Genomic DNA, 70918 nt, shown 5'->3' with positions numbered 1-70918 from the left:
GCTATGAAATAGAACTCCAGAGGAATGTCACTAACAGCTCAGCAGTTAGTGTCACTAACAGCTCAGCAGTTACTCCCATGTCAACTGGAATCTGAGGGCCTCCTGAGGGAACAGTGTCCTCTGTGCTGAGTCTGGAAGGAAAGACTCCGCTCTTTGGAGCTGAGATGGGAGTAGAGTCAGACAGGGAGCTCGCACTTCTCCTGCGGGCAAGATATGAGCCACAATTTGTTTGTAGAAAAAGAGATTGTGAGCCCTAAACTAGAAGTTAGAAGACCAACTGTTGTCCTTGAGCCAGTTCCTGCTCCCCGAATGCACTATTCTAGAAAACAGGAGAGTGGGAATTCATGGTCACCAAAGAACAGGTTCTTTCTGTCCTCTTTCTGGTCTGTGTTATGTGCTCTGGGACAAGTCACATGTCCTTTCTGATCCTCAGTTTTCCTGCCTGTCGGGAGAAAGAGGGAAAGAGAAACAGAACGGAATAAATGCTGATTAGAGTCACATAGCCACTGGGCCAGACATCACGCTGGGCACTGGGGAGGCGGAGATCAAAGACTCTCTGCGTGCTCGGGAAGCCCATTATCTGGAGAGGCAACAAGTAAACAGCTGATCTTAATGCTTGAGGGGCAATCAGAGGTGCGATGGAAGGAGGCTTCATCAAGGTGTGACAGCCGAACCTCAAAGAATGAGTAGGAGTATCTCCTGGGAGAGAAGCAGGACATGTGGGGGAGGAAGTGGTGACTGGGAGGTGTCTTTTGTTTGGTGAGTACCTAGCAGGCAAGGACTTGGGTATGCATGCTGGGTATTTGCAGCAAAAGTCATAGAGTCCAGTGCCTGCGGGGGCCGGGGAGGTGATGTACATGAGTGAGGCAAGCAGGTGTCTGAGACCAAAGGATGTGTGGGAGCTTCCGTGGAGTAGAGAACTCATGCCCCGTGGAAGGAGAGACATTACTCAGGCCCATCAAATGCCGTCTTGTAAGAATGAGCCCAATGTCTTCTGAGAAGACAAACACTCTGGATTTTTATGTGAAGTAATAATTTGTAAATATTTTCTAATTTGTAAATATCAACTCCAATGTGCCAGACAGATGAAACAGATTGGACATGACTTCTTGGTTCCCCAGTTTGCAGCCTCTGGGCAAGGTAGTCCCTGAAGTCCCTCCCAGCATTTCCTTTTGAAAACCAGGCATGTAGCATAGTGATTGACAGCATGGGCTGGGGAGCCAGTAAGATCTCAGTGCAAATCTTAGCCCTGGATCTTACCAGCTAATTCACAGAGTTCATGAATGTCACCATCTGGGGCTGTGTAGTGCACAGCCTGAGCAGCTGTTTATGGTTGCCTCGTCTGTAACTATAAGCAAGAGCCTTCTCCTCTCCAAGTCCCATCACTTGTAGATCAGAATACATGTGAGGGTAACACGAACTTATATGGGTATATGTACTTAGCTCAATGTTGGGCAGACAGTAAATACTCAAAACAGGACATTTTTTTTTATCCTAGTGTCATTCTGAAGACTCCATCTGAAAGTACGGGCTCCCTGGGGAAACACAGTTCTTTGTACTGGAGAATGCTGGCTGACGGTTGGAAGGGAGGACCCCTCTCTTTGGAGCTGGGCAGGAGTAGAATCAGGGAAGCTCATGCTTTCCTCAGTAAGACCTGAGCCAGGATTAGAACTTGGGGAAACAGACTGTAAAAAACCCAGGCACCAGATTCAGGTTTTGAGAGAATTTTTTTTTTTCAAGAATTTATTGAGAGAATCAGTTTGGAATATGTTTGGAAGACTTACTTTAAAAAAAAAAATTTCTTGTTCAATAAGGAAAAAGGAAGCCCTCCTCTGCACCCCACCCCACCCCCTCATGTACCCCCACCCCATCAAATGCTCGACAAACGTGAAACCAGTGACTTGGACAATAAATGCAAGTGGATTCATGGAAGGTTGGTTTACACAGGACTTAGAACAGAGCCCTGAGAACAGCCAGAGCGATTCTCGGCATCCCCCGTCACCCCTAACTCTCTCCCTGACCACTTACCCCTTCTATCTTTTCCCTCCTGTTAGCTGTTTATGGGTTTGCCTCCTTGGGCTATGAGCATATTGACCTCAGGGAACCAGTCCTCAATGTCTTTGCGTCTCAAAACATCCAGGGCATAGTACACATTACAGGCATGAAGGGAGCAAATGAAGGACTGAATAAATGTCTCAGCTCTTAAGTTGGCTGGAGTGACAATGTTATCAGCTGAATTGTGTCCTGCCAAAAGATGCTGTTAACCTGGGAATGGGCACTTATTTGGAAATAGGATCCACAGATCATCTAGGATGGCACCTAACCCAGTGTGACTGTTGTCCCTATAAAAGGGGGGAGATTGGGGGAACACCCTGGTGGTCCAGTGGTTAGGACCTCATACTTCCACTGCAGAAGCCACAGGTTCAACCCCTGGTTGGGGAACTGGGATCCCACTGGCCGAGAGGTGCAGCCAAAAAACGCAGTGTGTGTGTGGGATGACAGGAGGCGGGGAATGATTTGGACACAGAGAAATCTATACAGAGGGAAGAAGACAAGGGAGAACAGCATTTACAAGCGGAGGAACAGGACAGTGGCATGAACAGATTCTCCTTCACAAGGCTCGAAGGAACCAAGCCCACCAGTGCATTGCGATACCTGACTTCTGGCTCCTGAACTGTGGGAAATAAACATTTGTAATATCAGCCATCCAGTCTTTGATATTTTGTTATGGCAGCCGAGACCCAGCTGATAAGCAATGTTGCTGGGACTCACATAGGGCATCTGGTCACTCACCTGGCCCAGAGATACAGGGCAAATTCACGGCTGAGGGCTTGGGTCCAGGGTTCTCACTGGGACTGGGGAGCTGAAATGCTGATTTTAACACACACAGGGCTGCAGGCCATCAGCTGATGCAGCCCATCAGCTGATGCAGCCAACCTGATTGTTCTTTTCATCTGCTGCCAGCTCGATCTCTCGCCGTGGGCTCCCCCTGAGTGAAGTTCTTGAGTATCTCTTACCTTACTAGGGGTCCTGCCTTCTGATTAGGGTCCGGAGTGCATTTCACAGTGCAGAGCCATGGGAAGGCAGCTCTCCTGGGGACCCTGATGTGGGAGTTGGGGGACAGCACATAGCTGTGTCCTGGACCTCAGACTCTGGCTGGGCTGCCTGGATCTGGCTTCCAGCTCTGCCTCTTGGTAGCTGGGTGACCCTGGAAAAGGATCTTACCTCTCTGAGCCTACTTTCCCTGAGAAATGCTGATAATAATAGCATCTACCTCAGAGGACTGTAGTAGGGATTAGATACGTTAATACAAATGTAACTTACAAGAGTCTGGCTCTCGGGCCTTGTGGTGAGTTTGCCATTACTTCCCTGGGGACTGATGTGTGACTCTTGGCTGGGGTGGCCAATCTCACCCTGGCGATCCACACCTCTCCAGCCACAAGACCCAGTTTCAGAGAGCTCCATTGCCCCCTGGCTCCTCACTGTGCACAGCCAAGGAGCAGAGCTGCAGGAAGGCAGGGAGAGTGCAGTTGGGCTTGTACCCCCTACTTCCCACTGCAGGGCCCCGAGGGCATGACTGCTGCCCTCTGCTCAAGGATGCAGCTCCTTCTAGGCCGTTCTTCCCTCTCCCCTGACCCCTGCTTGTGTCCTGGTGTTGGAACCTGCTAGCTCTCTTGTCCCTTCAGCCCTAGAGAGAAAGGTGCCCAGTAGCAGCCAGTTGAGGGTGCCGTACCATCTTTTGGGGGCTTCCCTGCACCCGATTTTCTTCTTTGTAAAAAGTTCCTTTGCCTCATTCTTCAAATTACCCAATCAGAGTGTGCCATCTGCTTCCTGCCAGGACACTTCCTCACTTCCTCGTGCATGCGCCCTGTGGGAGCTCTGTCAGGAAACTCACTTGGGGCCCAGCAATAACAGAATACACTTATTCACACATGGTGTTGATAAGAAATAAGCTGTGGCATCAGAGGGACTTGATGCTGAATTTCAGACTGGGTGGACACAAGGGTGGGGGCAGGGCTGCAAATTGCTGGGGGGCAGGGATGGGTTGGGTCAATAGAGTGGGGAGAGGGTGATGGTGGTAGTTAAATTCTTCCACTCCTGGTAAACTTGCTGAACTGCGGAAATGGTGCCCAACTGGCAGGAGCAGCCAGTGGGGAGGGCTCCAGGCAGGGAACCAGCGTCTGGGCTCCGTCCCCACACTCAGGCCGACAGGGCTGCACGTCTCCCCACCAACCCCCACCCCCAGGCAGGGACTCTGGCCAGGCCGGGCCCAGGACCAGTGAGCAAAGTCCCCACTCCTGCTGCGCACAGCACTCCCACACCCCAGCCCCTCCAGCCTCCCATCCCCGCTCCCATGCCACTAGGGACCTGCATGGCTTCCTGGTGGGCTTAGGTCTCTGCAGGGCCAGAGGGCCTGGGAGGCCTGCAAGAGACCTGCAGCCTCATGGACCTATTGTAAGCAGGTAAAGCTCAGAGGTAGGTCAGTTGCTCTGTCTGGAGACAAAAGGGCCCCATGCAAAGACCCAGACAGATATCTGGGCCAGGGAGGAGGAGGCTCAAAACTTTCTGCTTTTCCATTATGATTTATAATAAGAAATATATGTTTGGTCTTTGTCCCCAGTTTCTGGTACAGAGCCCTAAAATCCTTGGAATTTCCTAGGCATTAAAAGTAACCAAAGTGTCTTGCACTTCATAACAAACCTCTTTCAACCACACCTGAATTTATGCTAATGAGGTGACTTATGGAAAGCCCCTAAGGATGGGGGCTGGTTGCCAGGGAAACCAACATGATTAAAGGTTGAAACTTCTGGTTCTGCCCACCTCCCGGAAGGGAAGACGGCTGAGAAGTTGAATCGCCAACGACCAAGATTTAATCAATCTTGCCTATGTAATGAGGGCTTCATAAAAACCCAAAAGGACAGGATTTGTAGAGCTCCTGGGATGGCACATGCGTGGAGATCTGGGCAGTGAGGTGCACTCCTGGGGGGCACATAAGCGCCGCACCTTTTCCTGATACCTTGCCCTGTGCGTCGCTTCTATCTGGCTGTTTCTGAGTTACATCCTTTTGTAATTAACTGGGGATCTAGAAAGTAAAAGGTTTCTCTGAGTTCTGTGAGCCACTCTAGGAAATTCACTGAATGTAGGAGGGCGTTATCGGTGCCTCTAATCTCTACCCATTCAGCCAGATACAGGGATGACAACTTGGACTTGTGAGTAGTATCTGAAATGGGGCAGGGGGACAGTCTCATAGGACGGGTGTGGGATCTGATGCCACTTCCAGATAGACAGTGTCAGAATCAGTTGAATTGGTTTCAGAGAAACACTTGCTGGTGTTGGGAAAAAAAAAAAAAAAACCCACTCATGGTAGCCATGAAGATGAGTAGGAGTGGAGGAGATAAGACAGGGTGTGGATTTCCCTCCCAAATCCTCTTGACATTTGATATTCCTGCTCTGCCCTTCTCTCTCTGGTCTCTCTCACTCCCCAGAATCTTTCTCCTAAACCCTCCTCATCCCTCTCAAGATTTCCTGTCCCCCAGCCCTAGTCTCCATCTGATCTCGGGCAAAGCAATTTCACTCTTACAACATCTCCACATCAGCATCATCTTTAAGAATCTGGAAAGTCATTTGACTGACTACTTGACACATGGGCTTATTGAAAAGAAAGATCTCCCAGCAACCAAAGAGATAAGGTGGGGAGAGGAATTAGAAATATTTTTTTGTGTATAGTAATAGTAAAACACCCAGCATGATAGTACATTGCTTAGAGTTATGAAATATTTACGTCATTAAAATTACTAAGTAATCATAATAGCAGATATTTATTGCATATTTGCACATTACTTAGCAGCATCCTAAAAGCTGTACCTATAATGTCTTATTTAATCTTCACAGTGAGCCTGTGGAGCAGACTAGGAAACTGAGACTAAGGGTGGTGGGTGATTTCTCAAGGGCACACACTTTTTAAGTGGATTCACACTCAGATCTCCTGAACACCAGAGCCAGTGGTCTGAACCACTGATGCCAGCAGGAAGGAATCTAACCCAAGATTCTTGGTGTTCAGTCACTATCACAGACCAGATGGCTTCAAAAGAGCAAAGCAAATGGCAAAAATACCCAGGAATGAAGTTACAGGCAAGCAGGCAAGGTCAACACAGCTTAGCAAAACTCAACAAAGGAGATCTGGGATACAGCAACACAGATCATCAAGTTTCCTAGGTTGTAAGGTTGATGCTCCTCAAATTACCCTGTTCACTTGTTGTAATGCCAATAAAAATCCCATTAGTGCCTAGGAGAAGACCTTTGCAAATTAATTAAAATTAATTTGAAGAAAAATATACTCAAGAGGAGCCAATAAAATGTGCAAGAAATGAAAGAAGGAGGGGAGCTCATGCTACTCATTCCTCTTCCAGTGGGTATTTACTGAACACCTGTTCTACAGGCCTGAAGATAAAAAGATCATCTTTGTCCTCAAGAAGCTTACAGTCCAGTGGATGCTGTAACCAGGGGCATGTAAATGGTGTGACTATGGAGCAGAAGTGGACAGAAACAGTGGGGGCCCAGACATAGGCTTGCAAAGCAGGAGGTGGGGACTTAGGGAATAATAATCCTGACGGTGTTTGTTAAGTGCTCTGAATGTGTGGCATCACCGCATCCCCCAGAAGTCCTGTGACTCAGGAATCCTGATCATCTGCACTTTACACAGCAGGAAACATAAGCCCAGAGAACTCGACCTGCTCAAAGTCACACAGCCAGTGAGTAGCGGAGCAGGGCCCAGAATCCAAGTCTGCCCAACTCCAAGGCCCCTACTCTGGAGCTCTACAGACAGTAATGCCACGGACATCAAGACACAGGTCAGTGTGAAAGTGGCTTAGTCAACTGTTTTTGGGATAATTATTTGAGAGATGATTATTTTGATTTTAAAAACAAATTTGACAAGGATTATATATTTAAAGACAAGGCAAAAACTATAAAAGCAATAGAGAAAACAAAAGGAAATGGGTCAGATATTTCAACGCAGGACAAAAGCCATGAAAGAAATAGAGAATATAAAGGTGGGTGCGAGGAGAGGAAGGGTTTATAATTTTGAGTTGACTTTTAAAAGGTGTTTCCCAGCACGATATGAGGGTCAGTAATGGTAAGAGAAGAAAATACAAAGGAGAGAAAGGCTGTATAATTGAGTTGAGAAAGGGGTTTCACAGCATGACATGAAAGTCAGTAATGATAAAAGAAAGGATCAGTAGATATAATCACATTGTGATTTAAAACTCCTTTGCAGTACAAGGCACCGAGACAAAGAACAAAATGAGAAAATACATTCACAACAGTTGCTATTCAAGGAGCTCATGGAAGTCCATGAGGAAAAGAAAAGCACCTCATAGAAAAACAGGCAAAAGACACAAAAGCAGGCAACAATGGAAGGAGAAAGACTCAGAGAGCATCAGGCAGGTGGCTTGCTGGACACACTGCCCATTCTGTATAATGAAGTAGGATTTGCAATTAATAAGAATGGGATTCAATCTATACATACATACACATGAAAAAATGCAGGAAATGAACTGCGATATTTTAAACTATACTAAAAACTTTTTTTTTTAATTGGGGTGTGTGTGTGTGTGTGTTTCAGATTCAAATTGCCTGGATTGGAATCCTGGCTCTGACATTATTAGCTGTATGGCTTTGGACAAATTATTTAACCTCAGTTTCCTCATCTATAAAATTGAGGAATAACTATTATCTTCAACTGGCTGTCTTACAAGTATTAAAACACGTGATATTTTGGAACCATGCTGTGTATATGAGCTCAGTTGCTTAGTCATGTCTGACTCTTTGCCACCGTATGGACTATATCTTGCCAGGCTGTTCTGTCCCTGGAATTTTCCTGGCAAGAATACTGGGGTGGCTTGCCATTTCCTGCTCCAGGGTTGGCGGGGGGCATGGTCTTCCCAACTCAGGACTGAACATGGTCTCTTGCATCTCCTACATTGGCAGACAGATTCTTTACCATTGCGCCACCTGGAAGCCGTAGGAACATACTAAATGCTCAGTTACCGGGAGCTACCATCATCATCATCATCATTCACAGAGCAAAAAAATCCAAAAAACTAAAAGGATACGAAAAATCCGTTTGCCTGTGAGGGAAGGGATTGGGATGGGGATGACACTATTACATTTAAGTATGTTTTCTTTGAAAATAAAAGCAAAGAGGGCGCTTTCTCCTCTAAGTGGAGGAGCTTCAGTAAAGGAGGAGGAGAGAGTGGAGCCAAAGAATGGAGAGACGCAGATCCCTCCTGGTCCCCCGAGGGTGAGCAGTGAAGGAAGTGGCCGTAGGGAGTAGGGGTGGGTGATGTTCAGCTTCCCATAAGGCAAGGCAGTGATTTGTTTATATAATTGCTCTGTGCTCTTACAAAACAAACAACCTCTTCCTTTTTTTTTTTTTTCTTTTCGTTTTAAACTTAAGCTAGTTCAAATAGTTTTTTGCTCCTGGTAACCAAAAATTTCTGACCAAAACATGTAGCTGATAACATAAGAAAATACACTCAACCTTACTGAGAAACAAAGAATTGCAAACTAGAACGCTGAGATACCCATTTTCGCCTATCGTATTGAGAAACATTTAACAGATTGTTAAAAGCTCAGTGTTGGTGAGGGAGGTGGGAAGAGTCAACACACTCACACACACAGCTGCTGCTGAAAGTATATATTTGGTCAACCTCTGGGAGAGCACTTACCCATGAATCTGTTTGCTCTCAGATTTAGACATTCCGCCGGGGAGAATTTTCTAAAGAACATCTCGGACCAGTTAAGGAAGATTCACGTTCACAGATGATGACATTGTTTGCATTGGTGAGAAAACTAGAAACAGCCTGGGAGAACTGAAGAGAATTGTTGTCAACAGAAGAGTCATTAGACAAGTGGGTCAGCATGTCAGACGGCTACCCAGCGAACCCTGGCTCCTGCTCTTCACATCATTGTCTAATCCCTTCCCCTTGAGTGTGGAAGGATCCATAACTTACTTCTAACCACCAGAACACCTCAGCTTTGACTGCATATCACTCTGTGACAGATTACAAAAGATCCCGACTTCTGTCCGGCTAGCAGAGTCTCTGCCTCTCTGGCTTTGATGAAACAGGTTGCCATGGTGGGGAGGGTCATAGGGCAAGGGACTGAGGATGGCTTCAAGCCAACAGTCACTGAGGAACTCGGGCCGTCAATCCAAAAGGAACCGAATCCTCTTAACAACTCTCTCAGTAAATTTAAAAGCAGATCCTTCCCCACTCAAGCCTTTAGAAGAGAACCTAACCCAGCTGACATCTTGGTTACAGTCTAGGAAAAGACTCTGAACAGAGGACTCATCTAAGTTGCACCTAGAGTCCTGACTCACAAAAACAGTGAGATAATAAATGTGTGTTGCTTTGAGCCACTAGGCTTGCAGTCTTTTTTTTCGCATCAATAGAGCACAGAAACTATGTCACTTTTCAGAAGAGTTATATTAGATATATTTGCATAAATATGGGGAACTATCCATGCTACTCTTATGTTAAAGAAGTAAGTGGCAGAGTAATATATAAGATCCCATTTTTACAAATAAATGTCCAAAAACATTTGTATGAATAAATGAAAATCTAGAATGAGATATAGATCAAATTATCCATAAGCTTATCTCTGGGGGAATAAGATTTCCGGAAACTCATTAAAGCCATATGATTTGAATTTTTTTTTTACAACAAACTTTATTGCTTTGAGAATCAAAATAATAATAATAATGGAAGTATTTCCATTTAGAAGAAACAATAATAATACCTGGGTTAAAACATCAAAGAACTTTGAAAAGTATGTTTTGTTGTGTGTGGCAGATACTGCTTAGTGACCAACCCGATACTTCCACCCCAGTCCTCCTCTCCTTTCCCTGCATCCACGCAGAGGTTAGAAGGGCACCCTGCCACCTGGCAAGTCTCCCTGTGGCTAGGGATGGCTACAACAGGTCTGGGCAAGTGAGCCATAAGTAGAAGTCCAAAAAGGGGGGAAATATTCCCAGCTCCCTCCCATTTCCCTTTCTTCCTGCCTCACAAAGCACACTCTGGTGGAAAGAGGCCATTGGAACCCCATGTGACATCTGCTATGATAGCGAAGGGGCATCAGTCAGATGAAGAAGGCTTCAAGGAAGGGCATGTGATCTAGCCTGGGAACTTTCAGAGAAAGTTGATACCTAGACTTGGCAGGGTAGCAGGTGGAGAGAGAAAGGGAGCATGCCCCAACAGAGGAAAATTCAGTCACCATGTCCTCAAAGAGCAGCAAATTAAGGATAGGATCATATTTTCTGCACATGTGAATATTTCCTCTTTAAAGTGAGATGTGTTCAGCTATAAATTGTGAAAACCTGGACTCATTTGGTTACCTCATTTGGGCGTTTCGTTACTTCACAAGGGAAAAAGTTGGCAAGTCGGTGTTTCCAAGGTTGATGCGGGAGCCCTACTGTGTTTGGGTTCTGAGTCCATTTCTTCCATAGTTTTTCCGTCACGGGCACAACATGGTTGCCTCAGCTGCAAGATCCAAAGAAGGAAGTGGCAGAACCAGCAGGCCTGGCAGCAGGAGAAGGCATGCCTTCTGCCCCTCGTTCCTGCTACAGACAGGAAATTCCCCATCCCTGCCCCCAAAGACCGACCCTTTGTCCCATTAGCCAGACTGAGTCACATGAGAGTCTCTATCCAAAATGGAGGCTGGCAAAGCAAGGCTCTAACTTTCCAGCCTTGACAGTGGGTAAAGCAAGGACAAAGCGTGGTGGAAATCACTGTGGCAGACAACAGCTCTGCCCATGCTGCCCCTGCCTAGACCTGGAACAAGCTCCCCATGATTTCTTGAGCTGGGCCCAGGCTCACCTCCGAACTCCTTGCCTCCCAACATTCTGATTAATGACGCAGCCAGGCTCCCAGAGGATCATCCTAGCATGGGTCCTGGACTAACTTTTTCTTTATTCCAGGAGTCCCCAGTTCTGGCCTGCCTGTGTCCATCTGCTCTAAATATTCTGTCCCACCCTTGCTTTAGGACATGGCTAATAGCTCCTCTTCTGTGCATTAGTCAGGGCTCTCCAAAGAACAGAACCAATAGAATGTGGATAGAGAGAGAAAGAGAATTATTTTAAGGAACTGGCTCATGCCATTAAGGAGGCTGACAAGTCCAAACTCCACAGGGTGGGCTGGCTGGCTAGAGACCCAGGATGAATGCATCATCTACTTTGGATTCCCACGAAACAGTCTATTTTCTACTGGAGTGGGCCGGGAGAGCCAATTAGTTAAAAGCAGGAGCTTTGGAGGTAGGTAGTCACATGAATCCCGCAGCTAGCTGCAAGAACTTGGAGAAAACTCTGACTTTCAGAGCCTCAGTTTCCTCATCTGCAATCTGGGAGAAATAATAGCATTTGCCTTCCAGGGCTTTGATAACAATTATTTGAGTTGATGTGTTATATAAAGAACACAGCATAGATACAGAAGATGGTACCTGCTCTGCAAATTATGTTCCTTCCTATCTTGTGAGTAAGAATGGGCACTTAATGCAGTCTTAAAGTCACCAGTGAAAATAGCCAAGTTCAGGCTCCTTGGAGTTGCCCAGTGGGGTGGGAATGTGTTGCATCTGTCTGAGGACTCCAGCCCCGAGACCCTTCCAACACCTCTCTCAAGACCCAGAGCACATGACGACTGGGAAATACTGCACCTCACACCCCAATCACAGTCTCAGGTGTCCTACCACAAACCCAGAGCCACCTCAGAGCTCAGGATAGAGACAAGAAACGACTCATGACAAAAACCAGTGGGGTTTCCCTGGAATTTTCCGCAGACCACTTCGATAAATGTTATCACTATCCCATTCGTCATCTTAATTGTTACGATCTTTCTTTTTTCCAATTTTAAGCTGTCAGACTCGTCAGAGATTACTCATCCAAAGAAGGCTCTTTTTTTTTTTAATCTATTTTGGTCAAATAGTGGTTTGGGTTTCCTCAGAACAAGAAGGTTCTTCCGGCTTCCTTTGAAAGACAGTTCTTACATGTTCAGAGCCAGGAGGACTTTGAGGCCATCAGATCCCGAAGCCCTCTAGTGAGGTGGGGAGCCTGTTTGTAATAATGGTGACTTCAATGAGCAAAGTGCTTAGTTACCAAAGGGCTTCAGATCTTTATTACAGAACTGGAGACTTTTAGAGCTGGAAGGGGTTGCAAATGTCATCCCAATCTGCTGGGTGGCCAACCATGAGTTGCCTTACTTTACAATGCATGAAGGGTATTGGCTGCCTATGAAAACCCTCCAATGACTTTGTTTCATTTAGGATGAAATCCTCACGCCTCACTATGACCTTGTACCAATACTATCTCAAACCATGCCCCCTCTCCCTCCTACACTCAGTCATGATGAACTTTGTGATCCTTGCCAAGTTCAAGTCTGTGCCTACCAACTTGCATTTGCCCCTACTGCTCCTACATGGGACACTGTTGCCCCTTATTTTCCTATTCCTGGCTCAGCTCAAAAGTCACGTGCTCAGAAAAACTTTCTCCGACTGTCTTCAAGAAAGTGCCTCCCCACGTCATACTCAATTACATTACCCTACTTTGCTTTCTCATAGCAATTCTCTTTAGTTAAAATTATCTGGCTTATTCTTATTCAATGTCTTTCTATACCTTCTAGCATGTCAGATCTTTGTCTATCTTGTTCATTACTGTATCCCACAGTCAACTCAGTGCCAGACACATAGTAGGTCCAGTATCATGTGCTGAAAGAATGAATGCATTTAATATTCATTTCTTACATGTGAGCCTTTTGAGGCAGACCTTACTGTTTTGCTTATTTAATGGTGAGTTGACGTTGTTGAAATAAAGACCTCTTACACTGATATTCAAGAAAAGTATAGGTAACCTTTCAGTAAAAGGTCATAAGATTAATGTCTGTCCATGTTACTAAATAATGAGCTTCAGTTTTGTAAATCATAAAAATTGTAACTCTCAAACCATAGTATCAGAAGAATGAGAATGTTTCTGAATGCTTGTAATCTGTATTTTGATTAAGGATCCTACAGTAGATTTTGAAAGGCTTTATTTAGATTATGTGTGAACTTAATATGTGTCAATTAATAAAACAATGGTTCTTAATGTATATTTTCTTTAAAAAAGAAAAGCCAATATTCTAAATGGGCTTATGCCATGCTAAGTTGCTTCCATCATGTCTGACTCTGTGCCCACCAGGCCCCTCTGTCCTGTAGCCCACCAGGCTCCTCTGTCCATGGGATTCTCCAGGCAAGAATACTGGAGTGGATTGCCATTCTCTTCTCCAGGGGATCTTCCTGACCCAGGGATCAAGCCAGCATCTCTTACCCCTAGCCTGCATTGGCAGGTGGGTTCCTTACCACCAGTGCCCCCTGGGAAGCCCAAATGGGCTTCGAGATGGGAACTGATTCCCACGGCCCTTTATCTGGTAATTCACTGTTTTGTAACAAGCCACCCCAGAGCTCACCAACTTGAATCAACAAGAATACATCATTTCTCTCAGTTCAGTGCATGCCTGGGTGGTTCGTCTGCTGGGCTCACCGGTGCTTACATATATGGCTGTAAGAGTTGGGACAGCCGGCTCTCGCCTACCGTGTGGTCCTTCAGATGTCTCCACAGCCTGGTGGCCTCAGGGATGATCCCAAGAGAGTAAAAGCTGGGGGATCAAGGCCTCTTAAGGCTTAGCCTCAGAAACGACCCCGCATCACTTCTTCTGGGTTCTGTCCATCCAAGCAAGCCATAAGACAGGCCCAGACTAGGTGAAGGGACATAGACTCCACTCTAAATGGGAGGAGCTGTCACACTGCAAAGGGGCAGAGGGCCATATGGTGGCTGTCACAGATAGTAAGTGCTGGAACCAGCTTGACTGAACCTCTGACTCAGCAAGGAAAACCAAGGACCAAGTTGTTATCTGTGACCCCAGAAATCTAAATGGCCTAAGTCACATTTGTCTCTCAATGACATTATGTGTCCACCACATGGCTGGCTGGGCTTCTGAGACCTCACTCTGGGACTCAAAGTAAGGGAGCAACCTCTCCATGGCATATCTCCCGAACAGTCTCATGACAGACAGAAAAGGGAATCGACAAGGACTCACTGGCCCAGAGCTTCTGCGTAGAAGTGACACAAATCACATCCACAGTTACATCAGTGGCCAGTCAGGTCACAGATAGTTCCTCCTCTCCTGGGAAGGACACTGAATGTGAATGGACAATAATCTCACCCACGTGGAGCCCATTTTCCTCTTCAAGTCCTTTAAAAAAAAATAATAATCCTTCAACAGAGCCAAAATCTGTCTCATTTTAATTCTACTGTTGGTCCAAGTGCTGTTGTCTCATCTGCTTCCTCTGCCCACAGAGCAGAGAGACAAAGGTCGTTGGAACCATCTCTTCTCTGGGAGCCACCCAGTGTGAAAACCTGCCTCCATGGCTCACATGATCGAGTCTAAGATCCCACGGGCATCCTCTTAAGCATCCCCACATTTTGATTCCTGCCGGCCTGAATGCTCCAGGCTGTTTGACGGCTTGTGCAGCTCATCGAGCTGTTTCCTCCGCCTCTGTGGCCCTTCTGCTGTTCTCCACCTTGTGAAGTGTTGTTTTCCTTTTAAGATCTGCCTTAAAAACCATGCCTCTCTATAGACAATTTTCGTTTTCTTTGGCAGGGTCAACCAACTTTTCCATTTTCTAAACCTCTTCATTATAGCATCTGTTCATTCACTTCTTCAACCTATACTTTTAAAGCATTTGTTATTGTTCCAGGCTCTGGGGAGACACAGGGAATTATACAAACAAGTTTCCAACTCCTTCACTGGTTACATTCTGGCACGCTAGAGCAGGCAATAAGCACATAAACAAATGAATAACAAAATAATTTGACATAGTGATAAATGTTTTCATTACAATAAGAAAGGGGTGATAGAAAAAACTAGTAGCAGGGAAGTGACTGTTGTAAGTAGGATGATCAGGCTTTGTGGTCTCACTGACTTTGGGGCAGCTGCAAAATGATGTAGGGGAAGTAGAGAAAACAGCCAGTTCAAATGGTCTGTGGTGTGATCCAGCTGGGTTGTTGTGAGCACAAGGAGAAAGGTCCTATGGATGAGGAATAGAGAGAGAGGCAGAGAATGGTGAGACATGCCCTCAGAGAGGTGGGTCATGGCCAGATCATGTGGATGGCAATAAGGAGCTTGGATTTTATTCTAACTGCAACACAAAGCCCTGGAAGAGTTTTCTTCAGGGAAGTAGAAAGGCGTGACCTAATTTATACTTTTTTGAGATAACCTATATTGCTTTGTGAGGCTTCCCAGGAGGCGCCAGTGGTAAAGAACCTGCCTGCCAGTGCAGGAACCATAAGAGATGTGGGTTCAACCCCTGGGTCGGGAAGATCCCCTGGAGGAGGACATGGCAACCCACTCCAGTATTCCTGTCTGGAGAACCCCATGGACAGAGGAGCCTGGCGGGCTACGGTCCAGAGTTGCAAAAGAGTCACACATGACTGAAGAGACTCAACACACACACACACACACACACACACACACACACACACACACACACACACATTACTTTGTGAATTGTTGGTGAGCAGGAGTAAAGTCTGTGAGACCAGCTTGGCGGCTTTTTCTGTCATTCCAAGACACTGTTGACTTGGATACACCATCTACAACAGCCTCCCCCAAAAGCTGTGACCTCTGAGCTCCAGGGAACTATAACCTTAGTCTCTGCATCTCAGCACACATATAGCCTTGGGGCGGGGGTGGGGGGTGGGGGTCCACAGCGACAGAATGACTTGGGGTGGTGTGTCAGTCAGCAGCAGCACATACCTGAAACTTAGACTCAGCAGAACCAGCTCCCTTTCCCCCTGCTTTGTCAAGCTTCTGCAGAAACTCCCCTCCACGTATCAGATGGGGCAGCCCCTCTGACTGCCTGCCTCACTTACACTGGGTTAGCAACCCAGGCCTGGCACAACCCTCACCACCCTGCCCACCCAGGCTCCACTCTACCAAGGTCTGCTGGGTTAGCATAGCAGCCTTGATACTTGGATCTGTAATAGAGGCTTTCTCCCATCGGGCCTCTGTGTTTTCATCTGAAAGGCGGGTGTTATTTTCCCTACTCCAAGAGCCCTTTTCCCCAAGACTCTCCTTCCTACCTTTTCTCTCTCTCCATCTCTCCCTTCAACTAGAACAAGTCCACTCTGGGGATTTCTGAAACTCCACTGATTTTTTTTTTTTTAATTAATAACCCCTTAACAGATTTCTCTGTGCCCTTAAGCCTCAGGCCCTCGTTGTTTCCAGTCCAGATCCCAGAATTGTCCAGACTTGGCCCCTGAAACTAGTTCTTCCTCTCTCTTCTAGCTTGATTCCAGGGTGGCTGAGAGCTGGACACCCAAGGGTAGCGGGTGCCACCTGATCCCATGGGTCTAGCCCTCCCAGGGCAGGCTGTCCAGCTGTGGGCAGAAACCAGCGCTGGACCACAGTCAGGAGTCCCCTTCCTCTTAGCCAGGGAAGGCACAGCTGGAATCTGGGTCCCAGGCCAGGCAGTGGGGGGAGCGGGCGGGAGGGAGGGGGGAAAGCGAGGGAAAGAGGGGGGAGCGTGACCAAAAAAAAGACAAAAGGGAAAGTGTCAGAGGCAGAGAGAGAAGGAAAGAAGGTGCAGGAGAAAGCAAAAGACAGCGTGGGAGAGTGTGGGAGAGGCAGGAAAGCCAAGGAGGAGAGGACGTGAGTGTGTGCGTGCGCCGTGGAGGAAAGAGACGAGAGAGAGGGAGAGAAGGAGGCTTGGAGAGGGAAGGAAGGGAAGGAGAGAGCGGGAGCCAGGAGCAGCGAGCTGGGGGCGGAGACGAGGAAGTGGGTGCGAGGCGCAGGGCGCGGGCGGGCGGGGAGCGCCGCCCGCTCCATCCCTGCCCGGAGCGCAGCCGGCGCGGGCGCAGGACGGAGGCGAGCCCGAGCGGAGCCACCTCGGCGGCAACACCTCCAGGTAACGCGGCCGCCGTCTCCCCGCCGGGCCTGGGCGCGGGGCGGGGTCCCCGGGCAGGCCCTGGAGGAGAGGAGGCGCGCCCCTGACGGCTGCCCCCGGCTCCCCGTCGCCGGCTTGACCCTGACCCCAGGTTCGAGCCCCGGCCCGTCCGCGTGCGGGCTGTGACTGACCTTGGACCAGTCCCTTTGCCGGCGAGACTCAGTTTCCTTTTGTGACTCGCGGGGGTGGCGCCCTGGGAACGTGGCAAGCGCGGGATGCAGCCCCGGTGGGTCTGCGGTGGTGCTCTGGGCGCGGGATCGCGCGGAAGTCCCCGCGGCCCCCGTGGGGATGGATTTGGAAAACCCACTTTCGCAGAAACAGCCCGTGTTTTGTCCCTATGTCTGGGCGCTGGCGTTTTCTCAGAGCGTTATCTGTGGGCGCAAGGCACGACTTTCTGCTTAAGGAAAGCCGGTAGAGGGCAGGGGGTGGGCAGGGAGGAGGGTCCCAGCTCCTTAGGGAGCCTTCGCCCTCCTGGACTGTCACCCCGATGCCCGGGAGCGAGGACCTGGAACCGGGAGCTTCTGGACAGCGAGCCTCCAGGATGCAGCCGGGCAGGTGGCCTCGGCTTGGAGGCTTGGAAACGCAGTTCTGCCGCCTAAGGCGTGCAGCTGACCTTGAGCATGGGAACCTCAATTTCTTCCCCCATGAATAGGGCCAGACTCAAGGATAAGAAGGTGGGGCAGGCAGGTACCTGCGGGTCGTGGTATTCCCAGCGGCAGCTGTCATATCCTAACTCGGGAGCCCAGAGTCCTGGCTCTGGTTGCCTCCTGAAAACTCATTTGTATGTGCCAGATCCGTCCTGGTCTCCTTTGCCAGAGCTGGTTAGTGGTCCAGCTGGGCATGAAGCAGTGCCCAGGGAATGAGGAGGGGGGGTGTCAGGAGACCCCTCCCCAACCCAGATACAACATCCTGGTGGTTATTTTAAACGTGCAGCCTTTAAGGTGACAGCTTATATCCAGTAAAGACTCCTGAGGGAAGCTCTCAGAGCCTCAGTTTCCTTATTTGTAATAGAAAGTCATGAATTCCTCCCTGTTCGTGAGATTCCTGTTGTTGGAGGTTATGTAAAGCAATTAGTAAATGATATTTATTGACACCTCTGACCCTGAGTTATGAGGAGAATTGAATAGAATGAAAAAAGAACATTTCTTTTGCACCTGCCAGGCCTGGTAACTCAGTGAGTGATGTATATGGTATTGGCTATAGTCATTGCAATAATCGGGAAGCCAGTGCCATTAAATTCCAGTTTACAGAAAACCAAGGTTCACAGCATCTGTGATTTCCACAGCGTCACACTGGTGGGAAGTGCCTGCCCTGGGGTTGGCCCCAGTCCTGCCTGATTGTAGAGTGCTTCTCAGAGCATCAAACTGCGCCCCAAATCTGGTGGTGGATGGCGTTCCTGGCACCTGGTTAGTTGCGTGCTTGTTGCCTGGTTTCTTGTGACACACGTGTTAGGAAGAGGTGATTATGTTAATCGCTGGAGAAAGTGAGTCTGAACTCTGGCTGTGGTGTGTGTTGGGGGGTGCCTTTGCCAGGCGATTTCTCCAGAAGTCTGGAAGGAAGGAAGGTCACGACCCAACTCCACACGGGAAGCAGACACCAGGCTGACTCACTCTATCCCGCCAACTTCTTTTCCTTCTCCTGCCACCTCATCCCAGTTCACCTCACCTCCGTTCCCCTCAACCTCGGCTGCCTCTCCAGGTCACAAGAGCAATCTTCCTTCTGCATCCTCTCATGATGACTAATGGAACCGACCGTCCGGGCTGAGTTGTCTGAGGGGAAAACAAATCCAGCTGTGGTCCACCTCCGCCAGGGCCCCAGAGAAGCAGAAACAGGATTGGGTCACAATCTCAAGGATTTAGCTCAGCTTCTGGAGAATGTCTATGATGATGGGAAAATGGACACCCTGCTCTGGGAAAATGGGTGTTGCGGCCGGCTGGAGAGGTTCCTTTGCCAAAAATGCTCTAAGAGAAGAGGAGGACATCCAAACAAGATGATGGGAATATAAGCCAAGGCTCAGCTGGAAAGAGATTCATCAACAGAGAGGACCTGAATGTTTGAAAGTAGGAAATCAACTGAGGAAACTATGGAACAGTCAGGTGGCTAATAAAAATGGACAGTTTTTTTTATGATAAATTTTATGTTATCTGTATTTTACCACAGTATAAAAACACTTGAAATTATAGTTGATTTACAACATAGTATTAATTTCTGCTGTTATAGCAAAGTAATTCAGTTATACGTATATATATATATATATATATTTTTTTTTAGAGAGAGAGAGACATTCTTTTTTCAAATATTCTTTTCCATCACGGTTTATCATAGGCTCCTGAATACGGTTCCCTGTGCTGTGCAGTAGGACCTTGTTTACCCGTTCTATATGTAACAGCTTACACCTGCTAATCCCATCCTCCCACTGCTCCCCACCTCAGCCGCTTCCTCTGGGCAATCACCAGCCTGTCCTCTATGAGAAATGGACAGCTCTTCATGGATGGGACAGAGAAGGCAATGGCACCCCACTCCAGTACTCTTGCCTGGAAAATCCCATGGACGGAGGAGTCTGGTAGGCTGCAGTCCATGGGGTCTCGAAGAGTCGGACACGACTCTGCGACTTCCCTTTCATGGATGGGGACATGCATATGTGTAATATGTGGTGTCACAAATTGGTGGCAAGTACTTAGAAAAAAGACTGGAAGGATGTAAGTCAAACGGCATTAACAGTGTTTGCCCGTGGGAGATTTATTCCCCCTTTATAATTTATGAACTTTCCAGATTTTATGCAGGGAACATATACTATAATAATTAGTGGACAGAGAACTGTCTGACTTTTAAGGACCATCTACCCCACCCACTCCCACCTCTTCCTGGCCAGCACCCAGGACACGGCTGGGGTATGGAGGCCTGTCGGCAATAGAGACACCTCTGTATTGAGGCCTGGCAGGCATCTTAGAAGGAAGAAGGAATACTAAATTTTTAATACCGCCAACATCTGGCATTAGTTACGTTTTTACTGTGTGCTCGTGGTAAGGCTGCGAGGCAGGTGCTAGCGAGAGCCCCATTTTTCAGAGAAGACACCAAGAATGAGATACCTTCAGCCACTTCCCCAGTCACACAGGGTCCAAACCCAGGCCACCCAGACTCAGAGTCTGCACTCCTAGCTGCAGTCAGGAAGGGTCAACAGATGCCATCAGTTGGCATCTTAGTACTTATCACAGAAACCCTGGGGGAGGCAGTGCTCCTCTGCACTTTCCAGGGGAAGAAATGACTCAAGAAATTCCCTGGCGGTTCGGTGGTGACGACTCAGTCTCTCACGTGGGGGCCCAGGGTCAGTCCCTCTTCGGAGAATGAAGATCCTGCAAGCTGTGGGGCATGCCCCCCAAAATTAAATCAAGTTCCTTTTTAAAAGAAAAGAAATGGCTCCGCAGTGACCTCTGAAGTGCTAGGCCTTGTGCTACGGACCCAAAGGCACATAAGGTGTCATCCCCACACAGACGTGGGGAGAGCGGTGTGTGAACTGTGTCCGTGGGGCTTTCCTAGTGGGTGTGGAGAATTGTTTTAGGCACCGTGGGGCCTCAGAGGAGGAAGAACGGAGGCTCTCAGACAACATGGTATCTGAAATGGTTCTGGAAGGATTAGCAAGACCCCACCAGGTGAGCAAGACAGGCTAGAACAGTGGTTCTCAACTGGGCACAGTTTGGCCGCCCAGGGACATTTATCAACATATGGAGATAGTTTTATTATCACAGCTGGGGGTGAGGAGGTGTACTGGTATCTAGTGGGTAGAGGGTGAGGATGCTGCCAAACATCCCACAACGCACAGGATGGCCCCCACAACAAAGAATTCACCTGTCCAAAATGTCAGCGGTACTGAGTTGAGAAACCCTGGAACGGAAGAGAAGGGCCTTCCTGAACAGGGTTGGCTCATTCAGGGCGTCCACAGATATTTAGCAAGTGCCACCTTGAAGCCCGTGATGGCACTCCTGGCCTCCCTGCTGCCACTCTGCCCCCACCACCAGCCAGAGTGGTCTTTAAAAAAAAAAACAAAACATGAAAGCTTTATAGAGATATAATTCACCTGCCATAACATTCAAATATACAAGCCAGTTGCTTTGGGTATATTCATAGAGCTGTGCAGCCATGACTGCTATCTGATTCCAGAGCATTTTCATCACCCCAAAGAGACACTTTGTACACATTGGCTGTGACTCCCTATTCCCCACCCCCACCCCCACAAATCACTGATCTACTTCTTGTCTCTGTGGCTGTGCTTATTCTGGAGATTTTGTGTCAGTGGAATCATGCAACATATGACCTTTTGGGTCTGGTGTATTTCGATTAGCATAGTGTCCTCAAGGCCCATCTATATTGTAGCATGTGTCAGTACTTCACCGCTTTTCATGGCTCAAATAATTTTCCATTCCATGGATAGACCAAATTTTGTTTATCCAATCATCAGTTAATGGTTGATGAGTAATTGGGTCTTTTCTACCTTTTTGGCTATCATGAGCAACACTGCTCTGAACAGTTGTGTACAGGTTCTGTCAGGACATAAATTTTCATTTCTCTGAGGTATATACCTAGAAGTAGAATTATCAGGTCATATGGTAACACTAGGTTTAACCCTTTGAAGAAGCGCCAGAATGTTTTCCAAGGCAGTGGCACCATCTTACCTTCCCACCAGCCCTATTTGAGGTTTCCAGTTTCTTCCCATCCTCACCAGTGCTTATGATCTGACTTTTGGATCCTAGCCATGCTAGTGGGTGTGAAGTGATATCATTGTGGGTTTGATTTGCATTCCCCTGATGGCTAATGAATTTGAACAGCTTTTTGGGGTGCTTCTTGGCCATTTGTGCATCTTGTTTGCAGCACTGTCTTTTCAGATCAGCTTTAAAAGTTGGTTGCATACTTCCCTTGCTTAGACCAAATGACAAACCCCACAGCACAGTACCAGGCCTGCACAACAGGGCCTTGTGCCCGTCTTTGAGTGCATCTGCCCTCACTCTGCTATGGCCAAGCCGACCTCAAAGCAGCAAGCCCGTTGCTGTGCAAGTCCTTTGCAGGGGGTTTCCCCTACCCCCCACTGCCACCCCATCCTCCTTTGCATGGGGAGCAGGTCTGGGGTCAGCCTCAGAAAGAGCTTCCCTGTTCTCTTGGTCTCAAGGGCCTTCCCTGACACCCCCCGCCCCAGGCTTTTTCTATCCCCTCTCAAGGTTTCTTTTGAGTATCCTTTTTAGTATCTTATAAAATCCAGAAGAACTGGCCTCCTGTGTGACCCTGGGCAAGTGGCTGCCCCTCTCTGGGTCCCCGCTGCGCCATCTGAAAACAGACACAGGTATATGAGCTGGCTGACCTCATAGGGCCTTTCTAACTCTGCCCTTCATTGATGCCAGCTTCCCTGTGGTAGCTCTGCCAGGAGGCGTCGGCCTGGCGCCATGGCAGTGAGAGAAAGGTGGCTAGAGCCAAGTTAGTCACGGATCGTAGCAGGCAGCGTGGCTGATTATCACCAGCCCCGTGGGGACAGTCTCCAGGAGCATGTGGCAGCCAGGAACAGTAGGAAGAATTGTCAACAGGTCTGCCCAGGTCTCTACCTTGGCCACTTTCAGCTCTAGAGTCACCCACTTTCCCCAGGAGAGTAATCTTCTAACCTCCAAACCCTCTCTGAGCATAAGAGCCATCTGGCCCCCTCACTCAGTCACTTAACAAACACTTCCTGGTGGTCTGCTTGTGCCTAGTCCTGGGTGCTGCCCCGAAGACATAGAGACAGATGAGTGCCACCCCTGCCCAAAGACTCAGGTGTCGTGGGGGAGGCAGGCTTGTAGCCAGCAGCAGGACAAAAGCAGCCCTGAAGTTGCGAGTAGACCCTAGAGACTGGAATACCCACTGCCCTGACGGGGAAGCAGGAGGATTCTCAGAGCTGGGTATGGGGGTGAACGGGAGTGCAGCAGGTAGGCAGAGTGTCTGTGTATTAAAGGCATAGAAAGAGGTGTGGAGACATGGCTGCAAAGCCTCCAGGTGTGCTCAGGGCATTCAGAGCAATTAGGTTTTGCCTGAGGCTCCGGGGACAGTGGAAGGAGGTAACAGAGGATTCGATTTGCTGAGATCCTGATCATGGAAAGCCTGCAGTGCTGAGCAGAAGAGTGTGGACTTAGCCCTGGAGGCTGCAGGAGCCAGGAAGAGATCGGAGGCTGAGGATAGAGGCCATCAGGTTGCACTTTTGAAAAGTGCCCTTTCCCTAAACAGCACAGAGGCCAGGGTGCTGGGGAGCGAAGGGGAGACCAGGCACCCCGTCTGGATACCCTCGCTCTTTCCAGATGAGCAGAAATGAAGGCTGGAGCACTGCCGCTGGAGGGAAGGGGCAGAGCCTAAAGCCGTTTGGCAGACAGAAGCCCCCGAAGGAGATCGGGGAGTCTAAATAATGAACGACACGGGAAATGCCAAGGCCAGCCTCCCAGGCTGCTGTGATGGGGAGGCATGGGAGCTGTGCGAGCTGGCCCGTGAGGGTGGCGTTTTCCTGGTGGCTGAGACACGACCACAGAGGCAGAGGTAGAGGGTGTCCAGACCGAGGGGTTGGGTTGTGCAAAGGCACAGAAGTGTGAGACTGTGGAGAGTGAAAGGAAGGCTGAAGCTTTCTGGATGGTTGAAGCACAGGGTGTGAAAAGAGGGGAGGGGAAACAGGCTGGGGAGGGCAGAAGGGGCAGACACTCTGGCCTCTGAAGGCTGTAGGAGTCCCAGCTATGGCGCCTCTGCCCGTCCCTTCCAGACGCAGAGCACTCACTACCCCGGAGAAAGCCCATTGCTAGATTCAATCACCCCTCTTCTGGACCACACTCCCAGGGCAGAGGTGGGTAAATGTCAGATCCCCCCGCCCCCGCAACCCTGAACAACTGACCGATGGATTTGGTCTAGGGCAGAATTTGCAAAGCTGTATGAAAGGCTGGAGGGTGGTTAGAAAAGCAACCAGATCCTGGGGGCCGACCTTGCTCTCCGAGAGCGCCAGGAATGTGCCAAGGTCCTAGACGCCTGCTGGTGGATGACTTTCGCAGAAAACTGTAAGATTTTTTTTTTTAAGCCATTATTTTAAAATGAGATTTCATTGAAAAGTTTGGGTCTTCTATTTATTTTTTTCAAAGACTGTATATATTTTCAGATCTTCCTGCCTTCCTTTCTTTCTTTTTAAATATTTATTTGGCTACTCCAGATCTTAGTTGCAGGCACAGAATCTTCAATCTTTGCTTCTAGGACTGCAGGGTCTAGTTCCCTGGGCAAGGACTGAACCCAGCCCCCCTGCATTTAGTGGTAAAGAACCCGTTTGCCAATGCAGGAGATGTAAGAGACACAGGTTCAACCCCAGGGTGGGGAAGATCCCCTGGAGGAGGGCATGGCAGCCCACTCCAGTATTCTCACCTGAAGATCCCCATGGACAGAGGAGCCTGGTGGGCTACAGTCCATGGGGCTGCAAAGAGTTGGACGCTGGAGCGACTTAGCATGCACACACCCTTGCCTTAGGAGCATGGAGTCTTAGCATTGACCCACCAGGGAAGTCCCCTAGATGTTTTATTTTAAAGCCAGAAGTACTCACTTAAGGGCTTCCCTGGTAGCTCAGTTGGTAAAGAATCCGCCTGCAATGGGGGAGACCTGGGTTTGATCCCTGGGTTGGGAAGACACCCTGGAGAAGGGAAAGGCTACCCACTCCAGTATTCTGGCCTGGAGAATTACATGGACTCTATAGTCTATGGGGTCACAGAGAGTCGGACACGACTGAGTGACTCTCACGTACTCACTTAAACATCATATTTCCCGTTTCTCCTGAAGACTGTGGTGACCCCATGGCACTGGGCCCTTACTGACCACAGGGTCCTTCCCTCTGGCCCACGTCCCGATCTTCTCTCTGAGTCAACACGCTTGCACACCCCACAGTCCCAGAGGATGTAGACTGTTCATACACAGCCTGCCTGGGTCAGGAGGCCCTCGGACCTAGGAGGTCTGAACAGCCTCCTAGTTTTCTCTGCCCTAGTACCTTCCCTTGCCCTGCATTCCCTGACAGGTCCTGGGAGCATCATTGTCAGGCGAGGCTCCATGGTAAAAGTAGGGCTGGTGGAAAGAGGGTGGGTCTGATTTGGCTTTTTGGAAAGCCCTGCAATCCACAGGGCCTGTCAGTCACAGACATGCTGGTGGACTCGTTCCAGCAAGACCCCAGCTGACTTGATTCACCCCTGAGTCATTCCCAGTACAGACTCCTTTGTTTAAGTGGTACCCTGCCCCTATTTGGGGAAATACCGCCTTTTGCTAAAGGTTTATTAGATAGCTAAGACTTTTTCTTCTCACTTTTTCATTAAACACTGATATGGCTCAGAAGTACAATATACAAAGGTGTGTGCATGCTTAGTCACTCAGTCATGTCTAACTCTTTGCGACCCCATGGACTGTAACCCACTAGGTTCCTCTGTCCGTGGGGATTCTCCAGGGAAGAATACTGGAGTGGGTTGCCATGCTCTAGTCCAGGGGATCTTCCCAACCCAGGGATTGAACCCAGGTCTCCTGCATTGCAGGCAGATTCTTTACCAGCTAAGACACCAGGGAAGCCCATACAAAGGTACATGACATAATATACAAAGGCTCCGTCTACCTTGCCCAAAAGAGGGGGTCAATTTTATTTTGTTGCAATGTATCTTTTCAGATTTTCTTCATGCAAAAATGCATACACTTCATATATAAACACATGCATGCGTACTAAGTCACCTCAGTCGTGTCTGACTCTTTGCGACGCTATGGACTGTAGCCTGCCAGGCTCTTCTGTCCATGGAATTCTCCAGGCAAGAATACTGGAATGGGTTGTCATGCCCTCCTCCAGGGGATCTTCCCGACCCAGGGGTCGAACCCATGTTTCTTCCATCTCTTGCATTGGCTGGTGGGTTCTTTACCGCTATCACCGCCTGGGAAGCACCATATATAAACACATGTTTACATATATATGGTGTATTCTCACCTTTGATATAAGGAGAATATATTAGATACACTTCTGCATCTTCCTGTTGCTTATTAGTCTCAGTAGGATTAATTCTCAAGTGTAGAAGATTTTGAATAAGGAGATACAGAAGAAAACAGTAACAAAAAATTGTATCACCATCTGAAGAAAGCCACTATTACCATCCAGCCTTCCCTTCTAGACATAAACTTTATTTGTTGTGTTTCTCCCCAGCTGGTTAACAGGGTAGAAGTTCACAGTTACAGTCATCCTCTGTATACAATCTGAATCCTACTGTTTTACTACTTAAATATAAGCATTTCCCCTTATTTCATAGTTTCCAAAATGTGATAGCAACAGCTCTAGTAATTCCATTAGGACATAATTGACGCCTCTGTTCTTCCAGTTTTGAACATATAAAAGTCATCTGCAGCATCACCTGTCATAAATAATACAGTTAAGCCTACAGTTTGTGTGTATTTGGAATTGTGTTGAGTGAGCATCTTCAGAAAGCCTGCATCCGGAGTAGAAGCCAGGCAGCAGTCATTTGGTCCCCCAGGGCTGGGGGCTGGGAGCATGTAGCTGAGGGAGGGGCTGTGGGCGGGGCCTTGGGGGGTTGAAGGGACCCGGAGGCCAGCGGGCAGCTGGAGGGAGGCAGGCTCTTGTCCGAATTGTGCGAGTGTTTGAGCATCTGTAGAGCACTCACTTGCGCTCAGCACTTAGTGGTCTCTGGAGCGTCACACACGTTTGCCCAGCTACTCCTCACAACAGTCAGACAACGGAAAGATTCCTTGTATTTCCATTGTGCCAGGTGAGGAATCTGAGGTGGGAGAATCCAAGCCCCTGCTCCCTATGGCCGCATAAAGAAGCAGTGGTGCCAGAACGTGGCCCAGGTCACTGGTCCTGGAGGCGCCTTGCTCTTAACCCCCCACCAGCCACCCTTGTGTGTTTGGGACTAGTATCCCCCTTTTGCAGAAAGGGAAACTGAGGCTCAAGGCAGAGCTGCCTGGCTAACAGTGCCTCCCTGGCAAGTAGCAGAGCTGGGATCCAAACCTGTGGCAGCTGCTGGGAAAGACCTTATTTGTATCAGGGCTGAGCTGGGGAGAGGTGAGAGGCAGGCTGGGAGGAGAAGCCTCTGACCCACACATGGTCCCAGCCAGCCGTGGAGACTGTGCAGGGCTGCCCAGGAGCTGCCCCTGTGCTCAGACCTTCCAGACGAAGACGTGTTTACCTGGGTGCCTTCTCTTGCAGGAGGGCGGGCAAGAAGACCAGAGAATGGCCAGGGGGCAGGGAGAGATATTTACCAAAGGGCCACCACGTCTCTAGCATCCCGCTGCCTTCACATTTCATCTTGCCAGCATCGCATGCTGTGGTTTTATGCTCATTACAGATGGGAAAACTGAGCCTCCGACAGGTTCCTGGTTCCTCTCCACTATACCGTGTTAGCTTCCTGGGTTGAGTGAAATACTCAAGCGTGGCAGGTGGCCCTGAGTGCCCTGGGGTGGACTTGGATGGTCAGTTGTCTCAGATAACAACCATCCCATCACACGGTGAATAGATTGGCTTTTTAGTTCTCCTTCAGACTTTCTCCTTTATTTAAAGAAAGTTATCAGTTAGGTGCTAATGTGTCTTTAACACCTTTGTAGCACAGCCTTTCTAACCAGGAGAGGGTTAGGCTGGCTTTTCAGGCAGCAGCAGCTACATGGAATTTAATAACATCAGCTCTGTTTCCACTGCCTTTGTTTTCAGGGTAGCTTATTTGAGGGAAAGTGATCCTGGTGGTTATTGTAATAATAAGACAAAATTCCTTTTGCAATTCATTCCATCACTTTAAAGAAAAATGTTAAGTACAAAATAGAACTGGTGTATTTTGTGGGTTTGGCAAAATCATGGAGTTGGTCCATGAATGCATGAAGTTTGGAAATATAGGAGGCTTCAGACAGGGTATGCTGTTTGCAATTGGAAACTGAGAGGGCCCTTCCCTCCTCTGGCCAGCTGTGTGACCTCAGCCCAGGCATTCGGCATGTCCAAGCCGTCTTTGCAAAGTGTAGTAATAGTGACTGCCCTGGCAGCCCCGCAGGGAGTTCTCCTGCAAGACTGGAGGGTGTGGAAAGTGGGGGAGGGCAGAGAGGATTACCTAAGATAACCAGTGTGTGAATGTTCCTGGCAAGCCTTCGCTGTTTGCTGTGGATATCTTTAAGGTGACCCAGTGAGCTGCAGGACTTTCGCCTTGTAAGAGCAAGCTATGTGCCCGCTGGGAGGGCAACACCTTGCTGAAGTGAGGCTGGGGGGAAGAACAGAGAGGAAGGAACATGCATATTGGGCGGTGGTTCTGGTGCCCAGCTGTACTGTCACCGCTGATGGTGATGCCCGTCGTGGTGATGTGATGGTGGTGGTGGTGATTCTGGTGAGGGCAGTACTGGCAGTGACAAGGACTGTGAGGTGTTCAGTGGAGGGCCTGAGGACTTTTGTATCACCGAGAAGCAACAAGTCAGGGGCTCTGTGAGGCTGTCCAGAAAAAGGGACTTAGATTTGTCCTCTGGGGCTTCATAGCCTTTCAGTAGCGTACAAAAATGTCTGCAAACACACACACAGATACACACACGTACACACACACACATACATACACACATACACACGCATATACACACACACATACATACACACACAGGTACACACACGCATACACACACACACAAATACCAGATCTAAAATGCAAAAAAAAAAAAAAAACCCACCAAATTACAAATATTTGTTTAATTGACAATTTACGACAGCTAGTCAGTGGCAGCTCCTTATACTAAACAGCTAAATATAAATCCTATTTTCTATGGAATGTGTTCTAGGAGTATTCTAATGCATTCGGTATGCAATGTGGGGGTGTGCTTCCAAATGAAAGAGTAGGTAGGATTCTATAAGGTTTTTTAAATGGCCACAATTGGCAAATAATTTATAAGCTAGTAAGCCGCCATCCCTGGAGGTATGCAGGGCCATCGGGGATGATTGCCTCTCTGGGATGCTATAGGAAGGGTTCCTGAGCACCAGATGACCACTGAGTGTTGTTTCTACCCAGAACCCTCTTATTTTAATTAGTCTGGGAGTTTGTGATTCTTTCCCTCCCACCCCCTCCAGACACGCACACACATCAAATTGTTACAAGAAACTTTTAAGATATTCTAAGCCCATCTTCTCTCTTTTCTGCTGAGGAAACTGGTGGTATAAAACCTGTGGGAGGTAACAGAGCAAGTCAGAGTCACACCAGGGACTCAGACTCAGGTTTCAAATTCCCTGCCCAGTGCCCTCTCTACCCAGCCTCTGCACCCCACGGAGTTTTGTCCTGGGTGGCAGAGATTTGGGTCCCCCTGCAAACACTGGCAATACAGGGTATCATCTCCCCCAGAAGAATCAAGGTAGAATTTTCATTTGGCCCCATCCAATGCCTGTCTTGGAAAGTACCCCCACCCAGACCTTCCCCACATTTGTTACCTCGAGTCTGGTCATGGACTTTGATCAGGTTATTAAGCACCATAAACTTCAAGTTCCTCATCTATAAAGTGGAGGTAAATAATGGTGTCCATGTAGGAAGGCTGTTGCAGAGAGATTAAATGGGATTAAGTATGTAAATATCAGTTCTTAGAGCATTGCCTACACTTTCAAAGCACCCCACAAATGGGGTATTATCTTGCAATGATGGTTGTTTTCAGTATGCATCAGTCAACCCAATAAATATTAATCGAGCCCCCATTAAGTGCCTGTTAGGGAACAAAAAATTGATCCTGGCCTTCATGATGCCTGTGTTCTATTTAGGAGAGAGATACAGTGAACAAATAGGGAAAAAAAGAAAAAAGTGCCAAAAAAAATTGGCTGTCTCTGTGGAGTGAAATATGGTGAGGGTTCAAGGAGCTGCTCCAGGGGTCACGAAGGATGCCCTCCACAGAACTGATTTTTGAGCCAAGATGCCAGTGTCCACATCAGCAGCAGATCAAAGCAGAGGCCTGAGGAGGAGACTGTGAATGCCCAAGGCTCTGGGGCAGGGTCAGAGTGCCGGGTACCCAGTGAGTCCTGAGGCCGAGGAAGGAGGTCAGAGAGATGGGGCATGGATCCCGGCGGGGAGAATGTCTTGTGAGCCAAGGAGCGTGTGTGAGGCACAGTGTGGATGAGACAGGAGCAAGAGGGCAGTGCTGGAGACCAAAGGGAGCAGCAGAGATGCCTGCTGACAACTGTCATGGAAGTCCAGACAAGAGATGGTGCTGGCCTGGACTAGGGCAGGATGGCAGCAGCCAAAGAAAGTAGCCTCATCCAAGAGGTATGTATTTCAGAGGGAAAATCCATCAACTTTGCTGATGGGTTGAATGTTGGGAATGAAGGAAAGACAGTGGTCCAAGATGATGCTTGAATATGTAGCCTGAGCCCCAAGGTGGATGAAGGGGAAACAGAGGCTAGAAAAGAGACTCAGAGATCCTCCTTTCCTAAGTGTCCTCAGTGTCCAGAACAGGAAAACTCGATGGAGCCCGAAAGCATGTCGGTGGTTGCCGGGAACCAGAGACAGGGAGTGATTGCTTAACGGGTGTCGGCTCCCTTCAGGGTGATGACCATGTTTGAAAACCAAGTGGAACTGGTAGTTACACAACATTATGAATGGGCTGAGTGCCATTAACTGCGCACTTTGATCTTATGTGCCCTTCACCTACATGGAAAAAAAAAAGGGGAAATAGAGATGCTCCTAAACAACAATGACCAAGGGAATTTGTTGTCATCCGATGTGGCTTCAGCTGCCCACATCAACCGTTGGCAGAGGCCAGGCAGATGGCCTGGGGTCTCTCACTGAAAAGAAAACACCTCAGCAAGAACTGGTCACACAAATAGTCAGCAAATAAACCGAATTATATGCATGTCTTAGTTGGCGGGGGGCGGGGCGGCATAGTGGTTGGCTATGGACACTCAGAGACAGTGGAGTTAGATCTGGCTCAAAGCCTTGCCTGCCTCTTTACCAGCTGTGCACCTTTGGACAAGTGACAACATCTGAAGCTGAGTTTCACAATCTGTCAAATGGGACTCATAATAATCTCTGCCTCACAGAGATATTTGGGGCTTCCTAGGTGATGCGGTGGTAAAGAATCTGCCTGCCAAGGCAGGAGACGCTAGAGATGCAGGTTCACTCCCTGGGTTGGGGAGATCCCTGGGAGTAGGAAATGGCAACCCACTCCAGAGTTCTTGCCTGGAGAATCCCACGGATAGAGGAGCCTGGCGGGCTACAGTTCACAGTCCAGGGAGTCGCAAAGAGTCGAACATGACTGAGCACAGCACAGCAGCCTAGAGATACTAAGCTACCTGTGGGTGCTCAGCAGATGGAAGAGTTCGGTGTTCTGGCTTCCAGCCCAGGTCATCTTCCTGGCACTGTGATGCCCAAGTGATAATAGTCATCACAGGAAAAGGTCCGCTTTGCTGCACCCTGCCTTTCTGGGCTGGTAGACACACATGGGTGGGGCTCTTCTTTGGATGTGCCAACAGCAGCGGTTACAGAACCTGCCCCAAATTCCAGGTAATATTTGGGTCCCTTCACCTCAGCCTGTGCAGAGGGGGACACTCCCCCATCAAGTGGGCTGCAGTGTTTGGGACAATTTGGGCTTGAGAGCAGAAGTGAAAACAATCCCAGCTTCAGATCCCTGTCAGCTCAGAAGACATGAAATGGTGGAACAGAAACTCAGACCACCAGGAGCCCAAGGCCTTTCTCTCTAATGAACAACCCCAACCAGAAATTGTATACTGCCGTAAGAGGTTTTGCCAAACGTCTCGCCTATTGCGGGGAAGGAGTTAGAAATCTATAACCACGAAGATCAAAGACAGCAAAAGAGGAAGTATCTTCTGCTGCGGATGCCCGGGGGACTCACACCATCTCTTTGGAAAGCCCGAAGGGCATAGTTTCTTTCTCTGTAGGAAAACTGAAATAATAGCAACTGAGAACCAGGATTCTGGAGTCAGACAGACGGGGGTTCAAATTCTGACTTTTCGACTTGGTGATATTGAGACTTTGGGCAACCTCACTTTCCTGAACCTGGGTTTCTGCATTTTTAAAATGAGGAAAAGACTCCTTGCCACAGGATGTTGTGGTAAAGCGTGAGTGAGAGGATGTTCAGAGAGCACATAGCCCTAGGCGTGTCGTGAAGCAAGCATCTGACGTATGTTCATCGGTCAGAAGTGCCTCATTGATTGACGGCTGACTGGGATCAAGAGGGTGGTGCCCCACAGCTCTCAAGGCAATCTCGGACCTGTTGATGGAACCTCCAGGGCTGGCCTGCTGCCCTTAGAACTAAATGCAAACTCCTCAGCACTTCCCCCACAGCTACATTTCCCTCCCCACCCTGAGAATTGGCTGGAAAGGTTGGCAGAGACCAGATCATGCAGGGCTAGGGCTTGGCAGCCATTGTCATCTTTATGCAAATGACAGGAGAAGTAATCGGAGGGGCCGGGCCTGACCAGTCCTATCAGTAACTGCGGGAAGAGGGGTCCCTCAGGGTGAGCTTGGAGCAGAGGACTTACTAGTAAGGGGCTCTTGACTGAAGTCAGTCAGTTCTGAGAACTAGTGGCATGTGGGACACTACCCTCTTGATCCCAGTCGGCCGTCAATCAACGAGGCACTTCTGACCCATGAACATACGTCAGTCGTGTCTGACTCTTTGTGACCCCATGGACTGCAGCACACCAGGCTTCCCTGTCCATCACCAACTCCCAGAGCCTGCTCAAACTCTTGTCCATAGAGTCAGTGATGCCATCTAACCATCTCATCCTCTGTCGTCCCCTTCTCCTCCTGCCTTCAATCTTTCCCAGCATCAGGGTCTTTTCTAATGAGTCAGCTCTTCGCATCAAGTGGGCAAAGTATTGGAGTTTCAGCTTCAGCATCAGTCCTTCCAATGAATATTCAGGACTGATTTCCTTTAGGATGGACTGGTTGGATCTCCTTGCAGTCCAAGGGACTCTCAAGAGTCTTCTCCAACACCACAGTTCAAAAGCATCAATTCTTCTACTCTTGACTGAGTAGACCAAGTGCCAGCCCTGGCCTGGAGCCCCAACGCACCAGGTCCGGCTCTTAAGTGTCACCCGAGCACACAGCCGCCTTTCCTTTGCTGTTGTTCCTTCCACCTGGGTGCCCTCTCTCTGCCCTTCTCTGCTGGTCAAGCCCTGTGGCCTGGCTGTTGGTTTGGCCATAGGTGATGTCTACCCACAGTTGTCATTGTTCAGTCGCTCAGTCATGTCTAACTCTTTGTGACCCCATAGACTGCAGCATGCCAGGCTTCCCTATCCTTCACAATCTCCCAGAGTTTGCTCAAACTCATGCCCATTGAGTCAGTGATATCATCCAACCATCTCATCCTCTGTCGCCCCCTTATCCACCTGCCCTTGATCCTTCCCAGCATCAGGGTCTTGTCCAGTGAGTTGGCTCTTTGCAAAAGGTGGCCAAAGTATTGGAGCTTCAGCTTCAGCATGAATACCCATGAATATCCCAGGTTGATTTCCTTTAAGATTGACTGGTTTGATCTTCTTGCTGTCCAAGGGATTCTCAAGAATCTTCTTCAGCACCACGATTTGAAATCATCAGTTCTTCAGTGCTCATCCTTCTTCATGGTCCAACTCTCACATCCGTACATAACTACTGGAAAACCCATGGCACTAACTATAGGTAAAAAGATTCCCAAGGTCCCAAGGGACATATGGTGAAGGAAGTCTTTCCTGCACCCTTGGCTCAGCCCCCATAAACCTCCATGGAAGCAGTCAGTCCCTTTTCACACGTGTCCTTCCTGGACCAGTTGTGTGTCAGTGCAAGAGCACAAAAACACACACACGTTCCCCCTTTAGAATGTCACACCCCACACATACAGAGAACATTCCACATCAGCCCCAAAGCCTGCAACAGTCCTTTATTTAATTTTAATTTTTTTATTAAAGTACAGTTGATATATGGTATTATGTAAGTTACAGGCATAAAATATAGTGAATCACAGCATTTACAATATATCCTTGTAGCTTATTTATCCGTAGTAGTTTGTACTTCTTAATCCACTACCTTTATACTGTCCCTCCCTCCCATCCTTCTTCCTGCTAGTAACCACTAATTTGTTCTCTGTATCTGTGAGTCTGCTTCTGTTTTAGAAAACAGCAAGGAAGTTTCTCAAAAAACTAAAATTAGAGCTACCATATGACCCCGCAATTTCACTCTTGGATATATATCTGAAAAAAAAACCCCACTAATTTGAAAAGAAACATGTACCCCAATGTTCATAGCAGCGTTATTTACAGTCGCCAAGGTATGGAAGCAAGCTAAGTGTCTATCAACAGATGAACGGAGAAAGAAGATGTGATACATATATATACCATGGAATAGTATTCAGCCATAACAAAGAAAGAAATACTGCCATTTATAGCAACATGGATGAACTTGGAGGGTATTATGCTGAAGTGAAATAAGTCAGACACAGACAAACAAATACTCTATGATATCACTTATATGTGGAATCTGAGAAATGCGAGAAGCTGGTGCAGTTGTCCTTTTGATGATTGCATTGCATGGTGTCCCAGGGATTTGAACAACATTTCCAGGTCATATGATGAATTCCTCAAAGTGCAGCTGCTGGGTCGGTTTGTTTTTTTAGCATTCATGGGGTTTTCCAGGCCCCATAAGATGTTGCCTTCTGCACACACACACCGCTGTCACCTGCCACCACCCACAGCATCACCACAGCATCCTCCCAGTTCCCATAGCCCCTTGCTGCTCCCCACACCCTCCATGGCCCCTGCCCCCATCGCTAGGCAGTGTCTGAACTGCTGGGGGCTGGACCTGCCTCACCCTTTGGGTGCGCCCCTGGGCCCTGCCCCGCATCCCGGGCTCCCAGTGATGGAGTCCCAGAGTGCCACCAGCCTTTCTGAAGTGGCGTGGCCCCCGCCACCTGGTCTCCAGTCACGCTGCTCAGCACCTTTGTCTGCAGCCACAGCGGGGCTTGGAAGGCCCGTCTTCCCTCCTTCAAGAATAAGAGTCACCCTGCTGACAAAGCTTCCACTTCTCAGGCCCCTCTGGGACTCCTGAGTGGGTGGCACTCCTGGGGGAGGAGTGCCCTGGGGAGTTGACCCTGGGGCCACCCTCTGATGCCCGCAGCACCCGGTACCATTCGGATGACGAAGTGACGGGGCGATGTTCTGGGGCATTATGGTTCATAAAGACGAGGAACTGCCTACCAGGGACCCAGTGACCCCTGCATCTCATTACTGGCAGTGATAGCTGGGAGTAGCCAGCAGGACCCAGTAAGGCCCCCTGCCACCCTGCAGCCACCCCCCCCCCGCCCCCTGATGTCCCCGCAGGACTGCTGGACATAAAGCCACCTCTGGCCTTCCAGTTGCATCAATCTCCACTCACCCCCCACCCCCAAGGGCTCCTATGGCTCTGCGGACATCCCCGACTCTCTGCCTCCCAGTGTTTGGAGTAGCTGTCTTCTGGAGCCCGCCCGTCCCCTGTTTTCACTGAGTGACCCTTTTCCTTTCTGTTCAGGTCTCAAATCACGTACCCTCCAGACCAGGACGGCTGTGCTTAGTCACTCAGTCGTGTCCAACTCTTTGCAACCCCATGGGCTGGAGCCACCAGGCTCCTCTGTCCATGGGGATTCTCCAGGCAAGAATACTGAAGTGGGTTGCTATGCCCTCCTCCAGGGGATCTTCCCAACCCAGGGATCGAACCCAGGTCTCCCACATTGCAGGTGTCTAAGCCACCAGGGAAGCCCAAGAATACTGGAGTGGGTAGCCTATCCCTTCTCCAGCAGATCTTCCCAACCCAGGAATCGAACCGGGGTCTCCTGCACTGCAGGCGGATTTTTTACCAGCTGAACTACCAAAGAAGCCTGTGGTTCCTTACACTCCCCCTTTATAGAACTGTCAACATACTGCAGTTGAATCGGCAGCTCTGCTATGAGTTACTTCATGTTTGCTCCCCCCCAACCACCACGCTGTCACAGAAGCTCCAAGATTTGTCTCCCATGTCCACCGCTGTCCCCTGGCACCCAGCACAGTGTCTGCCCTCGGATCCACTCCCTACATGTATAGAGCATGTGTGAATGCAGTTTCCTGGCTATGGGGCTTTTGACAATAATAAAAGGTAATATTTTTGTTATTATGAAACATTATTTTTATACTATTATTATATTTAATGTAACCTGCCATATGCCAGGCACAAAGTGTTTTACATACCTTTGCTCTGCATTTTCACAACCACCAAGTGAAGGAGGACATATCATTACCCCAATTTTACAGAAGAGAAAACTAAGGCTCAGAGAGGTTGCAGTCATATGCCCAGGGTCACCAGGCTCTTAAATGACAGTTCTGAGATTAAAATCCAGATTCATCCAGTGTCAGAGTCCTTGTCTTTGAGCCCCTGGGTGTCCCTTCACTTGTAGGCATGTCAATTTTTGCACAATAAGGATCAAATGACCTACTGCACAGACTTGCCCACTGGCTCCCCCAGAAGCCATTGTGTGCTCCCCTAGCACACAATGGTTGCCTGCTGAATATCATTTTCTTTTCCTATTGTAAGTGATCGCTTGGAGAATTGGATTCATCTTCCAGGTTGAGTGAGAAACCCAAAGGAGCTTTAACTAATTCCCCCAAATTGCTAGTTACTCCCCCAGTGGCTTTGCCTGGGGGTTTAGGTACTTAAGCTGCAAAAGGGGAGCTTCATTTCACCTCTTAGTGAAAAGGGAAAGAAAAGTGTTGGACTCAGTTTGATAAAATTTGATGGGAGAAGACCCCAATCCCCAGACTAGTTAATCTAGATGGCTTCTCTCCTCTGTTGGCAAATAGAACTGTCAGTGGCATCTCTTGCAGGATTTTGTGGGCAGCAGTGAGAGGGGAGTTGGGGCATTAGGCAGACCTGGTGGGCCTTTGGGCTGTACCTCTGCTGGGGGGTGACCTTCAACACTTCAAGCCCCCGTTTTCTTTGCAGTCACAGGAGAGGATTGAGCAGGGTCATGGTATTCCAGATTCCACCCACCACAGCGCATTCCTAGGGAGACACACTTTGATGAGGAATCACCGAGGACCACATCCAGAGGAGAATTTTCCAAGGGCCCTGGAAACTCAGATTTCTACCCAGTGGAAAGTTAAAGAACCTCTCTCTCCTGTGCACCCCAGAAATCACAAGCCTCTACCAGACGTAGGTATAAGTGGGAAGCAGAAGTGAGAGAAGATGGAGCAGGTACCTCTGGAATATTCTGAAAGACTTCCTGGAGGAGGTGACAGAGACAAGTCTTCAGGGAAGAGTGTGAGTTCTCCAGGCATGGAAGGGAAGAAGGGCATTCCAGGCAGTGGGAATAGCATGTGCAAAGGCACAGAGTCATATGGGCCTAGGACTTTTAAAATCAGGAGAAATCAAATGCTACCAGAGCTATATTTCTCCAAGTGTTGTCCAACTAAAGGGCACCGGGCAGGCAGGAGCTAAAGCTAAAGAGAAAAGACAAAACCAGGTCACGCAGAACCTTGCAAGTCACGTCAAAGATCTATCTGTACTTAGAGATGACCGAGGCTGGTCATAGGAGGTGATCAAAGCAGACTTCCCTGTGCAGAGCCCAGCACAGTGGGTTTAATACACATCTGTGAGCTCACTGAGTGCCTTTAACACACTCAGCTGTGGCTGCTCTTGAAGGCTAATTTTTTTCACTTTCACTTCATACTGTTGGCGCCTGGCTTTGTTAATATGGCTCAGTGTCTGTCTGGCCACCATGGCCTCCCAGAGGTGCTTGACGTGATGAATCAGACTCTGAGCAGGGCACTGCTTTTTGTTATGGCTGCATGTGCCAGGTGACGACTGTAGATGAAGGTCAGAAACCTCCCAGGGGGCAGTAAGGGGCACAGCATCCCATGAGCAAATTCTTCAGAAAGTGCTTTTCTCAGAGGCTCTTAAGGCCAAAACTGAGATGACATAAGAGGAAGCAGTGTGACATGTACAACGGCAATGCCTGTGGTCAGCCTGCAAGACCGGGACAGGAAGTGGGGGAAGCCGGCTTTAATGAAAATGCCATATCGTTTTCACACTCACTCTGTGTGCCCTGGGCCTCTCCCTTAGACAACAAGAAATGCTTGCTTGCTGGCTGGCTGGCTGGCTGGCTGGCTGGAAGGATGGAAGGACAGATGGATAGGTGGATGGAAGCTGGAGACAGGTGGTCTAGATCCAGGCCCTGCTTGCAGACAGACACTGAGCCATATTAACAAAGCCAGGCACCAACAGTATGAAGTGAAAGTAAAAGTGGTAGTTGCTCAGTTAAGTCCGATTCTTTCAACCCCATGGACTATAGCCCTCCAGGCTCTGTCTGTGGAATTCTCCAGGCAAGAATCCTGGAGTGGGGTGCCATTCCCTTCTCCAAGAGATCTTCCCGACCCAGGGATCGAACTGGGTCTCCTGCATTGCAGGCAGATTCTTTACAATCTGAGCCACTATAACGCAGCACAAAGTACAGGACAGGGTGCCCCCACCTGCAGGCTTCAGGGAGACAGAGGTACAGGGATCCCCCCACTTTTTGAAAGTTTGCTTTACCTCACTTCTCTTTCATGAAAGACCTACATTAGTACCTATTTTGTACTGGAAGAAATCCAAGGAGGATTTTTGCTTTTAGGAAAAAAAAAGGTGAAAAGCAAAAATCATGTTCAGGTTTGTTTGGCGGTGAGCTGTTACAGAGGCAACCTGCATGCACACCCCTCTCAAGTTCCTTCCCTGGGAGCCACATTCAGCATCTCAGTATCAAGCTGTGAACTGTATCTGAGCATCTGTGCTTTATCTTGATTTATTTTGTGCGTCCGTTAGCAAGATGGGTCCTAAGATAACGTCTTCTTCACTTTATATCATGTTGGCTTTTGAAAGGTTTCAAAACAACACCATGCTTTCAGATGGTGAGGGAGGGTGTGGGGACCTGTGTTTGAGCTAGGCCTTGAGAAAGGCATCGTTGACTGAAGACAAGGAAGAACAGGACTCCAAGTGAAGAAGACAGCAAAGGGAAAGTCGGGAGGGAAGAGACTGGGTACATTTGGGCCAAAGTCGGGGTGCCCGAATGGCAGAGTGAGTGAGGCAACTACAGGACTATCTGCTGAGATCCACTTTGAAGGACAAGTTGAAGTCTGTGCAAGAGCGGGCGTGAAGGTAGCTGGAGGGACAGAAGCTGAGTCTGAATCCAGGCTCTCTGGCCACTTACTAGGGGTGTGACATCACTAGGCCTCTCTGAGCTTTGCTGTCCTCAACTGTTAAATAGCAACAGATTCCCCTCATGAGCAGTCATTGTGAAGCTGAGATCTTTCATTTAATATGCGTGAAATCACCTTGCCCAGGACTCTGCTGTAGTGCAGATGCTCCATCATGGGTTGAACCATTCCCCTGCTGATAGACACTCAGATCATCTCCCATCATTTGCCACTTGCAAGCCTGCTTAAGCAGACCTCCTTGCTCATGGCTCTTCTCATGATGGTGGTGGTTATTGCCACAGCCTAGGTTCCCAATAGAATGCATTAGATCTAAGTGATCTAGAAGGGTGTCCACTATATAGTAGAGATTTTGAAAGAAATGAGGAAAGGAAGTATCAGAACAGTGTTCTACATGTGTCTGGTACAGGCAGAGCCTCAGAGAAAGAATGGATGGTCCACGTAACACCAAACAGTCAGCAAAGGTCACCTTCCCAGCGTGAGGGCTTGGGTATGCAATGATCCAAACAGTTGGCTCTTCCTGTATACCTCAGAGCCCTTGGTTTACTGCAATAAGCAATGTCATCGCTTATTGAAAGGAAGGTTCAAGAAAGTGCTTTTTATATTAGCTGTGATGGTAACAAAGATAGTGATCATGAAGACAGTGATCTTGGAGTAGTGATCCCCAAGGGCCATGATCCTCTAAGGCCATCATTCTGCCCACAAAACTCCACACGAAAGCTCATGCCTTACAAAGGTCACTGGAAACTTCTGGGAAACAGAAACACAACCGCAGTGGTTGTTCTTTGAAACTCCAGGAACTCCATGAAGAAAGGAACCAGTGCTTTCTTTGTGGTGGTTGTGGCCATGGCCCCAGCACCTCAAACAACAATGGGCACGTTGTAGATTCTACAAGAAATATTTGCTGAAAAGAGCAGAGAGGGGGAAGCGACAGAAGGAAGGAGGGAGGGAGGGAAAGAAGAATTAATTTTTAATTATATGAGAGGCCGGTTTATTCAGATTTGAAAGTCTTCAAACGTTAACTAAAACATCAGTTCAAAATACTTAAACCTGGCTATTAAGGAAACTCAGAGGAAATTTTGATCAGAAATAGGGGTTCTCAAAAAAAAAAACCAAACCCCCTTCAAAGTTAATTAAGTGTGACAGTAACAGCCATACTGTTTGGGCTATTTATATAATGAAAAGTTCTTCTAAAAATAATACTTGGAGGCCCAGCCTGCTAGGCTAGGTGGCTGAGCCAGGTGGAGTGGCAGCAGGTGACCAGGAGCCGTGATCCCCGTGCCGACACAGCGGTTGCAATTAAATGATGCCTCTCTTATTCAGATTGCAAAACCACTCCTGGCCAAGAGCCAGAGAGAGACTTCATCTGTGTCAGATGACGTTGAGCTTCTCCCTGAGAGGAGGTCCTCTGTCAACTTGATTTTCTGCACACTCCCAGACCCCAGGAGACTGCTGCTGGCTGTTTTCTGGAAAACCAGGATCCGCTTGAAAGAAAGCATCCAGGAATCAAGCAGGGCCTTAGCTTGTTTTGCATGGATCGGAATCAGAATATCACCACTAAGAAGGAATTTAACCTAATACTTAACCAAAAGAAGCATCGCATGTGCAGGTATTCCATTGGAGTGATGTTTGATGTGGGACCAGAGGCGGAAAGGGAGAAGGGATGGAGGGAGGAAGGAAGAAACTAGAAACCACCAAAACACCTGTGTTAGAGTGCTGATAAACAAACCATAGCCAGCCACCCCACGGACTGTTACACAGCCGTTTGAAAGACTGAGTGAGGTCTGCACCCGCTGACCTGGAAAGTGAGGTTTAGAGAGATGGCCAGAGCAGGGCTGGGGCTGCAGTTGGCAGACTGGGACAGCGGGCTAGATCTGGTCCTCTCTTTGGTTTTGTGTGTCACGTGAACTAAGAATAGCAATTTTACTTTTTTTTTTTTTTTTGGCCCAGAAATTGCTTTAAAGAGTTTGAGAAAAATTCAAGAGAAGAAGATGTTGCCACACATGAAAACGATGTGACATTCACATTTCAGTGTCCATAGTAACGTCCAGGATCACTCATCTGCACATTGTCTGTGGAGGTGCCTTCACACGAAACAGAGTTAAGTAAATTGCAGCAGAGAGCTTGCCGGATACAAAGCAGAACATGTTCACTAGCCGGCCCTCTCCTGAAAAAGCTGGTTGGCTTCTTGTTCAGAGTATGGTGACGTTTTATAAAGCTAGAGTGTAGAACACTGTTCTCAGCACTTGGCAGAGTCAGTGTATTAACGTTGGCTATTTTTTCATTCATTTTATCGTTTATCCATCATAGGCGTAAGGCCCTGGGAACCAGCAGTGACCCAGCAGATGCAGAACCCTTTTCTCAGAGCGTAGAGTCTGTGTCTAGAATCTCTAATATAAAGAGTATAAACGTGAGGCCGTCCTACTGCATGTCCTGTGTGACTTGGTGGTCAGCCCCTGGCATCCTGTCTCCCTTCCTCCTCTCACAGTGTATCCTGATTGCCCTGGTCCCTTCTAAGGGGAGATGCCGGACTGGCCTCCTGGCGTCTTGAAGTGAGGTCAAGGTCTAGAAGTATTCATTTTGAATTCCCTCAGTCTGGTTTCAACATGCTCAAAACTCCATCTTTGTGTTTCTAGCTCACGCTCTCCAGTGGACCCTAGAGGGCAAGGCAGCCGTGCCGGACGCCCCCCCACCCCATCACATGGATGGGGGCAGCTGTCCATCATGGAGAAGGCTTCAGCCATAGCTCCACATGAAACCTCCCCAATAAAACCAAAGCCACCTCCAGACTCACGCCCAGTGGAGATGTGTTCAGTCCTGGGAGGAAGCTGGCTCTGTTGGAGGTGATTTGAGGACTGCAGTTTGAACCAGGAACCTCGCTTCGAGAACTAGACGTCCCTCATCCTCCTTCCTACTCATGCCCCCCACCTTCTTGGAGATCATTTTATTTATTCAAGAAAAAACAGCACTAGCTCGGTCCCTGGAGCCTCCCCACATTTGGATACTTCTCTCGGCTCTGGTGGGCAGCCTGAAGCCCAGTGGTGGACATAATTGATCTGCTGGGGAGCTGGAAGAGGAACAACTGCAGGCCCGGGGTGGGGGCGGGGGGGCCACAGGGGAAGGAGCTGTAGGGACCCAGGATGGCGGCCAATGGCACAGCCTCATCCTCTTGTCTGGACCCCACCGCGTTCAAGGTCACCGTCACCGTAGTCCTCATCCTCCTCATCCTCATCACCATCGCCGGCAATGTGGTCGTCTGCCTGGCGGTGGGCTTGAACCGCCGGCTCCGCAGCCTGACCAACTGCTTCATTGTGTCCCTGGCCATTACTGACCTGCTCCTCGGCCTCCTGGTGCTGCCCTTCTCTGCCTTCTACCAGCTGTCCTGCCAGTGGAGCTTTGGCAAGGTCTTCTGCAACATCTATACCAGCCTGGATGTCATGCTCTGCACGGCCTCCATCCTCAACCTCTTCATGATCAGCCTTGACAGGTACTGCGCCGTCACAGACCCCCTGCGCTACCCCGTGCTGGTCACCCCGGTCCGGGTCGCCGTCTCCCTGGTCTTAATCTGGGTCATTTCCATCACCCTGTCCTTCCTGTCCATCCACCTGGAATGGAACAGCAGGCCTGAGAACCACAGTGACAGTCACACCATCCCCAAGTGCAAAGTCCAGGTCAACTTGGTGTACGGTCTGGTAGACGGGCTGGTCACCTTCTACCTGCCGCTGCTCGTCATGTGCATTACGTACTACCGCATCTTCAGGATCGCCCGGGAACAGGCCAGGAGGATTCACAACGTCGGCCCGTGGAGGGCAGCCACGCTCAGGGAGCACAAAGCCACGGTGACGCTGGCTGCCGTCATGGGGGCCTTCATCGTCTGCTGGCTCCCCTACTTCACCGTGTTCGTTTACCGGGGGCTGCGAGGGGACAGCGCTGTCGACAAGACCGTGGAAGACGTGGTCCTGTGGCTGGGCTATGCCAACTCGGCCCTGAACCCCGTGCTGTACGCCGCGCTCAACAGAGACTTCCGCACGGCCTACCAGCAGCTCTTCCGCTGCAGCCCCGCCGGCCAGGACGCGCGCAGGACTTCTCTGGGGTCCAACAGCTCTCAGCTGGTGAGGCATCCGGGCCAGGGACCCAGGTGGCCGGAAGAGAGGCCCCTGAGGCTCCAGGTGTGGAGTGGGACTGAGCTCACGGCCCCCCAGGGAGCCACAGACAGGTAACTCCCCCGGCAGTTTGCGTGCGGGACGGAGCGTGGTGAGGGGGAGGGTCTCCCTCAGGGTAACAGCCGTTCCCCAGGTGCTGCCTCGGATGCTGCGTGCTGGGAAGCCTTCATGAGCACTTTGCAAGCCCTGTGTTGCTCCATCCTCCCGAACGTCCCCTCAGGTAGAACTTTTGACCTCCGTTTTCGAAAGGAGCAAGTCAGATCCCAGACAAGGTTGCCAGGGCCCCTCACAGAGCTGGCATCTGACTCAGAACTGGTGGGCCCTCTCTTCTAGCTACCTCATCCTTACAATCGGGGGGCCTAAGTGTGCTCAACTCTGCCCACTTAGTTAGTGGTCATAGGTGTTCACTTAAATCCGCCAACAGCCCTCATATAGCCATGCGCTAGTGCTGCGGCCCCGGGGACTTGAATCAGAGACCCCATTCAGCCCAGTCTTGAGCACCTGTTATGCACCAGCTCTTACTTTGTGGGGTGCTCAAGTGGAAGGAGAAAGAGGCTTGGCTGCATCAGGAAGACGCAGCCTTGAAAGCCAGGGTTGGGCATTGTAATTGTAGGTCTTAGGGGAAGATAGAAGGATTAGAAGTTAGGATGGGGGTAACCCAATCGCCTCTGTGCTTTGGAGAGAGGACTCCGGTTGTCCCTTCAGACGTGGACCTGAAGAATGAGATGGGGACATTGGTGAAGAGGGATCCGGGGCTGCTCCATACGAAGGAAGAGAATAGAGCAAAATCTAGGAGGCTAGTAAAAAGTGGGCTTGGAGACCACTGGATGTCTGAGACACAGGGCATGCAAGAGAGAGGAGGCCCCAAGACTCCACCCTCGAGAGGTACCCTGGCTGGAAAGATAAGGTCAGAACGAGGTTGAGATTAAACTCACTTGTGACAAAGCCCCTGAGAGGTATTAAGGGAAAACTCCCCAAAGACTTGAGTGGCTCGAGGAAGCTCACATTTGGAGAGAAGTTTCACAGGTCTTAGCGAGCTCCATCTAGCTGTTGAGGGGAGTGAAGGATGCCGGTAGAATCCCTGACACATACAAATGCTCAGGAAAAGTCACCCTCCTTTCTCTTCCCACAGACCATGCCTTTGCCCCCAGAATGCTGGTCTGTGTGAGTGATCCATCTATCCATCCATCCATCCATCCACCCACCCATCCATCCATTCATTTGCAAACATGTGTCAACTTCCCATCACATGCCAGGAACTGTGCTGGGCAGCAGGGATGCAGAAGTGACATTTTGGTGTCTGTTTTGACAGACAGGTATGGAAAATCTGCTGCACAGCCTTGTCTCGGCTCTGTGGCTTGAGCACACCTCTGCCCCCTTGGGCCTCAGCGTCCTCCTCTCATGGAGTATGGGGTTTGTCCTCAAGCAGCCTGCCCTGCTCACCTCCCAGAATCACCCAAAGCACACAGGAGCCAAGGGATGCGAACAACCTGTGTGAGCCCCCTGGCAGGATACTTGTCTGCTCTCGAGCTCTGAGCACCGGACTCGAGAAAAAAGCTTGGATGACCACTACACACCTACACCCTCTGGGAGCTGGTATTGTTGGGGACAAAATTGCCCAATGGGACTCCTGGGCCTTGCAGCAGCTGGGTGTGGAGTGTCCCCCCCGTCGATGTGGGTCCCAGGCCCTCCCCTGTCCCCTGCTATCCTTCCAGAAAGAGCTTCATTGCTCCTGCATCCAGCCTCCTCCAGGCCTCCCAGCCTCTAGATTCTCCCTGTCCAATCCATCCTCCAAGCTGCCCAAAGACATCTCTCCAAAGTGCAGATCAAGAGATCTGTCACTGGATGAGATGACCCTGTCCTGCCACACTGCTTCATTCAGGAAAAGTCGTCTTAAGTACAAAGCTAATTTAGTTCACAGAACAAAGGACAAAGCATGGAGTGTACACTCGGGATAAAGCCGTTGACACAGTTCAGTCTGGTCATCATTCCACTTGCTCTTGAGCTAACCAGTGAGACCCGGGTTAACAGGCTGCCTTTACCCCCAGATCCTCAGGGAGACATCTAGTAAGCACTGCACCAGCAGTGACCAGCCCTCATCCAACACCCGTTAGGTGCCAGTTTTACCTTGGCCGTTATTTCTGTATATTGACCTGTGACAGCGTCTTATCCCCACCCCTCCTAGGTGCTGGGTTGCAAAGGGAGATAAAGCCGGTCCCCCAGGCATGCTACCACCCTTGCCACCTGTAACTGTTCACGGTCTGGTTGAGGAACAGATGCCATGGTTCAGCTCTGCATGTGCTAAGCCTTGAAATCCAGTGTGCAGCACACCCAGAGGAGGCGGTGACAGCCCAGAGAGCCTGGGAGCAGCCCTCCAAGCTGAGCCCTACATGCAGATGGGAGCGACCCTCCAGGCGGTGGTGCCGGGGCCCCGTTAGACTCAGGGCCACAGTTCGTTCTCTGTACCGCCCTGTGAAGTAGATGTTTAGCTTCCACGTTACAGATGGGGGGGGACAAGACTCAGAGAAGTGACTTGTTCAAGGAACTCCCGCTAGTGACGCAGCCAGAGAGCCAAGATCTGAGCAGAAGCAGAAATAGCAGCCCCGTTACTGATTGTCCTCTAGGTGCCCGGCACGCGGCGGGCAGTGGGTGTCCACCTCCTCTTCTGATTGTCAGCACCACCCTGGCCGCCAAGGCCAACGGAGAGGCCAGGCCTGCCTGGGTCACATGTAGTAGCCGCGGAACAGAGGGGTCCGGCGGAGGACGTGGTGAGCCAGCTGGAGGGCCTGGTCTATGGCTGTGGGGGTGGGAGTTCAGGAAGCCAGGGACGGCCAGAGGTTGCGTTTCCAGTGGAGGCTGCCAGGGCGATCGGGGACTTGTGTGACCCTTCGTAAGGTTGGCTCCCAGCTTCCTTAATGACCGACAGTATATCCTTTCTGCTCCCCATTTGGGTGCAAAACCCAGCGTTGACCTGGCAGAGAACCCTTATCATTGCCAAAGGGCTGGGTGCCCTTGATTGGTGGTGGTGGAGGTTGGGATGGGGGAGGGGGCAGGGGCATGGCACAGTCAGCCAAGGGGACACTCCAGGAGTGAGTGGCTGAGCTGGATGGTCCTCCCCTCCCTGAGGCTGACCTGAAGCCTCCTCCCCAGCAGGATGCTCTGTCTGCCCTTTCCTGACCCCAGGTGGCCGCCTTCAGCTCGCCCCTCATCACCTCGCCCCATCTTTGACCCCAGGTCCCCAGCCTCATCCCCTCTGCTCCACTGACCCTGCTCAGTAAACTCCACTGCTTTTACTGGAAACAGGCCTGGGTTAGCTCCCAAGGTAGGGCTGCTGTAACAAATGACCGTGAACTTGGTGACTGGAAGCAACACAGATTTCTTCTCTGCTAGTTCAGGAGACCAGGAGACTGAGACCAAGGTGCGCGTAGGGCAGGTTTCTTCCGGAGGCTTCAGGGGAGAGCCCCTCTCCTTGCCTTTTCTGGCTTCTGGGGGCCGTTGAGCTCCTTGGCTTGTGGCCCCTTCTTCATATCACTCTGACCTCTTGCCTCCGTGGCCACATCTCCTTCTCCTGTTCTCCGTCTGCCTCCTTCCTTTAATAAAAGAACTTGTGATTACATTTAGGGCCCTCTGCAGTAACCCAAGATAACTTCCCCATCCTAATGTCCTTAACTTAATCACATATACAGTCTTTTTTGCCACATAATGTTCTCAAGTTCCACCGTGAGGATGTAGACCTCTGGGGGCCCATGTGGAGCTGTCAGAAGCCCCAGCTCCCTGACTTCGCATGAAGATTAGAGGCCCTTCATGGTTTACCCCTGACCACCTCCTGACCCCATCCCCTGGCCCACAGCCACCCTCCAGCCCCTTCTGCCCTCACCAGAACAAACCATTCTATGAGTTCATTCACATGCACTAACTGAGAATTTGCTACATGCCAGCACTGTTTGACGGTGTCACATTGAGCCAGGAAGAGGCCCTTGTCCCAGGGGGATGTTATTCTAGGGCAGTGGTTCTCTGAATGTGGGCCCTCGGCCAGGAGCAGTGTAGCTGACATTGGCCACACTGCCTCATCTGTGCGGAGCTAGGATTCCAGCCCAAACCCATCTGACCCCAAAGCCAGGCTCTTTCCATGATGAAACGCTGAATGGACTTGAGTTCAGCCCAGACTCGGTGCTAGTCCTATAGATAGCAGGTGGGAAAACTAAGGCCCAGGGATGCAAGCAACTTGAGGCCCAGAGCAACTTAGGGGAGGGGCTAGAAGGAGACCCTGTTTCTCTGAATCCCTGCCTAGGGCTCTTGAGTCCTTCCCCATACACTCAGCCGCCCTATGCTATCTCCCGAGGCAGGGAGATAAGCTTTCTGAGCATCAGAGTATCTGCATCTCTCTAGAGACGGGGTCTTCCACCTCCTTGCAGGGTCCCTGTGCCCACTGCCCTACCCGCTGAGGCCCAGAGGTGGGAGTCAGAACTCAGGAAGGAAAAGAGGCGAGGAGGGAGGCAGGGAGTCACAGGCGCCTCCTGCAGCCAGCCCGCTCCCCTCACAGGCCTCTGCCTCCCATCCACCCTCCTTCCTTCTGCTGCTGGCGAGAACGTTTCCTCAGACAGGATGACCTTCGGCTCTGCCCCTGGGTGCTCTTGGAAGCGACCCCGAGTTCTCATCCTGACCTAGGAGGCCCTGCCCTCCAGCTCTCCCCGCTCCTTGCCTCCTCCTCTGCAGCCCTCAGTTCTGTCCCCAGGCCATGCCTCCCCCCAGCCCAGGACAGCTTCTCACTGCTCCTGGCACAACCTATCTGCTCCCCTAGACCGTAAGCCCCCTGAGGGCAGGCCCACATCTGTGTCTGTTCCTGCCTAACACCTAGCACTGGGCCTGGCACAGTCTGCTCAGTAGTGTTTGTTGAATGAATCAGTGAATGAGTGAATGCATAAATGTCTTGTCCCAGGTCCATAGGAGCCCAGAGAGGTGACTAACACCACCCCTGCTTAAGAGATCAGGGAACCCAGTCTCAGAGGGAAGTTCCTGGAACCTAGTGGAAGCTCAGAAATTCCTGGTTCCTTTTTCTAACTCTGACGTCACTAAAGGGCTTGCCTCCAACTAGCAGCATCAGCAACAGGTCTGACTGGGGGATCCACAGCCTGCTGTGAATCACGGAGTCACCCCACACGCCCCCCAGACGTGGTGAAAGGATCCGGGAATTGGGGTGGGAATCCAGAGTTCAGACAACCTGGATGTGGTCCATTGCATCTCCATGCTGCCGTGACCCAGTTTGACCTGAGGTTGGGAGCCGGGGGAGGGCGGAGCTGGCTTTATCTTCTGCTCCAAGTCCAGTCTGGTCTGGCAGAGGAGGCTGGGATCCCCTTAGCAGTAAAAAGTTTGCATGATTGATGTATACACGCTTCTTCTTAAGAAGGAGCTTTGCTCAGAAAGGAAGCATTGCATAATTTACCCCAAACTTGTCCACTCATATCATTTGGGTTCTGAAATTGACTAACCTTTGACATGTTGATTCCAGTATTTCCTTGGGGGCACAGGCACCCAGAGCAGCTGGTATCCTGCACCCCGCTCCCTATCCCTTCCCAACCCCCATCCCGCCATACCAAGGGGCCTCCCTGCCCCCTGCACTGGAGCCCTGATGTCAGCTGCCTTGTCACCCCGCCCTCTGCGCCTGACGGTCACACCGCAAGGCTACTGGGGTGTCTTCCTGCCTCGGGGTGGAACTTAGGGAACCTGATAGGAGCCCTGGTCTTCCCCTAGTTAGGGGTTGGGTGATGTGAGACAAGTCACAGAGAGTCTGAGCTGCAGTTTCCTTACCTGTAAAACGATAACTGTTATCAGACCTACTCTGCAGAACTGTGAGAGAGAGTAAAATGGAATCAAGGATACCAGCGTTTAGCACAGTTCCTGGCATGTGGCAGGTGCTTTAACAGACACGAGTTTTCCTTTTTTGCCATCCATCGCTTTTCCTTTCTTCTCATTTCGTCTCTTTTGTGTCATTTTCTAGCTTTCTTTTATATTGCACTTTTGTTGAGATAAACTTCACATACTGTAGGATTCACTCATTTCAAGCACACTTCACTGGCTTTGAGTCTATTCACCGAGATATGCCGCCATCGCCACAGGCAATTTTAGCACATTTTCATGACCCCAGAGAAACTCTGTAGTCTTTAGCCATCAACCTCCCAGTCCCTGCGTTTCCCACCCAACCACAAATGCATTTCCTGTCTCCATGGACGTGCCTGTTCTGGGCATTTCAGATGATCCATGGTCTTCCGTGCCTGGCTGCCTCACTTGGCGTGTGCTGTTGAGGTGCTTTCTGCATTTTCTGTCTTTTCTTATTTCCTTTCCTTTTCCCATTCTTCTCTGTGTTGTCTTTCCCTCCAGTTCCCCACTCCCTCTGTGTCCAAGGTCCCATCTCTCTTTCACCGAGTGCTCGGGCTTCCTGGCCGCTCCGGGTCGTTCACAGCCCTGGGTGTGGGGGTCCAGCTGTGAGGCTACCTCCTGGACTGCGTGAAGGCCTTTGTCCCCTCTCCTGCCTGGGTGAGCTGGGAAGGTCCTACTCAGGCCTGGGGGGATCTGTCCTGCTGCACAGCGGAGCACACGGGCTACACCAAGGCATTAATCCTTTTCATCTTCTGTCTCTTCAGAGAGTTTGGGGAGTGAGACCCCCTCCCAGCCCTGGAGTCAGGGGAAGGAGAGCAGAGGGAAAGGAGGTGGGAAGCCTTTTACAGCCTCACAAGTCAAGGAGAATAAACCGTGGCCCCCCAGGAGTCACTTGAAAGGTAGAGAACCGCTCATTTCCCGCCCTCTGGGGACAGCGCCTTTGAAGCAGGCTGGAGGCCCCAGCGGTGCCTGGCTACCCTCCCTCCCTCCTGCTGGCTTGGCACAGACCCTGGCGCCTGCCCTTTCCTGACCCTCCCTTCTGGCTCCTTCTGTCGCAGGTCTGACAGGACTGCTATGGGGCTTCCTTCTCGGGGGCTGCAACGCGGAGGGAGGGGGAACCGTGCCGTTGGGCCCACCGCTAGCAGCTTTGCACCGACAAGGAAAGGGTGAACAAATTAGGAGAAGGCCTTTTCTCCAGGGCACCCAGCTTGAAAGTACATGGCTTGGCGAGCAGAAGGAGGTCTGGATTTCAGCCCTGATACCCTCGTGCAGAGAACAGAGTCACAGAGAGGTCCTACACGCCTTCCAGACCCCTGGGAAAAGGCAGGGTGGAGGGCAGGGCTCAGCAAGCCTCTTCTTCAAAGGGCAGACAGGATAAGTAAGTTAGCTTTCCGGTGCCTGTGTTCTGTGGTAACCACTGCTCAACCCTGCTGGCATAGCAGGAAAGCAGCCCCTGACAATACAGAAATGAACGGTGCTGGCTGCCTTCCAATAAAACTTTATTTATGGGCGCCAAAATAGGAATTTCATATCATTTTCACTAGTCACAAAATATAAGTCTTCTATTCACTTCTGTCAACCATTTCAGGCTAGTGTCTGCCAACCCCTGCATACTGTGCTATTTAGTACCTCAGTCATGTCCGACTCTTTGCAACCCCATGGACTGCAGCTCGCCAGGCTCCTCTGTCCATGGGGATTCTCCAGGGAAGAATACTGGAGTGGGTTGCCATGCCCTCCTCCAGGGGATCTTCCCAACCCAAGGATTGAACCCAGGTCTCCCACATTACAGGTGGATTCTTTACCATCTGAGCCACCAGGGAAGCCCAGGAATACTGGAGTGGGTAGCCTGTCCCTTCTCTGGGGGATCTTCCTGACCCCTGAATAAACCCGGGGTCTCCTACATTGCAGGCAGATTCTGTACCAGCTGAGCTACCAGGGAAGCCCGCCAATCCCTGAGGTGAGGGAAAGGAAAGGGTGCTAGCATTTACTGGCTTTGTGTCTTTGGGCAGGTGGCTTGCCCTCTCTGAGCCTCAACTTGCTCATCTGCAAAATGGGGATTAAGATACCTCCCTGTGAGGATTTTGATGAGGCTCAGCATCAGTTGATGCAAAGTGCCCGGCACAGGGTAGATGCTTGTAAATGCTGGTTTTTCTTTCTTGCTCGCTCTTTCTCCCTTCCTCCTCTCCTCCTTCCCCCAATCCTGCCTCTCCTCCCTTCCCTCCTATGGCCCCCCTGTAAATGAGCAGCTGCAAAGTCCAAGACAGGCTCCGTGGACTTCTATCTCAGCTGCATCACTGAAGCACTCAATCTGGGCCCTGATCCTGAGCCTCGTGTCCCTTCTCTGAAAATGGGGGGCTTGGATCCATCTCAAGGGACCATTCCAACACTAATTATATATAAATGCTTAACAAGAGAGAGAAATTATGCCAAACCCCCAATATTGTTTATGTCAAGAATCTTCTGGCAAGGGCGGGGAGGAAGCTGTTTTTCATACTAATGAATTGGTCTGAGGATGAAGAGGCAAATTCAGTAAAACGTGTCTTTGTTGCAGCCTGAGCTTTGCGGGCAGGGGCATGCGCAGGTAGGGGTGAAGATGGGGTGTGGACAGGGCTGCCAGGAGGGCCTCAGCCTGGCAGACAGGGGGCCTGGCTTTCTCACTGCCTCTGGCATGGACAGCTGTGTGAGAAGATTGCACCCCTCTCTGGGCCTCGGTGTGCTCATCTGCAAAAGAGGGCTATAGCTCCTAGCAGCTGTCCCTGCTCCTGACAAGACAGCAGTGGGTCACAGGCAATGCTGTGTTCCTTAAACCCACAGCAGCTGTTTGTGGCAGCGTCAGGGGACTGGGGCAGGGTGTGCCTGAGACCCGCTGGGCATTTTAGGGAGTCCAGAGTCCCTGAGGCTCCCCTGGGATGTGAGGGCCTTTCCTTTCCTGCCCGTTTTTGTGCAGAAAGATGGGGGTGGGGGTTGTCCTAGCTCCCCAAACTGGCAGGTGGCTCTGCTTGCCTACATCTGCTAGTGTGGAAGGCTGCAGCTTGCGGTGGGGACTGCAGGCGCTGGGACTCGTGAGCGGGCGGGTGAGACCCGGGCCTTCCTCATTCCGGGATGGGGCGTGCCATTGTCCTCTGGAGGTGGGCACTCTGCGTGGGCAGCAGTTTCAAGAAACCAGCACCCAGAGGTTTCAAGGAACTTCCCCTTTCCACATTGACTGGGGAGACACAGAATATTTATAAATACTTCATCATCATTGAAATGGAACACAAAAATTAAAAGTCAGAGAGAAACCCCGTCATGGGGCCATCTTCCACAAGCCCTGAAGTCACGCTCTGTACTCCCTTTCTGTCTCTGTGAGCAGATGTGGTCCTAGGGTCACAGCGACAAGAGGATCCATGCATGGAGTTCTCTAAGAGAGGTCTGTCTCAGGGGCTGCTGAGTCTTCCTGATTCACTCATTCACTTGCCCTTTAGAGCCCCTGCCCTATACGGTGGGGGGGTGGTTAGAGGGGGTGCAACTAATGGAGCTGTCAGAAGAGCTGTCGGGGTGCAAACATGTGGGGTTAAGTGCTGGGACCTGGCGGGTGGGGGCCAAGAGGGCCCTGAGGGCCCAGCAATTGGACAAAGCCTCCTGGAAGGGGTGATGGCTCAGCGGGCTCCTGAAGGACAGGTAGGAATTTTCTAAGCTGAAGGGCGGAGGTTGGAGGTGCCATTTTAGGCAATAGAGGCTGGAAGTCGGGGAGGAGAGGAGAGAGGGACTGAGATTCACAGGGTCTGGGAAGCCAACCAACGCGCTTGAATAGAAAAGGTACTTCCTTTTCTAAAATTTGCCCCCATTTGAAAAGCAGGACTGATCACCCCAGCCCCTCTCTCCTTTCCAGGGCTGGAAGAAAGACCAAGGGCATTAATGTCTGGCCTAGGACAGAAGCTTAGAGCACAGTGCTGAGGTATAAGACTGTTTCATTCTGCTCTGTGTGCCCATAGGCCACCACTTAACAGATGGTGGGGAAACGTACATTTTCCAGGTCAGGGGATCTCAGTCACTTCCAGTTGTAACCATGGTGACTTTGGAAGTGGAACCCCACCAACGCAAGAGTCCCTTCCCTGCCCGCTCCTTCCCTGCAGGGTAAGCTAAGCTCCCCAGGGCTGTCTGGCCCCACAGTGTCCGTCTTCATCTGTGGCGCCCATGCCATGCCTGCTCCAGGCCCCCTGGCATTGCTGAGGACCAGCCATATCCTCCCACGGGCCTTGGCCTCTACTGCAGGCTCCCACACCACCCGGCAGGAAGGCCCCAAGGTCCAACCACACACTGAGACTCACTGTAGGTCTGGGGGGGTTTAGGGGCCTTCTGCACCCCCTTGGGAGCAGAGGAACTGGGGTGCAGAGCTCCATGAAGCCTCCTCTCTGCCATGTCTGCAGGGGACCCACCCCCCCTCACCTCACCCCCAATGAGCATTCTGACCCCAAAGGAGGGGCTGGGGGCAGGGCCCACTCTAGCAGGGAACTGACGCCCAGCCTCCTCTCTGGGTCGGGGGAGCCGCTCTTAACAAGGCTCCTGAAGGCTGGATGCCCTCCGACCCTCCCACATGAGTCTGTTTCCCTTCTGGATCGTAGCCTAAATGGCGGGACGACCAGCCCAGGTGAGAACCCAAGCAAGCCCAGTGCATTTCCAAACAGCGTCCCCCCTGCCCTGCCAGAGACAGAGCGCCCAGACGCCAGTGCGTCTCCAAACAGCGTCCCCCCTGCCCTGCCAGAGACACAGCGCCCAGACGCCAGTGCGTCTCCAAACAGCGTCCCCCCTGCCCTGCCAGAGACACAGCGCCCAGACGCCAGTGCGTCTCCAAACAGTGTCCCTCCGCCCTGCCAGAGACACAGGCCCAGCTGACACACCGGCCTGCAACGGGCTGCCGGTGGTGGCGACCAGTACCCCCGCTGCCCTGCCAGGGGCTGAGCCTGGTAGCGCCTGACTGCTTGGGAGCTGGTTGACCTCAGGCAGGCTACCTCTCCGTTTCTTCAAGTGTCAAATGGGCACGGGGCAGGTGCCCACTTCAAATGGGAGTTGCAGGGGTTCGCAGAGAGAACAGACCCACAGGCCCTGAGAAGAGAGTCACCCACGGCCGTCTGGTGGGGGAGGGGTTGCCCACGGAGCCTGAGACAGGCTGAAATGTTCCCCTGTGTTTGCATTTTGCCCTTGTCTAGGCATTATTTTTGCTATTATAAGCAACCCTGTGATGAACATCTCCATGCAAAAAACATTTTGTTTCTTTCAGATTATTTCCCTAGAAACTGAATTTCTGGAACAGGAATTACTGGTGAAAGGGGAGGGATGTTTTCGGCCTTGTTACACTTTACTTGTTTTCTAGCTTGGCTGTGCTGTGCGGGGGAGGGGGTCGCTGTCAGCCACTTCTGACCATGCAGCAGGGAGGGCCCTGGAGCCACTGTGAGGGGGGCTGACGAGGACAGAGGACATCCTCAGCAAGGATGAGAGGGCTCTGCCATTTAGGCTGGACAGGGGCGAGAGAACAGGGGAGCAGAATGGGCTGAGGAGGAGTCATCAGGGTGCCCACATCCAGGGCTTGAGCCCTTCAGAGACTAGAGAATGTACAGCGTGTGAGTTGAAAGTTACGTTTTATTCGGGCAAAATGAAGACTGTAGCTGGCAGAACAGCATTTCAGACAGCTCTGAGAAGCTTCTCCAAAGAGACAGAGGGGAAGGTCAGTATCTATGTGATTTTGGTGAAGGGAGTTTACATGCAGTCAAGCACATATTTCTTTTTGCAGAAGGTTTCTGCTAGTCACGAGGAGCACTCGTGGCCATGAAGGATTTCAGGGCTTTCTAGATGTGAGGAGATGCAAGAATTAGGCTCGTAGAATCAGCTCCTGAAAGGATCTATCTGAGGACCAGTTCTGCCAGTTTTTCCCAGGGCAGAGTGCCGCACTGGCGCTCTCCACCCTGAACTCCTTCAGGGGCTGTTGAAAGTCAGCAGCTGCGGCTGCCCATGTTTTAATCCTTGTAGGAGGTTCATGGCAAGTGCCGATTTGTAGTTGACAGGAGCAGATAAATCTCAAATCTAAAGGACTGACATGATGGTGCCAGGAGCCAAGCCTGGGATATAGTGCCCGACTGGCCTGGAGCAAATGGCAGCCTCTCTGGGCCTCAGTTTCACATCTGTGAAATGGGTGTGACCCTTCGCCTGCCTCCCAGTGAGGGGGTGGTGGGGGAGGGTGGGTGTTGGGGTGTGGGGTGGGATGGGTGGGATGGGAATGGAATGAATGATAGGAAATGACTTTGAGAGTTGCCTCGGGTACCGTGGGTTCTTTGTCCATGGCATCCACTGGCGTGAGTGGGGGGAGGGTGGGGGGAGGTTACTTCAGTTTTGAAAAGAAATGCCAGTTTCAGGCTGAGGATTGAGCAAGCAGGGAAGTCTCACATGGAGGTTACTGGAGGGTTGGAGCACCCGGACCGGGTGAACACCAGCTCCCCAGGACTGGGAGATCTGAGCAGGGCCCATTGGCCGGAGAGGAGCCAGGGCAGGGAACTCCAGCGGGCGGCCAAGCAGTGCTCTCTTGAGCCGCCTCCACTTACTTGCTGTGCGAGTGACTGAAGGGTTTTGGGAACTCTCTCCACTGCTGGAGATAAGAGTGTCATAGTGTCATAGTATCAAACATGTCACATGGATGCTATGAGAGTTCAGTGTTAAGGCTGACCTGTGATCACTCCCATCCTTTCTTATTCTGCCACCTCACTTATCAGCGGAGGCAGAGGAAGGGTTGAGCGGAAGTAGGGCTTGCCACGCCTTTACATGTCCTTGAAGCAGCAAACCCAGTGTGCTGTGTGACATGCCCAGAGCTCCTTACCAGCTGTGTGACCTCACGTGAGTTTCCTAACCTCTCTGTGCCTTTGTTTCCCCCTCCATCACATAGAGGTGGATGTGTGAATTAAACTGAGCCACTATTGACAAAATGCTCAGAGCCGGGCCTAGCTGTCACCCGGCTGCTCTCAGGGCCCAGAGCACAGGCTTCAGACCTCGCCACTGTGGCACAGAGCCCTGTTCCTCCACCCACTGGCTGTGTGACTTTGGTTAGGTTGATTGCTTAACCCTACAAAAAGCCGGTCCCCTCCTCTGTAAAGATGTGGGTTGTGGGGCCCCCGTGGCACGCCAGACTGACAGTAAGCACTCAGTGTGACTGTTGGCTGAGGGCCTTAAAGAGGACCCCACAGAAACCAGCAGAGCCCAGCCCCGGAGCCATGGCTCCCCCAGTGGGGGTGCATGCTCCATACCAGAGGTGCGCACTCCTCCCCCACCCCCTGGGGCTCCTACACCCACAGGCAGGTACAGTCACACTAACCCATGCAGTCAGCAACTCCTGGAGACCAGCCAGGCCACACTACAGCTGAGACCATACCTTGGTCAGTTCAAAACACTCTCCAGGCAGAAAGCCTTCAGCAGTGCTCAGGTGCCTGTCAGCTCCAGCAAGGCCAAGCTGTTCTGGCCCCTGAAAACCTTCACTCCCCTCCACTGCAACTTCAGCTGACCTAGACCATTCCAAGTTCTCAGAGTACGACGCACGGCTTGTGCTGCCTCCCTGGGCCTTGAAAAACTACCCACCTTTCCAACACACCTGTTCAATTTCCACTCATTGCCCCAGACTCGATTCCAATGACACCTGCTCCACGACACCTCCCCGGATCCCCAGGGCCAGAAATGGCTGCTGTTCCAGACCGCCTGCCCATGCACACTTACTCACACTCTGATGCATACACTGCCATGCACACTCAGGCACTGGCATACATGCTCTTGGGTGCACACATGTGTATGTTCACACACACATACCCACTCACATCCTTGAGCACCTCGAGACCAGTGACCTTGCCCTGACCATCTCCGCATCTCTCATATTAGCTCTCCATCATATTGACTTGGTCTGGAAGGGATCAGAGTTGGGAGTCCACAGCTGTTGGTTCACATTTGAGCTTTGCTCCTGAGTAATCTGGGGGCATCACTTACTCGCCTGGAGCCCCAGTTTCCTAGTCTGTGAAACGGGACACCTGCACTTACCTTGGAGTGGCACTAACTAGAAAAAGGATGCCAAGCACCCCGCTCAGGACCTAGCACAGGCGCACTCAGTAAAGGCTCGCTTGTCAATCACTCACTTACTAATCATTCACCAGTACAACTCACGGATGCTGGCCATGTACCAGGCCGCCGGGGTTGCTAGAGTCACTACCAGCCCTTCCCTTGAGCTCCTATTCTGGTCCCAGGCTGTGGCCCACCAGCATTTAGGGGTGTATGTTCTGGGAGGTCTCTACTCAAGATCACTTTCAGGAGACTAAAGTACCCTGACCCTCACTATCCTTTCCGTTGTCACAGGAAAAAAACTAAAAAGGGATAATAGTTTGTGACTGTTGCTTATTATCTCAACTTAGTCCCAGGGAGTTCTGTGGGTGTCTTATCCGTAATGAAAATGAACACTGTTTTTGCCAAGCTCCTGCAGGAAGCCTTTGCCCAGCTTGCTCTTGATGTTTGAAGGACAGACAGAAAGCTCCATCTGTGGACTTAGTCTTGAGTGCCCACTAGCCTGTCCTGGCCCTCCACTCTTCAAAGTAGACTCTGTGTTTACTTGCAGAAAATTATGAGAATGCACTGAAAAAAAAATCAGTTCTTTCATGGGCGAAGGGCGGAAGTTTGTTCGTTTCAGCCAAATATTGGGTAATACTGGTTGGTGATAGTAAACAGTTCAATGAAGATAACACTCGTGCGAGTGGGCTCTGGTAACTTGGCATCTGGGAATTTCCGCCTCAAAGCTTATTTTAGGACAACCAGAAATTAGGTCTCCTTGGAGAAGAGGGTCACCTCTGATTTTTGTAAAAGCACAGGGCAAGGAGTCAGACACATGGTTTGTAGCTGATTCCCAGGGTACTAGGGGATCACTTCCCCTTTGTAAGCTCCTCTACTTCCCTCTTCTCAAGAACGAGATAGGACTTCCCAGGGAGCTGACTCCCAGGATGTAGGTAGCCCGCCTGGGTGTGCCGGCTCTCCCAGGTGCTTGGGTGTGGGATAAGCAAGGGTCTGGGTTCTGGGGCCAGCCCAGCCTTCAGCACACAGTCCCTCAGTCACCAGCCCTTGCTGACCCTCAGGGCAAAGCAGCTAACGGCTATACCCATCGCAGGAAAGAGAAGAGGGAGAGGAGAAGAATCTTCTAGAACTCCTCAGCCTTTCCCTTCTCTCATCCCTTCTCCTGGCTTCCACAGCCTTCCCCTGGGACCACGCCCATTTCACAGATGAGATGAGTTTCAGCAGGAGGTGGAATTGTCCGAGACTGACAGCAGGGGAGTGAGGCAGCCTCAACCAGAGTGCAGGACTCCAGCTTCCAGATCTCACATTTGGTCCCAGTCAGCCCAGCACAGGGCTGGTGTTCAGCAGGGATTGGCTGAAATGCTGCCTCTCGGTCCCGAGGCCCTGGCTTAGAGTGCTCTTCTGGGCTGGTAGCGGTGGGAAGGTAGAAACAAGACCAGCAGGAGACACCACCCAGAGGGCTACAGGCTGCCACGCAGCCAGGAGCAGTGCTGTGGCCCATTTGTGAAATCGGAAAGTCGGAAGACAGGAGCATCACCGTCTAAACTGAGAGTGATGGGCCTTTCGTTCATTAGTCCACACACACGACTGAATCCTGCTATAAACTTGGACACTGGGGTCGACGATGACAGATCCTACACCTGTCTGTGGTCTGGGAGATAGGTAAACTGATCGTTAGCCCAAGGTTAGTGTCTCAGCAAAGGGGCTCCAGGAGGCAGGAAGGAATCAGTAACCTTGGGAGACCTCAGAGACAACTCCCCAGAGGAGGCTATGCCTGAACAGAACCTTGAATCACTCCAAAGTACACAGCAAGGAAGATAAAGGAATTTCAAACAATGACATGTATAAAGGGGCAAGTATTTATAAGAAATAGCGGATTCTCATATGGGTATGGTGGTTCTGTGTGATAATTTGTATTCTAAGAGGCAGAGGGTAATGGGAAAGGGCAATGACACTCATTGTCTGGAGTCCTCACAGTAGTCCTGTGAGCTTGCTACTATTAACATATTTCACAGATGAGGAAACCAAGGCTCAGAGCACGCCAGAGCAAGGCTTCTCACTGAAACTGAGTCCTGACCCCTGGTGGCTGAACATATTATAGTGCCTTCATGAGAAAAGATGGAGATTCAAAGGACTTTCCTTAGGAATGCTATTAGGACACTTAAATGCCTTTAGCAGAAATCCAGTTATAAGAGGCTGGGATTGGTGGAGCTTGGGAACTGGCTTAGAACTGAAGAGATCAAGAGTAGCTTAAAGCTGGACTCAGTCACTCAAATGTCATCATAAATTTGTCTTTCTCCAGCTTGCAACTAGTTTCATCCTAGCCTGCTTCATTTTCAGTTAAAGTCTCCCTGGGGTGCCACCAGAAGCTCCAACTTTACATCTTGCCACCTTTTTACCCACCCTCCATGCAAAATATGCCCCTTTCCTCCTGTTCCAATGGAAAGTTTTAGGCTTAAGTTGTATTGGCTGGTTTGGGTCATATCTCTACCACTATACCCAGATCTGGAGCCAGGGCAATGCGTAAGAGGTAAATCTCACCTCACCCACATGGATAGAGTACAGGAAGTTTGGATCCCAATAAAGAATCCAGGTACCATTACCAAAAGAAGGGGAATTGATGAGGGGAAAGTAAAAATGAGATGTTTCCATAAGCTGGTACTGAATGGCAGATACTCTGTTATGGGCTCTTCTGCTGCTGCTGCTGCTAAGTCATTTCAGTTGTGTCCGACTCTGTGTGACCCCATAGACATCAGCCCACCAGGTTCTCCTGCCCCTGGGATTCTCCAGGCAAGAACACTGGAGTGGGTTGCCATTTCCTTCTCCAACCCCATTAATGTTTTCTAGTTTCAAGTGTCAGGGCAAAAATGGGCCATGAAGGAATATTAACCCTACTAGGGTCTCTAGACATGTGTAATGTAAGAACGTCTACATAGGATGGGAATCCAACTTCTCTGGCATGGATGGCAAGCTAAGTAAAGGCGGAAGGGCTCCATACCACCAGACACTGTGAAGTTCAATACGCATGGCAACAATCTTTTATAAGAGGATAGAAATTCTATATGGTGAGGAGTAAACAGGAGAATAAAAGGCTGTTTAAAACAGGCAAAACATAAATAAAAGGACAGGAAATTTTAGAAAAGATGGGACAAATATAAAACACAAAATCTCATTGAATAAATTAGTCAAAATCCATCAGTCATCATAGGTAATATAGGTGGAGTAAGTTGTGCCAAGTTTTAAAAAGTGAAGGTTGTCAGATATGATTTTTTAAATCCAAACAAATATTTTTACAAGACATAGACCTAAGGAAACAAGAATGTAGAACATATAAGGAAGGAAATATAAGATATACTAGGCAAATAGTAACCAAAAGAAATCTGGGTAGCTGTATTAATATCAAAGTGAACTGTAAGCAAAAAGGGTTACTAAACATAAAGATGGTCACACCTTTTGAAAAAAGATGCAGTTCACTAGAAGGATAAGAATTCTAGACATGGGTATATCAAATAAATTTGCTTCAAAAGGCAAAATTGACAGAACTATAAAGAGAGATTAATCATTAACATGAACAATATTAAGAATGAAAGGGAGATACCATTATAGATTTTGCAAAGATTAAGAAAGATAATGAAGTGAAGTCGCTCAGTCATGTCCGACTCTTTGCGACCCCATAGACTGTAGCCTACCAGGCTCCTCCGTCCATGGGATTTTCCAGGCAAGAGTACTGGAGTGGGTTGCCATTGCCTTCTCCAGAGGATCTTCCCAACCCAGGGATCGAACCCAGGTCTCCCGCATTGTAGGCAGATGCTTTACTGTCTGAGCCACCAGGGAAGCCTAAGAAAGATAATAAGAACCCCTGATTAATTTTATGCCCCAAACAAGGGAAAACTCAGATGCAGTGAACAAATTCCTAGCAAAACAGAATTTGCCAGAACTGACTTGGAAAGAAATAGAGAACATGAATGATCCTATAACCTTTAAAAATAAAGTGAATGAAACATGAGTAGTTCTTGGTTTTGCTAAGGAGTTCCACCAAACACTCGAGGAACAGACCATTCCGGTGCTGCTCAGACTCTTCAGAGGGGAGAAAAGAGGAAACTCTCCTGTTCATTTAATGAGACCAGCAGAGTGTAAACTGAAAAACAAGTCTGTGAGGGAAGATCATAAAAATGAGAAACAACTCAGATGTCCATCAAAAGGTGAACAGATAAATAAATTGGAGTATCTTCCCATGCTGGAATACCTTATGACAGTGAAAATGAACTACAGGTCCACGTGTCAACACAGCTCAATCTCAAAAATATAATGTTAAACAACAACTTAAAAAAAAGGTAGTACATAAAAAAAATACCCTAAAACATGATTCCATTTGTATAAAAGTAAAACACTGGCAGAACAACACAGAGTATTATTTACCAATACACACATATTTGCTGAAACAAGTCAGAGGCTGGTAAATTCTGTTACTTAACCTGAGAGGTGGTTACGCTGGCATGCATTTTAATATTTTAAGCCACACATCTGTGTTTTTTATATAATCTCTTTGATGTATTTTATTTAAAAATATTTAAGGACAGAATCACCATGTAGCAAAAAGATCTAGCTGAGTAGACGAGTTATTTGAGATGTTTGTCTTCTTCTTTTTGTTAGCCTCTATGTTCTGAATCTTTTACTATGAACATGTGATACTTCACAATCACATTATTTTAAGGGATTTGTAAGCCTTTTAGGAGAAGGGAGGTAATTGCATAGCCTAGAGCTATCCTGTCTTCCATAATTTCACTAATCTCAGTGAAAGTCATTTTATCACACTTCAGGCTCCATCTGGTATGTTAATCCAAGGTTAGATCCCTGCCTGCTTGGTCAAATATGTACCCTGCTGGCATGAGGAAGAACTGGAGCCTCTGAAATGCCAGGGATGTGACCTTGACGTCCAGGTGAGAGTGGGGCTGGCCAGACCTGTGGCGAGAGGCTGGGTCACGTGAGGCCTCCAGCACTGGCTAAGCCAGGACACGCCAGGCACTGAGGGAGGCTCGGGTGTCGGCTGAGTCCCTGTCCACAACGTCTTACAGAGTCACAGCCGTATCTACAGCGTCACTCTGAAGGACTGTAAGAAGAGCAATGATGCTCTTCTTTCTCTCTCTGGGGAAGGCAGTGAGTATGATTCCTCTGGTGGCCAGAATCCCTTAACAGATCATGGCTAGAGCGGAGGCCAGGCACGAGCTTCTGTAAGACATCCAGAGAGGACCTGATCTCAGGACCAAGCGAAGGCTAGCTCCCAGCTTGACACTGGACGCGGAAAGCCACTGCTCCAGCAGCCTAGGCAGGGAAGCACGAAGCTAGGTGGCAGCCGCTGCCTTAGACAGAGCTGAAGCCAGATTTTGCCTGCCCTGGAGCTGCAGAGACCCAGGCAGAGTCTCCAGGGGCCATGGGTGAGCCAGGGTGGGCCAGGACTTGCAAGGACACCGCCGGAACCACAGCTGCTGGCAGATCCCCTTCCCTGTGCAGCCCACGGTCCTCTCCCAACTGTATTATGTGCACCTAAGATCTCCACACCCCTGGCTGTTTTCACCAAAATAGATTGATAGGACTTTATATTATCACCACAGATGGAAACGCAGTATCACTTGTGGGAAACGGAAGTACTTGTGCACACAGAAACAATGACACAAGACAATGCCCCCCCAAGTCTGTCCAGATTTCACTTCCTGATTAAAGCTCTGAGCCTGCCCTCACTCCGGGTTATAAAGGTAGACCTGCATGCTGGGTGCTGAAAAACAGGCCCGCCGTGTGGAGCCATTCTCTCTTGACCTCAGACGGCTCGAGATAAAAACGATAAAGGAATTCTTACTCACTGAATGTGGTGGAAGGAAAAAGCAGGTCAGCTGTCCACACTGCAGCACGCAACAGGCAAAAGACTTTTGTATACCTGGAGGTGGGGGACATCCTTTCTGAAAATGTACATCAAACACTTTGTTAAAACCTTTCCTCCCAAGTGTTTGGCTAACTTTCCTTCAGTGACCTTCAATCAGCTTGACTCAGCAGATATTAACTGAGGGCCTACTATGTGCTGGCTGCTTAGTAGGGGTTTGAAAGGCAAGCGCCTTTCCTTCAAGGACCACACGTTCTAATGGGGAGGCAGATGTATTCACAACCGGTTTTAATGCAAGGCTGAACAAGTCTTTGTGTCTTCTCCCAGCCTCCCCCCACTCATGCAAAACAGGATGTAGGTGTTCAGGAATCATTTTATTCAGACACAGAAATAGCAAACATTCATTGGGTTCAAACTATGAGCCAGGCAATGTATGGGATACTTATAGACATATTTTATAACACTTCATCCTTGCAAGGATTGGAAAGGTGGTTATCTTTACTTCTGCTTACAGGGCTTAGGTAACTTGACCAAGGGTACACAGCATCTTAGAAGCCAACTTGGGAGTTGAAAGCCAGTCTCCTGAATGTTCCTCCGTGTTGGAAGCCCTGTTGCCGTGGGAGGTCCCACTGCTCCCCCCCACCAAATTCTGTCCCATCTCACCCTCCCCTCCCCAGGGCCCAGCTGAGAAGAAGCAGAGGCCAGAGGCCGGGTCTGGCCCACTGGCCTTTGGCCTTGCTGTGGCACTCACCTCAGCCCACCGTGTGCTTGTATCCCCTAGGAATCCAGCACGGTCCAGCACGGCGTGCTCCAGCAACCTTCTCAGCTGCTGCAAGAGCCTTTGGGCGCTTAGGTTCCTCCAGAGACACGAGGGAGGCCCCTGGGGGGAGCAGCCAGGGGCGCCACTGTCAGAGGAGCCGCCAACAGCACCCGCCCAGGAATCGGTGAGGACGCTGCCCTCCTAGACGGTGTAGCCCCGGCCCCAGGATGCTGACGATAACTGCTCCCCAGCACCAGGATTTGACTCCCGGAGCCACTAAGGACCCCAAAGCCCCACAAACCACAGAGGACATACCCCAGCTCCAGTCTGGGGACTCCCAGAGCACCCGGCAGGTGGGTGCTGGGGTCCTCTGGGCTGGAATGGAGCTGGCCCGCCCTACACTGGGACTTCCCTGGGTCCAGGTCTGCCGAATGCCACAGGTACAAAGCTCACGTTGGTGCTGGCCCCGAGCACCAGAAGAGATGGCGGGACTTCTGAGGACCTGTGTGTGTGCAGAAACACGGGTACCATCTGGGCACCGCAGAGGGTGTTGCCATCCCAGCGCTCTGCAGGATGCAGGGAGGGAAGGGAAGGGAAGGGAATGGCGTCGGTCTTCAGTGAACACCTTGTGTGTGCCCGGTGCTTCCCCGGAGTCGGCTCACTTCGTACGCGCGGCAGGGATCTGGGGTAGAGACAGGCTCAGAGAAGTGTGGGGCCGCTCAGCTAGAAGGTGCGTCTCGCACAGGACACTTGAGAATTGCTGTGGAAGGAGGGAACAAACAGACGAACAGGAGGATGGATAGAAATCCAGGCCTCCAGCCCATGCTCTTCGACGGGACCCTACCCTGCCTCTGCAGAGAGGCCTCGGTACTTCCTTGACTCAGCCGACCCTCCCGCAAGCCAGGCTCAGATCCGGAGCCTGGGGGGGGCGCCCTTCATGCTGCAGTTCTGTCTCTCTCTGGTGCTTTCCATCAAGAAGGAGTGGCGTGGAGCAGATTTGCTGGGGAAAACGTGAGGGGCAACGAGGAGGGTCAGGTTGGGGGAGGGGGACCCAACAGGCTCGAGTCAGGAAGTTGGCCCCGGCGCGCCCTCTGCTGGAGGCGGGGGGACCTGCGGCGGCCTCCTCCTTGGACCAGCCCCTTACTCACTCTGCCCCGGGGGACACCGCTCCCCTTTCCTACTTTCAGGGTTGTTGAAGAGACCCAAGGAGGTGGAGGAGATGAGGGTGTCCATGGGCTCCCCGCATGACCACTGCCCCTCCCCGAGCCCCCTCTTCCCCTGGTTGCAAGACCCCCTCCTGGAGTACCCCTCCCCACCCACTCATGCCTTTTCAGTCCCCCTCCCCAGTCTTCACACGTGGCCATTGCCCAAGGCTCAGTCCTGAGCCTTTGCCCCTCACTGCCATTCCTCACTCTCTGTGGCCTCATCAGCACTGCCGAAGCTACCAGGAAGCTTAGCTCGAAAATTCCTCCAGGTTCCTGCTGGAAGCTCTCGCTGTTTCTCAGCCTCACCTGGAGCTTGTCCGCCTCTGCACCTTGACCTTTGCCCTGCATCTGCTCCTGCCCCAGGGTCCCCCTCCTTAGACAGAAACCCTACCATTGATTTCAAAGGTCCGTCTTGGCCCCACCCTCCTCTTGGCTCCTCACGCTCCACGCTCTCGATGGACTTAGCTCCCACGTGTTTCCACCTGGTTCTCTCACCTGCCCGGCCCTCACTTGGTCCCGCTGCCATCCCCTCCATCAGGAAAATGGGAAAGCTTGCCGCATTCCCCACTGGCCCACCCCTCCCCGACCACTCCCTGTCCTCCAGCCAGAGAGGGCTGAGCAAAACGCATCGGCGCGGAGAAAGCCAGCCCGCAGGCCCCGCGCAGTGGGCCCTGATGTGCCCTCCAGCCTCCTCCTTCCCCGACCCTGGCTTCTACCTCTTCACCCCAGCCCCACCGGCCTTCTCCTTTGGGTTTATTTATCTCGCGGCTCCTTCCAGCTGCGCCTCGCACAGAGCTGTTTCCATCACTTGAAAAGCTGCTCTTGTCCTTTCAGCCACGGGATCTCAGCTGAAACGTCACTTTTCAGGGAGTCTTCCGGAGTCTTCCTTGACTGTCCCTATTGGGTCTGCCTCCCACCCACACCCCTGGAACTGTCCTCGGAAGCCATGGGCATGTCTGTCATGCCTGTGTGGTCCCCTGACCCTTGTCTGTCAGTGACTCCTGCCTGTCTGTTGACCATTGTGTGTCTAGCTCCTCGGAGACTGTTTGGCCCACCTAGTGGGAGCTTTAAGCAATTTATCTGCCAATACACCTGAAGGCATGATTTGCCCCAGTGTTCCCCAGAGATGCTCAATCTGTTGGCTGGATTCCCTTGGAAATCTCAGAATCCCTCTTTTGGAAGTTTTCCCAGGAATCTGAGACAGGTGGGTTTCTATGTTATGGCCCAGGTAGATGGAGCATAAGACGGGTCTGGCTGATTACAGACTCAGCTGGTCAGGGCTGATGTCAGGGTGCCTATGTGCCACCTGCCACTGCAGACCTTTCTCTGAGCTGCCCTACCCTCCTGGAGACCCCCGCATCCCCTGCTGGCTGCAGAAGTGGGGCGTGTGCTGCCCAGAGGAGAAGCATCTGCACTGCGCCCCCAAATCCACATTTTGTGTTATCATGATGTTCCAATAAAGCTATCAAAACAGATGCTGCCTTGTGGTTTTATTTTTTAACTTCCTGGTGAGGAAATACTCCCCAAACTTCTTCATACAGTGTGTCTTGATTTAGAAAAAGAATTATGATAAAATGTTGGGGTAGAAGCCAACTGAGAAATTGCCTTGAAAGGTAAAAGAGTCCTCAGGAAAGGATGTCTTATCTTGAAACATCGTGTTGGAAATGAAGGACAGATCAGATCAGATCAGTCGCTCAGTCATGTCCGACTCTTTGCGACCCCATGAATCCAGGCCTCCCTGTCCATTACCAGCTCCCGGAGTTCACTCAGACTCACGTCCATCAAGTCAGTGATGCCATCCAGCCATCTCATCCTCTGTCATCCCCTTCTCCTCCTGCCCCCAATCCCTCCCAGCATCAGAGTCTTTTCCAATGAGTCAACTCTTCGCATGAGGTGGCCAAAGTATTGGAGTTTCTGCTTTAGCATCATTCCTTCCAAAGAAATCCCAGGGCTGATCTCCTTCAGAATGGACTGGTTGGATCTCCTTGCAGTCCAAGGGACTCTCAAGAGTCTTCTCCAACACCACAGTTCAAAAGCATCAATTCTTCGGCGCTCAGCCTTCTTCACAGTCCAACTCTCACATCCATACATGACCACAGGAAAAACCATAGCCTTGACTAGACGAAACTTTGTTGGCAAAGTAATGTCTCTGCTTTTGAATATACTATCTAGGTTGGTCATAACTTTCCTTCCAAGGAGTAAGCATCTTTTAATTTCATGGCTGCAGTCACCATCTGCAGTGATTTTGGAGCCCAGAAAAATAAAGTCTGACACTGTTTCCACTGTTTCCCCATCTATTTCCCATGAAGTGATGGGACCGGATGCCATGATCTTCGTTTTCTGAATGTTGAGCTTTAAGCCAACTTTTTCACTCTCCACTTTCACTTTCATCAAGAGGCTTTTTAGTTCCTCTTCACTTTCTGCCATAAGGGTGGTGTCATCTGCATATCTGAGGTTATTGATATTTCTCCCGGCAATCTTGATTCCAGCTTGTGTTTCTTCCAGTCCAGCATTTCTCATGATGTACTCTGCATATAAGTTAAATAAACAGGGTGACAATATACAGCCTTGACGTACTCCTTTTCCTATTTGGAACCAGTCTGTTGTTCCATGTCTAGTTCTAACTGTTGCTTCCTGACCTGCATACAGATTTCTTAAGAGGCAGATAAGGTGGTCTGGTATTCCCATCTCTTTCAGAATTTTCCACAGTTTATTGTGATCCACACAGTCAAAGGCTTTGGCATAGTCAATAAAGCAGAAATAGATGCTTTTCTGGAACTCTCTTGCTTTTTCCATGATCCAGCGGATGTTGGCAATTTGATCTCTGGCTCCTCTGCCTTTTCTAAAACCAGCTTGAACATCAGGAAGTTCACGGTTCACATATTGCTGAAGCCTAGCTTGGAGAATTTTGAGCATTACTTTACTAGTGTGTGAGATGAGTGCAATTGTGTGGTAGTTTGAGCATTCTTTGGCATTGCTTTTCTTTGGGATTGGAATGAAAACTGACCTTTTCCAGTCCTGGCCACTGCTGAGTTTTCCAAATTTGCTGGCATATTGAGTGCAGCACTTTCACAGCATCATCTTTCAGGACTTGGAATAGCTCAACTGGAATTCCATCACCTCCACTAGTTTTGTTCATAGTGATGCTTTCTAAGGTCCACTTGACTTCACATTCCAGTATGTCTGGCTCTAGGTCAGTGATCACACCATCGTGATTATCTGGGTCATGAAGATCTTCTTTGTACAGTTCTTCTGCGTATTCTTGCCATCTTTTCTTAATATCTTCTGCTTCTGTTAGGTCCATACCATTTCTGTCCTTTATTGAGCCCATCTTTGCATGAAATGTTCCTTTGGTATCTCTGATTTTCTTGAAGAGATCCCTAGTCTTTCCCATTCTGTTGTTTTCCTCTATTTCTTTGCATTGATCGCTGAAGAAGGCTTTCTGAAGGACAGGCTGGTCAGAAGTTCAGATCTTCATCTGACTCACCTGGTGAGCCAGGTACGTGGTAGGCACTCGATCAGTGTTTGCAGAAGGGAATATTTCTGAAATTGTCAGATTCGGTGATGCCTTTGTTAGGTGGGAGAGAAAGACATCTTTAAAATGGAAAACCTGTCAATCAAAGAAGTCTTCTGCAGTGGAGAGTAAGTGAAGTGCAAGCGAAAAACCAGGTAAAGGATTCTATGCAAGGAATGATTCCCAAAGGCACTCATGAAAGGGCTTGGAAAAGGGAGGGAGGGAGCTGACCAGAGTCCAGGTCACCGTTGGAAAAGCGGTGTCAGCACTGAGTAGTGTTCCCTGGGGTGGAAGGAGGAGGCTGTGAAATCCTGAACCTCGGGGGCCTCGCAGAAAGACACACCAAGACATACCTTGATGAATTCCCACAGGAAGCAGAGAAGAAATCGTTTGAGTCATCACAATCAAAGCTTACAGGAGCTGATCTGCCTGAAATGGATTTTCATATATTTCAGAGCAGAGAAGACAAAGTGTGTTAAGGGGTCCTTGGGGAAGATGAAAGTAGCAGACCGAGGCAGTCACTAGATAATGTCAAACAGTTCTATGTAGGCGGTATAAAAAGAGTGAGGAGGTGTCTGCTGAAGGAAAACTCTGTGTGCCGAATATTGGGGCACTTTATAGAAGTCCAGCCAGGGCCAGAAGCCTGGGGACCACAGTTTCCAGAATCTCACCCCAACAGGTTCAGATTCCACCAATAGGAAGTGGAGGAGAAGCAAAACCACTATTGCTAAGCAGGCCAAGGAGGGAGGGACACGAGGAGAGGAAGGAGGCGCTGGAAGGCTTGAACACAGCTGCGGGTCATGGAGCAGAGCGGTTCCAGATGGAGCTGCATCCAGGAACATTGCCTCATCCTGTGAGTAGTGGGAAGGCTTCAAAAGGCCTGCATCGAGAGGGAGCTGATGAGATCTGTGTTACAAAAGAGATCTTTCAGAGTCCAGCTTGGGAAGGGGTGAAGGCAGAGTGAGCAAGGGCAGCCCCACTTTGGGGGTGGGGAGAGGAGGGGTCGACAGTCACATCAGATCTACCCCAGACCCTAGAGCAGACTTCAGGCTCCAGGCCGGGTACCCGAAGGAACCAGACCCTTCCCGCCCTCCGGAGAGATGGGCTGATGCCTAAACATTGCCAGGAATCAGAGAAGGAATGGGACATGAAGGCCAGGGCTGGGGTCACCCAGAGAGGAAAATGTGTGTGTCTATAGTGTGGAAAGATGTGGACCAAGGCAGCTGTGAACTTCTAAGGGGAAACATTCCTGGTGCACACGCAACTGCGTTTAAACTCGGGTTAGACACGCAGTAGGCGGTAGACCGCTCAGAGTCCTTGCCTGTGTGCTTAGCCGTGGCCGACTCTCTGCAATCTTTTGGACTACGCCCGCCAGGCTCCTCAGTCCATGGAGTTTTCCAGGCAGGAATACCAGAGTGGGTTGCCATTTCCTTCTGCAGGGGATCTTTCCAACCCAGGGATCGAACCCGCCTCTCCTGTGTCTCCTGCATTGCAAGCAGGTTCTTTCCCCGCTGAGCCATCGGGGAAGGGCAGATGCAGGGCACCCTTTTGGCACCCCACCTCAGCTAGGCCACTAGCGGATGACACTTGGCTGTTCAGGCTCCAGCTGGAGTTTGGGGGAGAGTTTGTCATCTTCATTGTCCATTTGAGGGGGCTCTTTCCAGGCCCCGCAAGCAGGGAATGACAGTTTAGGACACCCTTCTCCCACCACGGTTCCCAAATCCCACCAGAATTCTAAGAATGCCAGTGATAATTTAAGAGCCCTTAACAGTCACCAGTAGCCAGCAGGACAACTGGGGAAAGGCGCTCTCTGTGCGCCAGCAGCCCTCCGGGGCTCATAATTTTGTTATTGTGAACAGCATTTTGCAGATGTTGACGCCAGGGCCCCAGCCTCTCCACTCAGGGTCGTGGAGAACAGAGTGTTTCTCAGGCCCCAAGATGCCACTGAGTGAGCCATTGCACTGGCCTGGCTGGCCCTTGGCCCTTACTCCCTGGGGCTTTGCCAAGACATTGGTGTGCCTGGCAGGATTCCCAAGGAAATAGGGCCCCAGAGGACATGCCTTTTGAGCTGCACATTTCCCAAATCAACCATCCTTCACATTCAACTGAACTTTTAGAAGCCTTATCATGCACCCAGACATTAGGTCAGCCCCTCCACAGAGCCGGTCTTTCCACTGGACACAGGCGGAGGGTAGCATCCCCACCACCTGGGGCCTGAAGAGAGACAGGGTGCCCCC

General features: G+C 50.3%; 1 protein-coding gene across 27 annotated transcripts; it reads left to right on the top strand.

Annotated features, from left to right (window-relative positions):
* Nucleotides 1-16911: 16911 nt before the first annotated feature.
* On the top strand, nt 16912-66642 carry HRH2 (histamine receptor H2). Of its 27 annotated transcripts, none has more exons than XR_009496114.1 (5): nt 16912-36134; nt 36978-40829; nt 41171-43436; nt 46008-50159; nt 63984-64072. XR_009496114.1 is itself a non-coding variant. In XM_059890748.1 (5 exons), exons 3-5 carry the CDS (start codon nt 42361-42363, stop codon nt 45631-45633), a joined length of 1425 nt encoding a protein of 474 aa, XP_059746731.1. In that variant the 5' UTR covers nt 16912-36134; nt 36978-40829; nt 41171-42360; the 3' UTR covers nt 45634-46100. The 27 variants fall into 27 exon arrangements, 24 of the variants coding, with proteins under 24 accessions (XP_059746731.1, XP_059746727.1, XP_059746725.1 ...); XR_009496115.1 differs by lacking the exon at nt 63984-64072 and adding an exon at nt 53865-53952; XR_009496113.1 differs by lacking the exon at nt 63984-64072 and adding an exon at nt 53865-53952 and having other exon boundaries at nt 46008-53376.
* The last annotated feature ends 4276 nt before the right edge of the window (nt 66643-70918 follow it).

Source organism: Bos taurus, chromosome 10 (assembly GCF_002263795.3).
Source record: "Bos taurus isolate L1 Dominette 01449 registration number 42190680 breed Hereford chromosome 10, ARS-UCD2.0, whole genome shotgun sequence".
Lineage (NCBI taxonomy): Eukaryota > Metazoa > Chordata > Mammalia > Artiodactyla > Bovidae > Bos > Bos taurus.
This window is presented reverse-complemented; position numbering and strand designations above follow the sequence as displayed.

What these genes read in the sequence shown, in the direction of transcription:
- HRH2 (XM_015472993.3), top strand. Translation starts at nt 42,361, where the DNA reads ATGGCGGCCAATGGCACAGCCTCATCCTCTTGTCTGGACCCCACCGCG. An exon ending in CCCCAGGGAGCCACAGACAG is followed by an intron (nt 43,437 to 44,695) that starts GTAACTCCCCCG and finishes CTGTTTTGACAG; the next exon opens with ACAGGTATGGAAAATCTGCT.